Below are 71,570 nucleotides of genomic sequence, written 5' to 3'. Positions count from 1 at the left end.
CATTAAACACTGAAACATACTAATTAGGCTAATTGACTTGTGTACAGTAATTAACAGCAATATTTAATATATGAACGGAAAACAAAATTTGATGTTAATGTTAACCAGGTGTTATGTATGAGTAATGAGCTAGGTCTGTTTATTCCGAGGTTGAGAGTTTAACAAAGTCTGCACATGCACTACGAAAACAGTTTTGTTATCGTAGTCTACATAATCAGAAGAACACATTATCAGGCTTATTCCAGGTACAAAAAAGTATTTGTCTTGTGTTTCAGACTAAATAAGCAAATATTGCTGTAAGAAATATGATAACACTATTGTGATCTGCTAAGTGATTGCAGGTTAAATATGGAACAATGTTTTGGTAAACAGATTACGTAACGAGTCCTCCTGCTTGAGCGTCCATCGGCAGTAGTGTTGCCAGGCAACGCCCTGAAATGATTCGAGCCTCCCTATTTTCTCAAACGGACCAATCAGTGAGCAGATAACAGAAGCGTTGTTTCACAGACCCATCGCAGACGGTATCGTCTGTGTTTTCCCGAAAAACTATAACCTTACACTCGTTAAACCCGCTAATTATGGACAAAATGAAAGAATATATCGGACTGGAACGCCATAGAAATCTTATCATTAAAAGGTACGTCAAAGAATTGTTGTGTTTAGCTTACGTTTTAGGCGTTTGTACATAACGGCCTAAATGCAGGCCGCTAGCAAAGCTACATCGAATGCTAACAAAACTGTGATCGAGCTTTATAACTTCTTCATAACCTTAACCATCGACTATCAACCTTCTTCAATTTGTAAAAAATAATGGATAACCTTAAATAAGGCAGGTGCTATAAGTAGGACGTTGACTTACTTGACTAAAGGGAACGTATGTTAGTTATGTGTTGAGCTTGAGACTGTCCCGTTAGCTGCTATGTGGCAGTCTGGTACCGTTAGCTCAGCCTCAGCTAACAAATGCGTTGTTGTGCACTTTACATTTAAGTAAAACAATGTTGCTTATTGAGAATGAAAGTTACAGATGGGGGAAATCGTTACACTGCTCACGTGACTGTCGTGGATTGTATTTGTTTACCTCTGTTTACACCTCAGCCGAAGAGGGAGAAGCTTTAGTCCAGCATGCAAGTTATCAAGCAATCAAACTCAATGTAACGATGGATACACTGGGGCTAGCTTCTTTTCTTACCACATTTCGTGAAGACATATTCCACACTAGCCCAGCTTTTTTGCCTGCAACTTGCTGTCAAAGTTGATTTCTTGGTTCAATTCCCCTACCTTCCTTTTATAAATACACAAGGCTCAGGTCTTGCATGGAACATGTGTCTAGGCTATTCATTTCCATGGCTACATAGAAAATGCTTTCGACTGCCAAAATATTGTCCAGCCATGACTTTGTCCTAGTCAGGGTACTGACCCACAAGTCACAACAGATTGAAAGCCACAGGGGTTCACCCTGTTATTCATTTGCACCATGGCCACTGCTCTAAGCAGACCACAAATATAAGACGTTCAACAAAATAATGGGAATATGCCCAAACCGGATGGGGATTTGACATTATATATATTCTTCAAGAGATCTTTTCAGAAATAAACCTCACTAGGGAGGCAAGTATGGCAACAATATTGAGTAGTTAGTTTGATACAGTTATCAATTGGATTGGTGTTGTAAGGTAGAGCAATCAGTATATAATTACTGCATTTATGCCCTTTAAATTCATGTAGTGTAAACTTGCTCGACGATCAATGATTTCCATCATCTTTACTAATTATCAAATCACAAATTTATTCTGGAGAAGTGGTTCTCTTAGTGTGTATCCCCCTCCCCACAGTATAGTCACAACTGATCAACTCTGAGGAAAACACTGACTGTGACACAATTTTTTTTTTATCTGAAGCTCAAGAAAAACATTTTTGACCTTTTGAATTGTATATTCAGGGAGTATTTACCCAGTAAATAGGATCAATGCTGTCTCTCTGACGCATCCTTCACCAACATGTGTTGTTAGTCCTGTGTTGACACGGTCAGGGGGGGAGGTAAATGTTACAGCTATGCTACTTGTGTTGGGCGCTTAAGTCAAACATGATGAACTATCAGCTGACTGTGATAATGACTTTTTGAAATTCCATGAATGTCTAGTTTTAATCATTTGTTTTATTGTGTCTTTGCAGAAGTTGAGGATGCCAAGCGGGGACTTCAAGGAGGACAGGCTTACAACATCAGCACAATCCACCCCAAGTTGTACCCCTTCTGTCACCCCCACTGTCACCCCCAGTGTCACCCCCTGTGTTAGTCCCCACTCTTCACCAGCTGTTAGTCGCAGGTAAGGGTGCTGCCATGTATGTGTATCTTGAGAAATGTATCGGTATTATAATACCGCTACTTATCTATCGATACTACTCTTCATTATTTTCTGCAATAAATATAAACATGACATGACAAATACCTTTCCATAGAATTAAACCTTATTCTCCTAATAATTATCGAACACTGAAGTCTGTGCTCAGCAGGGCCTCTGCACTTACACACAGGCACACAAACAAACACACACACGTATGCTTGTTTCCACATTGTACAGGAAAAGCGATTCCCAATTTGTTTACCTAAACTATATTATTAGACTCAACAACAGGGAAAAAAAGCAGACTGTAATAGCATAACTAGTACGCTGTTGTGCCCAATAATATATAGTATTTTCATTTTTTTTAAATCGGCAATCGGTTTGTTTGCGTGCTCATGTCTTGCTCATGCTTGGTGGTGCAGGAGCTGGTTCCAGTTGAGTCCTGCACCTTTTCTTGCAACCCCGGAGCCTAACAGTCCCAGCCCCAGCACGGACATGGGAGGAAATGAGGGAGGAGGAGGAGGGGAAAGGTGGAACTTCTTTGGAACTCGGTCTGTGGTACAGAAGTCCCCAACTGACCCAGGCTCAGAAACTGGCACAGGTAAGAGATCTGTACCCGTCTGGATTCTGTCTGTATTTCAGTTATGTTAATGTGTGGGGTGGAAACCAATAACATAAGCTAGTTTTTTAAGTATACAAACAAAAACGTGCCAGAGTCACTCAACCCAACTGAAGAAAGTTGCACTGCCTCAACTACTGGTGGAGGGAAGAGTTCAGGAGTTTCCATTTGATTATAATGGAAAACTTGGAAGGGCATACCCTGTAATTTAATTTCCTGTAATAAACTTTGCTTCCCTCTGAATAAAATTATTCTGGTTTCAAACTGCTTCAGCTTTAGAAATTAGGTGGAATTTCCCCCTTCAAGGTAGTGCTTTGTTTAAAGCCTTTATATGCTGTCCAGACCCAAACAAAAGGGTTGCCCCATATATTTTCTGTGACCGGTTTTACCACACCCAATAGTGATGTAACTCAGTCGTGGAGTACACATGTGTTCCTCTTTTTAAATCATCAGATTAACTTTATTGTCTCACAAAGTGAGAAATTTGTCTTGGGCTCTTCAGCCATAAAAAAGACAACAATCAACATCATCATTCACATCAAACATACAACGATAAACATTGCATAACACGATAAACATTAATTAAGTATATAAGTACATCAGGTTCTTAAAATACCAGTGCAAATACGCAAAGACAATACCAGTGATAGTCTTATAAGTCTTATTTGCCACTATTTAACAGTTTTATGGGAACAGGGATAAATTAATTTTTGAACCTGTTCAGTCTTCAACGGGGAACTCTTAACCTCTTACCAGAGGGCAGCAGCTCGTACTCTGTATGTAGAACATGGGAAGAGTCACTGACAATCTTATTCGCTTGCCTTAGAGCAGTGATTCTCAAAGTGGAGTCCGCGAACCATAGCTTGGGGGTCTGCAGAATATTTGTGAATTGTTTGACATAAGAATATGAGTAATGTAAATATTTGAATCTAAATCTTCTTTGATAAGGCTTAATGTGTGTTTTGAATCACTGTTAAATACTTTCTGTGGTTTGGTTCAGAGCTTCCTGCCAGTGATTTGAATAAGGAGCAAATAATTCATTAAAGTTAAATCAATAACTGAAAGTCAGTTTTAGAATACATGACAACATTTCTAATTTCATCGCAAGACCATGTCAATCTTGTGATGTTCATTTTCTCAAAGTTTATAAAATGATTTACTTGGAAAGTATAAATGTAGCCTAATTCTATCGTTGCAAAGTACCGGTACTACATAGTATTAATATATGCTTATCAACGTTACGATAATGAGGGGGTCCTTGGAAAAAATTCTCATCTGAAAGGGGTCCATGGTCTAAAAAAGTTGAGAACCCCGGCTTTAGAGTAGCCAGTTCAAAAACAGTCTGCAGGGATGTGTGATGTTTACCTCCTATAACTTTCCATGCAGTCTGAATCAATCAGATCAGTTTGGTTTTTAACTGCACAGACAGGTTGCCAAACCATGCTGTGATACCATACCTGATGAGGCTCTCTTAAGACTGCCTGATAAAAAATATACATACATTTCTGATCAACACCATGAACTCTGAGACGACGTAAGAAATGTAACCGTTGTTGTAATCGGTTACATAGACTGTCTATATGTGTGTTCCAGGTCAGTGCATTGTCAATGGCTGGTGGATGACCACAGGTATATGGTCACCAACTCCCCTGGGGTCAAACACCATCTCCTCCTGTCTTATTGACATTCAGGACTAGATGGTTAACCTCACACCAATTCACATACCTTTGAATTGCTAAAAAATAGTCAGCAATGTCACAGTTCTTTTTCATTAGGGCTAAAATTGCAGTGCCGTCTGAGAATTTGATGATGTAATTGTTAGGATAAAAACAATAAAGCTGGACCCTTTAACAGGTACATTAAGGTCATTGATCATCTCTTACTCTATCCTGCAGGCTTCTCACTGCAGTCCTACTTTGGCCTGCAGAAGTCCACCACCATTGATGGCAGCAATCCCCAGGTCAACTTCAAGGTGAATGACCCGGCCCACTTCATGCCTCCCAAAATTGAAATCTCTGGCATTGAAAACAAGCGGCTTCCCCAACGGCCACACAAACTTAAACCTCGGGACATGAATGTTTTAACACCTTCGGGTTTCTGAAGCCAGAACAGCTGTTTAGTCCAACCTCCGTACCCCCTCCCCCCCCCCCCTCCTCCCTTGTCTGGTTGCTTATCTTCTTGTCTGACTCCCTCTGTCTCCCCACAAACACACTGAAGCTAAGAGAAATGAGGACCACCTTGAGTGTAACCTCACCTGCCCCAGGGAAATCAAATCACTGCACTGTTACTTATCCCAGCCAATTTAGACGGATAAACTGCTTCTCCTTTTCTGTTAGTCCGAACTATCCAGTTTCCTCCAAGTCACTGATCTAAATAAAACATGATTTGAAGAATCTTCATTTGTCATCCCTAAAGATGGTACTGCTTTGTAATATATCGTCTGTCATGTAATTGGTGCATTGGCATGCCTTGCCTTGCTGTCCTCGTTCCATTGTCAATGATGGCACGAGATTGAAGATGTTGAAATATCTCGTCAGTCCCCCCCCCATATTAAACCTGACCAGATATTTCAGTGCATAATGTTCAGTTGCCTCATTTGTATTATATGTATGTTTATTTTGAATAAGCTTATGGATTTGTAGTTGTGTAGTGCTTCTCTCTGTTGGAATGCAGAGTATGATGTGGTTTGACTGAAATTGTGCCTAACCTTGCAGCATGTTTGCTTTTGGCATTCTTGCCATTTAAATTCTGCTGTTTTCTGTGCAAAGGCCTATTATTTTATTTAGTGAGAGAGTATGAGTGCTGACCTGAAGTGATTTTCTATTATAATTTCAATTTATTCTATATTATTTTAGATTATTTGCTTTAAATCAACATTGTTCATTCTAATAGTTGTTAGTATGTCACGTTCAACAAATTTTTATATTGCATCACAATATGACACAACATGACACCAAAACAGAGCATTGAAGTTTTGCATTTCCTGTGTCGCAGTAACAGAATCCCTTTTGTTTTATTTGAAGAAGTTGATGAATTCCATTGAGTAATTGCACAAGGGAGATGTCTCCCACTTATATCTGTAAATAAATCTGAAACTTAAGAGCAAACCACCTCTCTGTTTCCTTTCTTCATACGAACATATAGAAAAGCAAGTTCATGACTCTTCACAAACATCCTCTCAACTTTACAGCCCCAACATAATGAGTCTCAGAAGATGATTCCTATCCAAACAATTTAAAGTTCTGAGTATCACTGAGGATTATGGTTGCTTAGTAACGTCAGAAAATTTGAATTGTTCTGTTCCAAAAATCTGACTAAACTGCCATTTTTTCTCCCACATTAGGCCTACTGAACACATCAGGAATGTGTCGAAATATATCAAACCAGCCTTTTTTCTTGATTCATCTATTACTCTAACATTTTTTTTAACATCGTATCACCTTTAAAAGCAAGAGTTTATCAAGTGCTTTGACAAACAAGCAAACCAAAGCAAATCAAGAAACTCAGTTGGCAACAAAAGACAAAGTACAGTCAACATGAATCAACACTAAGAACACAGCAGAGAACAAACAGGTTAAAAAGGGGAAAGCAATAGCAGAAAAAAAAAAAAGGTGAATGAAACAGAAATAAAATACATAAAAAGAAATTGAGGAATTTCAGGAAATAAAGTTAATAGAAGATGTATTGGAAAGACAATAATCAGGCAATATGACTTCATCACATACCATGCATCAAGTATCATATATCTTTACATTTTCTCTTTCATCAAACAGATAAAAATGGCAGCAAGCAATTTTCCAATTAACATTTTAGGTGAATATACTGAAAAGCTATGTGGTGATTTTACACCCACCTGCAGTTACAGTCTTTAGCCAGGAGATGGCGCGATAAGTTCAACCTTTTTAAAGAAACTAGTTTTAAAGTCCTCATGAGTACAGCTTCATATATTGTTTCCGCTATCTCTCTTTTGAGATAAGAGTAATAATTAGGAAGAAAGCAAAATGACGTATAAAGAAGCGGTGATAATTCTATTGCAGAATATCATCAGGAAATTGGTTTTGCCCCCACAGAGTGGAGGAAAGCTAAGACGCATCAGAATACAAATCTCCGGTTTTACTATAGTACACACTGATCTAATAACGTTCTCATGTCATATCAAGAGCAATTGCTTTCACAAACACTCCAAACCATCATGCTCTACATCAAAGCAAACATCCTGTGTGTGTGTGTATGATGTTGAAACACAAGCAGGACCTCGACTTTGTCTTTCTCATCAACTTTAACCTCTAACGATTATTTATTTAGAAATTAGCAGCTTCTGAAGAGAACACCCCTTTGTGTAATTACAGGCTGTTGAATGTCCACGTCTGGTTTTCAGGTGGTGCTAGAAGAGCAGCGGTGAACATCAAATGAGACAGGCAAGTTGAGGCAGAGAGCTGTCAGTCAAATCTGGAGGTGGACAGTCATTAGTGGTATATAAAGGGATGGACAGACAGAGATAAGATGAAAGGCCTTAAAGGCGCACAATGAAGGAAGACATTTGGTGTGATAAGATTTCTAAATGTAAAGACAGATAAGAGATTTACAGACTAATGTCTTGTTTCGATTGAAGATGTACAACATGGCATAAAAACACATGGGTGGTGATGTCTGTGTCAGAAACTATGAACCAAAATCGTCCGCAGTAATAAAGCCAGACGAGAGACGGAGTGGATGGGGGATTCTGTGAGGGAGAGAAACACAGAACAGAGAAATAGAGAGCAGAGGGTGGAGTGCCCCTGCAGCCATGACATAATACAGATGACTCCCTTTCTCTCTCTGGGTCCGACATGACGCTGTTGCTTAGCTCCCCTTTCTCCTGTACCTCCCCAAACTCTGCTCTGATCCCACACACATCATTGAGCTCACTCACAGATGTGCAAGCACCACCCTGACGGAGTGACCGCCACGCACTAAAACAAACATCATCTGCAATCAGACATAGCACACTCACTTAACCAGTAGGGCTAAATTCCTTCCTTAACAACCAGGAAAGCAATGACTTTTAATCAGCTGAAAGTATTTTAAATGCTTTACGCCCATATGGCTCAACCATGACGTGCTAAGTTTTGCCAAACCACCATGATGTGGGCACAAACACAGAAAGCATTGCCAGTTTTACAACATTTTTCAAAGATCATCTCGCTCCTATGATTTAGGTCTGTGCCTGTTAGTGATACCATGTCTAAATGTGCTCTTGAAAAAGGTCATGTTGGAGGAAAAGTTTGTAAACTGGACAATTCTCTCATCAGTGCATAAATGTAAGTACAGATAAAACCAGATAGTGGGCTGAGCTACATAAAAGAGTGGCAATAAAAACCTTTAACTACGGGGGAAAATGCTGTTGCCTTGAAAATAAAATGTTGTGAGATTATAAAAGCTTTAAAGACAATCAAGATGAATGGTGTGAGTCAAGCTAAAAATGATGCTGTGATAAGATAATGACATCTACAAGAGCAAGTCAAGACTTTCTTACCGTGCAGCTTACAGTTCAAACGTATCCAATAAACTCTCGACTTGTTTTTGTACCAAGCATCACAAACGACCTCGCTGACTAATGTTCTGTTTTTTAGACATAATCTAGTTATTCACTCCAACAGCTGGTGACAAAACCTGACCAGGGACTTTAAGGGGGTCTCTTTTTGACGTTTGCTGCTGGGCGGGTTCCCTTTGTGTCGTATGCTGTGCCGTCTGACTCCAGAGCCACATCTGGGTCTGATTCACAGTGAGCTGGCCTGGAGCTGAACCCACCAGGCAGAGACGGTCGAGGTTTGGAGGGTACAATTCCTAAGCAAAGTTGATAGCTGTCTTCAGGTAATGTATTCTGTAAAAGTGAACATCAGTCATGCCCACCACCTGGGGTATAGGGTTACAGTGTTACAACTCTTAACACAGATGTGGGTCACACACAATGTGTGTTATGCAACTGCTGTACATAATAAATTCTCTGTTGTAGCATTGACATGTCCCCAAATAGCCCTTAGAAGAAAGAGCTTGGAATTTTCTGCTGCGGCAGTGCACTCGGAATATATATAGGGGATAAAACAAACTGAGCTGTACATACAGTTTATACTTTTGAATGTTTTCTCTTGAGTAAATTCAAAACTTCTGAATAAAACTGTACAGCTGAAATGTTTAGAATATTACAGCAAGCTGTATCCCATCTGGTTCTCTGAGATCTATACCTGAGAGTTTGAGTCTCTTGCTGATCTGAAACGATCAAAAACTTGTTTCAACATCAAAAACAAAAGGAAATAAAGACACCACTGTTCACATAAAAAAAAAAAATCACTTTAAGTTACATTACACATAAAAGGAGAGCAAATAACAGAACATCAAATAAACCTCCCACATGGGTTTGTTTATTTCTAGATATCCTATTGTTCTACTTCTCATGTATGATTTTGTGTTTATTATTGGCTGATTTCAAAACCGGGTTGTGGTCTCCTTTTTGTATTTGGCACCATTGGGAAACAATCACTTGTGATTTTAACTAAAAATGCAACCTGTCCTATATTTCCGATTTCTGTCTTCTGGCTACTGGCTGTGTGTCTCTGTGTTGCATCCCCCCACTGAAACACACAGAGAGAGGCAGAGTGCATCTTTGGGCCTCTCTGTAGTGGCCCCCAGGCTCTAACATAAAGCAGATGTGTAAGGGGAGATCCCCCACAACAAGGTCTGAGCAGTCAGCTGGAGATGCTCAACTAACTTAAGCCACATCCGATTACTCACAACTTGAATGTAGGCTACACGGAGAAGCAGGGAAAATACAAGAACCTGGGTATGTGTGCGTGTGTGTGTGTGTGTGTCTGTGTGTTTCCTTGAAAACGAAATGTGTGAGGGATGATTCATTCCTTGGATATGGGATGAATTTTATACCCCTGACACGTGTTGTGCAATCGACCAAAGGACGTCACATTTTACAAATCTAAATCACATAGTCCAGGCTGAAGTGTTTCCTCATTGAATTAAGCCAAAGTTCCAGCTCCATTTATCTCCAGGTCTCAACTATACTGGCCAGTTTATATAATGAAAGTGACACCTCACACAGTAACAACACCCAGGTTCAAACCTTCAAGCATGCAACAACTGTTGCCAACATCTCTTGATTTGCATATTGTACCTGCTACCTCTAATTAATAATCTATTCTTTCTATTGAATGTGTTCATTGTGTTTATAATTGTGTTTTTATAAGGTATACGTCAGAGGTTGTCAGACTGTGAACTCTGTCATCACACAGAATACAACACCAGTGTATTAGGGCGTATCCTCATAAACATTATATGCTGTGACATAAACCACCTGATGTACAAATATGACAAACATGTAGCAATTAAAGAAAATGAATCACTGTCTCAGCAGTTAAGTTAAACTATTTTAAACCAAAAGTGAAATATGAAAGGCTTGAGACCAGTTATAACGTTAAAATTCACTAAGTTCCTTGATTATCTGAGGCAAAACCACTCGGTTTGCCCTTCATTTTATATCACTGTAGTAGTTAAGGAACCTTTGATCTTTGGGGTGGATCTCATTGGATAACACAGCCATGGTGCACACTCAATTAAATGTATTAATCCCTTAAGCCAGAGGAGGAATGTGGTTCTTTGGCTTCTGTCACCGGTTTTCACTCACGCACATCCTCAGCACACCTCAACGCATAATTATATGAAGAACAAAATAAAGTAATCCCACGTAAAATCACGAGATGTTAAAAATGTCAACCTCAGTCAAAAAGAAATTATCTAATAAAGTCGTCCCTCCCTGCTTGTGTCTTTCCACTTATTGTCTGTTGGTATCCATCCAACTGAGCATCAGGCAGAAACTGAAATAAGCTGTATCAGACTCTTTTTCTGCCACTCACTGACATCTTTCATATTTGTTTCTTAATAGTCCAACAGTAGTTTTGTAGTTTATATTGATAATGAAACCATGGCGTATGCAAGAATTTGCCCCTCAGTATTTTGCCTATGCACAAGCAGTTTGATTGCAATAAAGCCAGATAAACCTTTCTAGGTAAATGAGTTTCAGTCAATCATTACTGAGCTAAATGTTGCCTGGCATCAGATCTGAGAACTGCCAAGTCCTTTGTGCAGGGCAAACTGGTAGCAGTAGGAGTAAAGTGATAAGGATGAAAAATTACACTTAGTGCATGACCTCAGTGTCGGGAAGCTGTTTCGATTTGGTTTGGTAACCTGGTCAAATGCTTTACTTTATGAGGTTACAAGGGTCAAACAAGTTCTGATTCATGTTAAATGTTTCTTTTTTTTAAATCCAACACTAATCTCATCTCATGAGACTGTCTGTGAATGAGATTTTGTGTTAGATAGACCGTCTATCTGACACGTATCACTTTGATACCTGTGACCTGCATAACTGCTTTCCTGGTAATAATTTAGGAGGAGTTTGCAGCACAATAATACTTCTATACAAATATAAACCTTTCAATGTTACTACTCACATGAAGTTAAAGAACACGTTACAGAGTCCAGGATATGTTCAGAATTTCAAGGAAGAAGCCTATTACAGACATGATAGGAACACAAGTGCTGTCAGAGCATCTGGCTTCATCTTCCTCAGAAAAATTATGGATTAAAATAAAAAGTAGAACAATTGTATGTCCATCACTTATTGTCGATCTTTACCTGGAATTGTCATCAGTTGGACACACCTCGGACAATTCACAGCAAATTCATCACACAAGAAGAATTTCTAAGTTTACCCTGCACCTGTGGGTTCCTTGGAAACATAGTTTCAGTTCTTTCACTGACAACAACACAAATAATAACTGGTTTCCATGGGAGAGCTTGGAGTTTTATTTCCTGGACCAGTAAGTTGGAATAAAGCTGCAAGAGATGACCATGATGGCCTTCCAGCTCTGGGTCTTGGTCAATGAAGTGGGTTCACATTGATGTATACAGTGTGATACATGTTACCTGTGTGGTTAGTTCAGTAATCTGTAGAGATCCCTTAGATTACATTCTGAAATAATGTGTAAAAAAAAAAAAGAGAATCAATACTTCAGTTTCTATTTCTATAAAGTGCAGCATGTCGTTGATGTTCAAGAACACACCTCATAACTCAGCTCTTACTTCTCTCTCTGTTGCTCATTCGGTAATTACATACTTCTCCCCAATAATTGAGTACAGTGCATTACAATTCAATGCAGCTTAGTCACCGTACAAGAACAAAAATAGATTTTCTTTTTTTTACTATGTAGAAATATTTTTTTTTTAAAAAGCTTCAAAAACATTCTGCTGAATCTAAAAATCCAAGTTTTTCTGCATTACATTCAATTAGATTGTTTGCTTTTATTTTCAGGGGTTAGTAAATGTTCAATGTGAAAAATAAAAACTCAAAAATAAAAATCAGAGATCCTTTAATTCACAAGAAAGACATTGAGACAATTTATTTAAGTGACGTCAAAAACAATCTGCTTAGTAAGCAGAAAATCAAATGATGCCTCTTTGTCTGATTTGGGAAATGGAAAAATAATTTTAAAAAATTTAAAAGTTGACATCAAAATCCGGAAACAAACCTTAAAGAAAATAAATGTTCAAACAAGGAAATGATTGACAAGTTAAAATAACTATTCTAGTCTCAACCCTGGCTGACAGAGGTAAGGGGGAAAAACCAGTGTCGACAAATTCTTCAGGTGAGGCAGCAGGACGCTGCTGACAGAACGAGGAGTTTTATTTCCTGGACCAGTAAGTTGGAATAAAGCTGCAAGAGATGACCATGATGGCCTTCCAGCTCTGGGTCTTGGTCAATGAAGTGGGTTCACATTGATGTATACAGTGTGATACATGTTACCTGTGTGGTTAGTTCAGTAATCTGTAGAGATCCCTTAGATTACATTCTGAAATAATGTGTAAAAAAAAAAAAAAGAGAATCAATACTTCAGTTTCTATTTCTATAAAGTGCAGCATGTCGTTGATGTTCAAGAACACACCTCATAACTCAGCTCTTACTTCTCTCTCTGTTGCTCATTCGGTAATTACATACTTCTCCCCAATACTTGAGTACAGTGCATTACAATTCAATGCAGCTTAGTCACAGTGCAAGAACAAAAATAGATTTTCTTTTTTTTACTATGTAGAAATATATTTTTTTTTAAAAAGCTTCAAAAACATTCTGCTGAATCTAAAAATCCAAGTTTTTCTGCATTACATTCAATTAGATTGTTTGCTTTTATTTTCAGGGGTTAGTAAATGTTCAATGTGAAAAATAAAAAATAAAAAATAAAAATCAGAGATCCTTTAATTCACAAGAAAGACATTGAGACAATTTATTTAAGTGACGTCAAAAACAATCTGCTTAGTAAGCAGAAAATCAAATGATGCCTCTTTGTCTGATTTGGGAAATGGAAAAATAATTTAAAAAAATTTAAAAGTTGACATCAGAAGTCAGGAAACAAACCTTAAAGAAAATAAATGTTCAAACAAGGAAATGATTGACAAGTTAAAATAACTATTCTAGTCTCAACCCTGGCTGACAGAGGTAAGGGGGAAAAACCAGTGTCGACAAATTCTTCAGGTGAGGCAGCAGGACGCTGCTGACAGAACGAGGAGTTTTATTTCCTGGACCAGTAAGTTGGAATAAAGCTGCAAGAGATGACCATGATGGCCTTCCAGCTCTGGGTCTTGGTCAATGAAGTGGGTTCACATTGATGTATACAGTGTGATACATGTTACCTGTGTGGTTAGTTCAGTAATCTGTAGAGATCCCTTAGATTACATTCTGAAATAATGTGTAAAAAAAAAAAAAGAGAATCAATACTTCAGTTTCTATTTCTATAAAGTGCAGCATGTCGTTGATGTTCAAGAACACACCTCATAACTCAGCTCTTACTTCTCTCTCTGTTGCTCATTCGGTAATTACATACTTCTCCCCAATACTTGAGTACAGTGCATTACAATTCAATGCAGCTTAGTCACAGTGCAAGAACAAAAATAGATTTTCTTTTTTTTACTATGTAGAAATATATATTTTTTTTAAAGCTTCAAAAACATTCTGCTGAATCTAAAAATCCAAGTTTTTCTGCATTACATTCAATTAGATTGTTTGCTTTTATTTTCAGGGGTTAGTAAATGTTCAAGGTGAAAAATAAAAAATAAAAAATAAAAATCAGAGATCCTTTAATTCACAAGAAAGACATTGAGACAATTTATTTAAGTGACGTCAAAAACAATCTGCTTAGTAAGCAGAAAATCAAATGATGCCTCTTTGTCTGATTTGGGAAATGTAAAAAAAAATGTTTTTAAACGTAAAAGTTGACATCAGAAGTCAGGAAACAAACCTTAAAGAAAATAAATGTTCAAACAAGGAAATGATTGACAAGTTAAAATAACTATTCTAGTCTCAACCCTGGCTGACAGAGGTAAGGGGGAAAAACCAGTGTCGACAAATTCTTCAGGTGAGGCAGCAGGACGCTGCTGACAGAACGAGGAGGAGGAGGCTCCGCCGCTGCCTCTTCAGGAAACACCATTTAAATGAAAGTGGGAGTGTACAGTCGCTCTGCATTTAACACAGCACAGAGGCAGACGCATCACTCCAAACTACTACGAGAAACTACGAGTCATTTTCTCACAAGAAGGTGTTCAGAAACGACGGCTAGGCTCGAACCATGTGTGGTAAGTTGGCTTTTGTCCATATTGGGATTTTTTTTTAACTTCTCGGAAGAAAGGCATTTTACGCACGGGTCCTGCCGTACCAAGTGATATAGGCTATATCTGCGATGTCATGCGTACTTAACCTCTACAGCTCCGATGTGTCTGTTGTCATATGATACAGTTTTCGTTGTTTTTGTTGTTGCCCCAATCTTAATAATTGGAATTTGGCAATGAAAACGGTTATTTGAACCGTAACAGCTGGATAAACTCTTGTTTTGGTCTGATGGATGCGCAGATCTTAAAACCAAACTGCTACGTGTCAGTATTTCACTCACCGCTATCAACAACTGAACGAGCAAGCCATACCCATTACTGCCAGAAAAAATGTGGAAATACGATATTTAATAGCCTACTTTACGTCCATGGTGCGACTCACATCCTAAGCCCCGCAGCTCCGAAGAGTTGAACCAGGCAAATCCCCCCTTTTGACAGCCTATGTCCCACTCTCCCACAGGGACGTTTACAGTCCAGAGTAAATCTTTAACAGTACTTCGGCCTCTCCCCGTGTCTGCAAGTAAGAGGCCAAGGCTGTGTGAGTTTACAGCAGCCTGTCTGTACCTGGCTGCCTCCAACACTGAGCGCAATGTGCGTCCGTCAATGGCCAGCTGTGTGCCTGCGGGAGAGGGCTGCCCGGAACATTCCTACACACACACACACACAACACGCATACACACAACACATTAACCCATATACACATACACATATAACCACAAACCCAGCATCCTCAGATTTTTATTTTATTTTAATCGGATATAAAGATTCATCAACTGCAAGTTGTCTTGGATGTCTTTTAATCAGATTTGTAGTTTCTTATCCAGGCTGCTGTGAGATATAGTTAATAACAGATAATACAGCTGAAGCCTGGGACTTGATCTTTTGATCTTTCATAGTTGACAGGAGAGTGTATAATAATGTCAACTAACAATTATTTTAAACTTTTATTGTCCTTAATCTCTGTAACAGATTGATCCTATAAGAATTGACACCTGAAGTCAACAGATGTCTTCAGTGCTCTTTGCAGTTTTGTTAATTTTACTAACAAGTTCGAGCAGCTTAAAGGATTCATGTTGTGTTTCACTTTCCTTGCTCTTTCTCTCTCTGAAAGGGATCTTTGCCTACCTGAATTATTGTGTGCCTCGCACCAGAAAGGAGATATTTGAGACCCTAGTGAAGGGACTGCAGAGGCTGGAGTACAGAGGGTACGATTCAGCAGGTAAGACACTCAGCTTCACTGCCTTACCACACACACATATAACACACAGCACCACACAAAAGCGTATAGTTCCTCTATGCAGCACCTGTTTGTCGTGTCATTCAAAATATAATCAAGGCAACATACAAGGCATTCAGACATGAAACAATCTGCAGCTGAATCACTGTAATGGCCCTGAAAGGCTTAAATACAAAATGTAGTTATAAACTGTCAGTATAGTCTCTGGTTGGAGTGGGAGGTTCAGGATACACACACTGCACTTGTGAGTCTTGACCTTTATTTTAAAATAAAGGTCAAGACTCACAAGTGCAGTGGGTGCTTGTATCCCCAACTAGAGACTATACTGACAGTTTGTAACGGCATGATTTTCTTGAATGAAATGAAGATAAACAGGAATGGCAGCTAAGACCTGTTGCACGTGTTCAGGAGAGTTGGGTCTTGAAACCACAGAATAATTGTCTAATAATCATAATTCTCTTGTGTATAAAGGTATAATAGCTTTGACTGCACCTTAAGAAGAAGTGACGTTTCCTCTCTGAGCCAGCTGCCACCTGGACATTTAATAATGTTAACACACGCCCAGACATATTTGTTTAAGATGAAGCCACACTACTTAAAGGTCCTCTGATGGCTGTTACGTAAACACGCACACATGCAACAAGTAATTCCTCAGATACAAAAATTGTAACACCACCGTCGTCACCTTAAATCAGTGGCTCTCAAACTTTTTCTCTCATGTTCCCCCTTGTAGAGGGAAATATTTCTGTGACCCTCCCCCAACAAAACATTGAGAAAAAGGGTGAAGTTGAACTTTATTTAGACACCAACAAGATATGAACATTCCTTTCGCTGTGATGTGTGTGTGTGTGACATTTAAATCTACTCAGTTATTTCCTTAAATAATCAAAAAGTGTTTTTTTTAAAGTCACGATTTAAAAACAAAAATGAACAAAAGGAAGTGTGCTACGTTGACCCTCCGGGGGTCGTGCCCCACAGTTAGAGAACCGTTGACATAAATAACTTAGTTATCTGATTTCTTCATGACTAAGTTTAATTTGTCCTCTCATCACTAACATAAGGAATACTTTATTTTGTATTTCTGGTCAATTCTCATTCTGTCTGTTTGCAGGTATTGCAGTGGACGGGTCCAACAAGACAACCACTGACAGCATCAAAAATGCTATCTGCTTAATAAAGAAGAAGGGAAAGGTTAAGAATCTGGATGAGGAGCTTTACAGTACGTTTTTTTTTTTTTTTTATAGATATGAAACAAAATATTCATGTAATATACTCTGTTTAACTTTTCTAACTAACAAATTAACTTTTATCTGATATATTTCCCTCCATTAAAAAAACATTTAAAAGGTGTTTGTCATGGTAATTTTAAAATGTACGACCCCCTCATTTATTTAATTTTGATGAAATTCTCAAAAATGAAGGATTCCCTACATGTTCATGTCTGTTAAGGGTGTGATGTCTTGTTTTGCTTGCTCAGAGAAAGACTCACTGGACCTGGACGAGCAGTTGGGCACACACTTTGGTCTGGCTCACACTCGCTGGGCCACACATGGAGAGCCAAGCGCCGTCAACAGCCACCCTCATCGCTCCGACAAGGACAATGGTATGACCTGTGTACTTTAACCTACACATTTCATTACATAAATGCATCTAATAATACCCATCCTTAAAATGGTCAACTCTGACCTTTTTTCCCTCTGCGACTCCAATGTTCTGCATTATTCACTGTCATCTTGTAATTGTAGCTTTCTTTGACCTTGTCTGTACATTTAAATTAATGGTTAAGCTCCTATTTATTGAACACACCTTTAAACAGCTTCCATTCTCACTCAATAAACACCCTTGTCTTTCATTAGTATAATGCTCATAGGTGTGTCAATAATGTACCTTTGTTTAAGAGCAAGGTATGTTCTCAATGCTCATAAAGGTCCAAAGTGTGAGGTAGGGTTGTGCCACCAATCACCTTCTAGCTGTATTATATTGCAATTTATTAGTATATTAGCAATATTTGATAAAGACCTTTTGGGACTTTGATAAGATATCAACTTTGTGTTTTATGTTTGGCCCCTTCAACTCAGCCACTGCAGAGCTCTGCAGTCTGTTTGTGAATCCACATCTATGGCTACATGCATTAACTCCTTTTGTTCACTTAACCCAACAAAAGAAACTTTCTTGAAATGACAACAACCTGCCGTACCACACACTTCACTGGTTTGGTAACAGACAGTGTCATCTTAAGGATCTATCCTTGTGGCAGTTCCTATTTTAGTGTGATTCTAAAGGCCTTTCAAATGTAAATCCAAACGATAAACACCAGGCGAGAACATACAGACTTGTTTTTGACCTTTGATGCCTCTGTCTAATCTGCTCACTGTCGCTGCCTCTCCTCAGAGTTTGTTGTCATCCACAACGGCATCATCACCAACTACAAGGAGCTGAAGGAGTACCTCGTAAGTTGCCTTATCATCAGGAATTTTCTTTTGTGCAAACAAATGAATTAGGATCCTGTTCAGTGCCATTCTGTTCAGACCCGTCCCGCAGGTAGAGCTCGTATTTTCATTATCGGCTTCAGTGTCCTCCTCTTAAGTTAAAGGCACGTCATTCTATTTGAGAAGTGACACTCCTTAAATTACTCATAAAGACTTCCTAATGTATCTTGTGTTCTGTTAAAAGCATAAACAAATATACAGCATTGGAGGTGCCATGTATTATGTTTATTCAACTGGGTTTGAATGTAAAACATGTAAATATAAAACTCTTAGTGTCAGTTACATTCAATCAAATCAGTAATGGCTTTAAATTTAAAACATTTCAGCTCTAAGCACGAGGATTATTATCTATTTTTTTTGTAGTATGTATAATGATGGGGGGGGGGGTGTACTTCACAGATGATTGTGTAAAAAAAGATGGTAATTGGTCTTGAACTTATATAGTGCTTTTCTCGTCTTCCAACTACTCAAAGCGCTTTAACACTGCTTGTCACATTCTCCCATTTTCACCAAATTCACACCCTGATGGCAGAGGCTGCTATGTTAAGTGTCCATCAGTTTACACATTCACATACCACTGGCGTAGCAGCAACAGCAATTTGCTTCAATGTCTTCCCAAAGGACACTCATAACATGTGGCTGCAGGTGCTGGGGATCAAACCCCTGACCTTCTTGTTGAGAGATGACAGATTCCACTATTAGTACTACTGAGCCCTGAAAAAAGACCAATACTGACTTATATTCTTAACTGAATTTTTTTTTTTTTTTTTTAATTAACTGGTCACCGTCTAAAGGACATTTACTCTTTTATGAAACACAGAGGAAATATCCTCTCTATATATTATTAACCCTCTTATTAGGTTAAAATCTGTGCTGATGTTGGGGGGGGGGGGGGGGGGGGGGGGTGGAGTTGCATAGACTCAAATAAACTTAATTGAAAATTTCCCTCTGAAAAATAAGGAACCGTTAAAGATTAAAGTTTAAAGAGTCTGTTTTGAAAATGTAAGGTTTAGTAAGTTCAGATGCTTGTCTTGGAAAGATTAAAGTGTTAAATAAATCAATGCTCAAGTGACATGTATAGGTGTTATATATTCCTTTTAGTTATCAATGTACTGGGGAGCTTATCCAGTAAGTCAGGGGTGATTCTGTTTTGAAAGAGTGTTAATACAAAAGTATGATTCTGAATGTTAAGCTGAAATTGAAATTTTATTGTATTTTTTTTCTGTTATCTGCGACATGCAGAGAGTTAAGGATTTCAATGTTAAAACTGAAAGCGTTTATCTGTGTAACACTGATATTGATCATGGAGATAAAGAACTCACAAGACTTAACCACCTGATGAAAAGCAACCAGGCTGGAAGATGAACAGAAGATGCAGCAGGATCTTACAGGATGACTGACAGCATCTCCTCATTTATATGAACTTTATCTTGTGTCTTCCTCAGATCATCAAAGGATATGAGTTCGAGTCAGAGACGGACACAGAGGTGATCCCGAAGCTGATCAAATATGTTTACGACAACCGAGAGAGTGACAGTGTCTCTTTCGGCAAGCTGGTAGAGAGAGTCATTCAGCAGCTGGTGAGTTCACTGACTTCCCTACTTCACAGCAGTGAAGTGTTAGCATGCTGATCTTTGCTTTGTCGTCTTGTGGGCTTCTATTTATTTTCCTATTTGCACATTTGCTGTGGATCAAGGGATGGAAATGTTTATGACCAACTTCCTGGTAACTATGAAGGGTGGTATCGTGTAGTGTAGGGAGTTAAAATGTGTCATTGGCCAGTGACCCACGTACACGCACATAAATATATTTGTTCATTCTGCAATGTGTAACAACTCTGCACACCATCACAAAAACAGTTTCCATAACAACCGCGCTACTAACATCACTTGTGAGGTCATCACTGGTAGAAACAGATTTTTTTTTTTAGGGGTTAGATTGAGCAAGCGTCTGTTTTCCATTGTGTGACATCATAGTGTTGGACATTACACTGGAGTGGTTCTTCTCTCCCCAGAAGAACAGATGAAGCCAAAGCAGCCATTTTAGATTTGGTGTAATAGGAACCAGATCGTTAGAGTCATAAACAGCAGCGTGACACCCCCCACCATGTCTTTCTTCTCCGTGCTTACCCCCCCCCCCCCTACTGTCATACCTTCAACACCACACACATAAACACACACACACAGCCAGCTCCGCGTCTAACCACCACAGGCAGCATTGAATTCAGTGCTTTCGAAATCACAGCTCATGCTGTACAATAGAGGTCTTATTCCCCCCCCCCCCACCCATCATCTACCACGCTACTTCCCACCACTTACTCCCCCCCCCCCCCCCCCCACGGCTACAAAACCCCAGCGGGCCAGAATAAAACAGTTGTTTTTGTTCAGAAAATGTTTCTCCTAAAGGTTACACACTTTCCAGGAATACTCGTCTATCTTTTTCTTCATGCTTAACTTTTTTTTTCTTCTCACACGCTCGCCTGCAGTATTCTCAAACATCAGTTTGTTTCAGTCTTTCATCAAGTTGGACTAAACTCAGTGTTTCCTCTGCCTCTTTCTGTGTCAGGAGGGCGCCTTCGCTCTGGTGTTTAAAAGTCGTCATTTCCCAGGAGAGGCTGTGGCCACCAGGTTAGTAAAAAAAACACACACACACACACACACACACACGCTCTCTCTCTCTCTCTCTCTCTCTCTCTCTCTCTCTCTCTCTTTTTGACATTTCACTTCACTTTTCTGTCCTGTATATGTGCAGAGGTCCAGACACATTGGAGATGAGTCACCCCTGTTGTTACTTCTATGAAGCAATAACAACTATGATTTGAGGAGACTCCGTACATTTAGTCATTGTGACTTATCTTAGCTCACGTCCATTACTTGTGACTTGTTGGGACTCTGTGATTTGCTTTTAAGAACAAGGATTTGTGCTGCTTGTGATTTATTCAAGTTTTTGTGTGCGGGTGTGTAAGGTCTCTGCCTGCATTTGTCATGCCCTTCTGCTTCTCAAGACCGGGGCAGAGAGGGGATCAGGGCAGAGCAGAGGTTGAGTCCAGGTTCCCCCTCTCCCTGCTGGGCCTCTGGCCTCTGGGCTGCTGGCCACACGCCGGCTTCTCTGTGACTCATTAAGGGAGAGACTCCAGAGTTTCCTGTCTCATTTCCAGCAACACTCCAAGTTAATCGCTACTCATCATCTGATTTTTAATTTCTATGTTTCACGCTTCGTGAGCCAGGAGTTGGAAGAGAGACAGAGAGAGAGAGGGAGATAAGTCTGCCGTTCTTCATGGTTTATGCAAACTGGTGACCTGGTGTTTTCAATGTTGGCAAGGCAGCTTCTTTGAACACCTGCTGCTGAAGTCAGGAGACTTTGGCTGCCTATTTTTCTTTAGTGAGTTGTAGTTTCTGAATAAAAAAAAAAATGTTACTGCATTGTAAAATGCATTGCTTTTGCTCTGTAATTTGGTGGTTATTGTTGAACAGTCAGCATTGTCTCTGTAGTTGGAGGAATGTTTGTAATTATCCACTGGTGGGAGTCACCACCCAGCCTTTTGTCGTCTTGGATCAACCTCCCTGCAGCACATTTACTTTCCACTCCTCATGTGTTCTCCTCTCGTTCTTTTACCCTCTCCCAGTCCATTGTTCCTTCATTCTTGTTCTCCCCAACACCCTGTCTTTCACCTACTTACTCCTTACTTTTCTTACATCCCTTTGCTTCCCTTCTCTCCTTCCCACAGGGTAAATATTGTACTGGATAGCGACCACATGTTTCTGTTTGCGAGCCTCCTTATTCAAGCTCCCCACACCCCTTAAAAAAAAACAGCACTCTTGCGTCAGCGTAGCCGAGCCCCATAGAAATTCGAAACAGAGAGAAAAGAGGGATCCAGACAGAGACAATATTAAGGAGAGGCCTTTTGGATGTGCTTTCTCAAGAGTTGGTGTCATAATAACACCATGAAGTGGTTTTGCCTTGTTAAACTGTTTGCACTGTGGACACAAGTTGAGTTTGTAAAGTCTTAATCTATTTAAAGGTTGAATACAACCTCCTCCCTCACCTGACACCTGTCTACACCTTCTCTGGATCAACAGCCAATGGGAGAAGCCCTCATGGTGTCTGTAGCCAATGAGGAAGCAATACCTCTGTCCAGGAACTGTAAGCATATCCTGGAGGAATGTTAGGATCATTTTACTTCTCTAATTTCAAGATTAAAACATTTAAAACAGATTAGGATAAAGTGGGAGGATGTCTGAGCACATGATTGAGTAATAAAGCACCAGATTGTGTAAAAAATGAGGCAATATTATATAAACCTAGGCTGCACTTGATTTGGTACTGGGAAAAAAAATGAATATATGGAGGAAACACAAAGAATTATTACATGTATGGCCACACGTATTGTTTAACAGCAGAAAGTGATGAAAAGTTAACTGAACATGTATCTTTACAAAGCACCACGTGAGAGTGTGTGTCTGACCTTGTTGTGTGTCTACAAAGCCTAATCCTCTTCTGTCTCTCTTTTCTCCCTGTCTGCTTTATTCTTGTCTCGGCAGGAGAGGAAGTCCGTTGCTCATTGGTGTGCGAAGCGAGCAGGTGCTGCTGACCGAAAACATCCCAATCCAGTACAACAGTGGTGAGCTCTGTTCCTGTCTCTGTCTGCCATTATCCACTTACACTGCAGTCCAAATCTTTGCCTACATGCACACCCACACAGAGACACAGGTACACACAATCTATAGCAGCATACACAAAAGCCTGGAGACACCGATGTGATGTAGGATTAAAACATCTGAGGGGGTGTGATAATTATACATTTGATGGCTTATTAGAGTGTGTAATATAATATTTATCTTGCTGATAATTACATGATAGTATATTTGTCATGATTTCAAACACACACAAAAGCCAAACAGGTATTGCATTAGTCCGTCTCTTAACACTTTTCTGAATTCCCTAACCTGTCGAAGTCCCTCAGCCACACCAATTCATTCCTACTCAAGTTGCAGAACCTGATAATGGGTCATGTATTTGGGACATGTACTTTCAATTTGAAAAGACACAAATAAATCCCTAAACAGTTGGGCCCTGTGGATTTGAGCAGACTCAAACAGAAGTAAATATTTGTTGGGGACTATTTTGAGAACGTGATACCGTCTAGTGAGTATTTTCTGCAGCTGCATGGTGAATGTGGGATCGACTCAAAATAAACTTATGCAGTTCTTGTCTTTGTGATAATAAAACAGAATGTCACCCAGTGCACTAATTCATAGTTTTTGGACAGAAATTATGCTTCATGGTTCAGAGAAGATGTATGAGGCTTTGCCTACAGGTAGAATTGTGAGATGGATTGATTCCTTATTGCTTTCAGCCTTTTCATAGAAAGTTTTGCAAAACTTAAAACCCTATTGCCATTGTCATGTATTATGTGCTAGAGGTTAAAGTGGTATTCGATCATGCATACACTTACAATAGCCTCAGAAAATGAACCCTGACTAGGGGGATTATTTTATCTTCACTTCCTCCTCATATTACAATGTGCTTTTGACCCAGTGATTGGTTTCTCAGATTTACTGCACTGACTCATGGCTATATAACTTTAAACCAAGTTTGAGATGTGTTATTTGTTATGTGATAATTCTGTTGGAAAATGTTCTTGGAAAGCCATTTGTCTTGCCAGGGATTTCTGTGTGTTGCTTTAGAGGGTAGTGGTCCTTTGTGGAAATTCATTCTGGCTTAGGATGTGGTTCTGAATCCTTGAGTTTCCAGACAGACAGACAAACGGAGAGATTTTCCCTTGTAATCCATAACTTGAAAAGACTCCTCACTACTCTTGCTCAGAATCACCAGTTTAATTTCAACGGGTGACTTTCTTTTCAAGTTATAGTTTGTCGCCCTTTCTTTTCAAGTTATAGTTTGTCGGCCTACGCACCTACCTGAAAAGACAATTGGATGTGCGAACACCTCCTTAAAAAAACATTGTAATGCATAAAATATTCCTGTTAGAATAAAATAATCTGTTTTTATGATTGTTTATTGTTTGAAACAACAAGATCTACTGTACGCAGGTCTACATCTTCACAGTCTTATTTGTTTACTTAAACATTTATGGTTTTCATAATGGCTCTCAAGTCTGAAAGGTCCAAGGTCCAAGGCAGAGCTGGGTGGGATCCAAGCAGGGTGTGTCACTCTAGTAGTTGAAAAAAAATCCTTTCAGCTCTCTGAGTCCTTGAATTGTTTTTTCTTTTAATGTATTTACTTATGAAAGTACCCTAGCAAAATTACCAAATAGCACCATGTTGACTCTTTTGCCCTTTCGGGAATTCCTCCTTGCCCACCATTTATTGGTGGTCGTAATCTGCTGTAAATACTTTGTTTGTTGTAGCTGTGGTTTGGAATCTTACAACATTACAACATTTAACCACAATATCAGAATTAAACAACTCTACCAACCCAATTTCTCATCCCTATACATCTGGAAGTTTGAAGGAAGAATTCAAGTGACGAGCACATCTTGATTGTTTTAGTACCAAAGTCTCTGTCCAACCTCTAACACTTGACCTCTGACCCCTGCCCTTGTAGTCCATGAGAAGAACAGCCGTAACCGCTCTGATTCTGTCAACTCCATCAACTCTGTGGGAGATGGCAGCGCCGTAGAGTATTACTTTGCCTCTGACGCCAGGTGGGCTACCAACTTTCTGTGTGTCTAGTGTTGAATATTTTTTTTTTTCTATTACATGATAGTCAAATACTCATCCCTTATCTCTGTCTACTATCAGAAATAATCTATAAAGAAATGCATTCATTTGTAGTAATGTTTTCTCTACCCTTAGTGCCATCATTGAACACACCAAAAAGGTGCTGTACATGGAGGACGATGACATCGCTGTGGTGACCGGTGGGAAACTGTCCATCCACAGGATCAACAGGAAACATGGGGAAGATCCAGTGAGGGCAATCCAGACACTGCAGATGGAGCTGCAACAAATCATGAAAGGTCAGATAGTGTTTTCTTGTTCACAGAGGGTCTACACTAAGAAGTATTTAAGTTAGAATTAAACAAATCCTACTGAATACATTGAACATACTGAACAGACATAATGCTACGTATCATTGAATTTCATAGACTTTACTTGAGCGCCATCTGCTGGCTGAAAGTGAAACTATAATAATAGCGTGTAGTTCCCAGCTTGTTTTCTATAGTCTCCTTGGTGAGGACACCACATGTCACGAGATGTTATGATCAATACATCTGATGTAAATACATGTTCCTCTCTGTGCAGGTAACTTTGATGCCTTCATGCAGAAGGAGATCTTCGAGCAGCCGGAGTCAGTATTTAACACCATGAGAGGCCGGATATGTTTCGATACCAACACAGGTGATAATGATCTTACATCCCGCCCTGCCTTATGGATAAACGAAAGGATGTCTAATTAAAAAAAAAGAATATACACGACAAAGAACAGATAACACCTACAATACATATAAGCAGAGAGTTATTAAGGATACAGTACCTTAGTAGTGTTTGAGTGACTCTATGTTTGTGTGGAATTTGACATACTTAGAGCAATCAGACGCTAAAATTGGACATATTATTTAATTGTAACTTTTTGTATTTGTACAGCATGTACAATATTAAACATTGCCATTTGATGCATTGTACCAGAGTTAGCTAATAGAGCTATTTCACATCTTCAGTCCCTCGGGAAGGTCACAATTAAAACATCACATAGTAATAAAAAAAAAAAAAGAAACTATAACAAACATAGCAGATTATCCCAGAGCAGAACGTAAGTAAAATACTTAAATGCTGTTAATGTCTATTTCCTAAGTGGTTCTCGGCGGGCTGAAGGACCACCTGAAGGAAATCAAGCGCTGCAGGCGGCTCATCGTGATCGGTTGTGGCACCAGCTTCCACGCTGCAGTGGCTGTAAGTTTAACCGTCAGAAAGGAAGTTGAAATGGCTCATTGTTTGGTGAGTTATGATTATGGTGACGGTGAACCTGGTTGTGTTGTTTCCCTTATATGCAGACAAGACAGATCCTGGAGGAGCTGACGGAGGTGCCTGTCATGGTGGAGCTGTCGAGTGACTTTCTCGATCGCAACACGCCCGTTTTCAGAGACGATGTTTGCTTCTTCATCAGCCAATCAGGTGAACACATGATTGTCCAACTTCCTTATTGTCAGTCTAATCTCATATATGTTTGTTTATATGAGTAAGGTATTTTACCTGCTTCTTGTAAAGTGTCTCGAGATAACACTTGTTATGAGTTGACGCTATACAAATAAGAGTTGATTGATTGATTGATGTTTGTCTCCTGAAGTCAGCATGTTCATAACTTCTCGAAAACGGTTAGAAACAGTTTCATTCTTACAATGAAACTAGTGTAAAAAATAAGCTTTTGTAACACTTTCAGGTCCTATTTGAATCTTGCTGACAGTTTCCTGCTATTATTGTGCTGTAATTCTCCATTGTAAGCATATATTTGTATTGCTTTTGGGTCCTCAGGCGAGACAGCAGACACCTTGATGGCATTACGCTACTGCAAGGAACATGGTGCCCTGACAGTCGGTATAACAAACACTGTAGGCAGCTCCATTTCTAGAGATACAGACTGTGGAGTCCACATCAACGCCGGGCCTGAGATCGGAGTGGCTAGCACCAAGGTAAAGTTTAAAATGTACAACCCATTCATTTGTAAAATGTTATAAAGCAAAAAGGATACAATTTTTTATCAAGAATACAAGACAGAACCGTGTTACTGGCTCGATACGCCCTTGCTGCCAAAATGTTCAGCACAGCTTCGGGTTATATGAGTGTCTCTTGTGTTTGTCATCCAGGCCTACACCAGTCAGTTTGTGTCCCTCGTCATGTTTTCTCTGATGATGAGCGAGGACAGGCTCTCCCTGCAGACCAGGAGACTGGAGATCATCAACGGCCTGAGGATGTTACCAGGTCAGTCCAAAAACATGCTTTAAAATGTCAAAGCCATTTCGGGCTCAGTATGTGTAAACAGCGTGTTTACGATGCTGGGTTGTGGTTTTTTTTTTTATGTCATGCACAGAATAAGTTTATAACGTTGTAAAATGATTTGTACTTGTACATATGTTTTCTATAAATCCTCCATCGCCACACTTTTTTCCTCTCCTCTCTTAGAGCTGATCAAGAAGGTGTTGGCGCTAGATGAGAAGATCAAGGCCATTGCCAACGAAATGTATCAGCAAAGGTCTCTTCTGGTTATGGGCCGAGGTTTCAACTATGCCACCTGCCTAGAGGGGGCGCTGGTGAGTCAAATGGAAAAAAAAAACTGAAACTCACTACTCACAGAATTACATCAAATATCAGAACAAAATACAAACAATTGGTGAAATTACTATTAAAATGCCAGTATGTATAATATTGTGATCTGAAATAATGTTGTGACTTGGTTCTTCTGTGTGTCGTTATTTAATGCAGAAAATTAAGGAGATCACTTACATGCACTCTGAGGGAATCCTTGCCGGAGAGCTGAAGCACGGTCCTCTGGCCCTGATAGACAAAGACATGCCAGTCATCATGATCATCATGAAAGACGCCTGCTACACAAAGTGCCAGAACGCTCTGCAACAAGTCACCGCCAGATCGGTAGGTTATGGAAGAGAACACACACATCTGAACTCACTAAACCACACTCCTGGACACAACATACAGTCAAGAAATGTGACAAAAATGGATAGACCGACTGACTAATGTTTATGTTCCACCTCATGTATCTCTCTCCGTCAGGGTCGGCCCATCATCATCTGTAGCCAGGACGACCCTGAGATTGTTAAGAATGCCTACCAGACCATCGAGCTGCCGCATGTCGTTGACTGTCTGCAGGGCATCCTCAGTGTCATCCCCCTGCAGCTGCTGTCCTTCCACTTGGCTGTCCTGAGAGGATATGACGTAAGAAGTGGACACAATCTACTGTCTGAAGCTATTTGTAACGATGCTCACCTTATATAAAAACAGAGAGAGAATAGAGAGATATTGCACAAACTGTCAGGCCTAGATACCTCAAATTTCATTTCTTAAGTCTCACTGAGAAAAACAAAACATTTTATTATTTGACTGACTTTTACGAGCATGAATTCAGTCTTTATAATGTAATTTAGGGAAATCAGTTATTAATTTCAAATGTATCTTATGAATTATTTAATTATTATTACTTTGTCTGTACCCTGATTATGAATAAGAAACTCAAACATATTGCGCTTGTATAATATGTTATTTAATATGTTTAGTTCTAACAATTTGATAATTGTATTTTGAACTGCATGCAAAGTCTTATGGTAAACAATTTGGATACAGCGCATGACTCCAGGAGGCTATTTATTGCCTGCAGTTTATTAATAATTAACATACTGTACAGTGGGTGTGGAGAGCAGCTTACTAAGCTGTACTTGCTAAAGCTCTATGTGTTCCTGTTTCTGTGATGCAGATAGTTTCACTGTGAAATGTCGCAAGGTTTGGTTTCATGTTGGCCAAAAAAGCTTATGTTTTCACACTTAACTAAGAAGACACCTCTGTCCCCAGTTTAGACAGACACCATATATTTGCATTGTTAACACAGTTAGCATTTACAATGACATTTCACCTCCGAGTTTTCCTATCATGAGAACAGGAGCTGGTAAATGAGAGGTCAACCTCTGTCACTATCAGCTTACTTTGCCCGGCCTAATCTCTGGTTATTTATACATGGCAACATGTCCTAAGTTCTGACAAAAAGCATTAACATATCAACGATTTATATCTGTTCACACTTCAAATAAGATATGATTGTAATTAATTTTCTCTAACGAAATGCTTTCTCTTTGTTTGTAGGTTGACTTTCCCAGAAACTTGGCCAAGTCTGTGACCGTAGAATAATTCACAAAGCACAGCAGAGGAGGAAGGAGGCTAAAAGATTTACAGTGCAATTGAATGTTCTTTATGTTGTGTGTGTGTGTGTGTGTGCGTGTGTGTGCGTGTGTGCGTGTGTGTGCGTGTGCGTGTGTGTGTGTGTGTGTGTGTGTGTGTGTGCGTGTGTGTGCGTGTGTGTGTATGTCTGTATGAGATGAGTATAGGGGTTTTTATGTGTCTTCTTTTTTAAATAGAAATGTGAAGTCCAACCAATACATTGCTGAGGAAGTGCCAGTGCCATGGTGGCCTTGTGTAACAATCTATGAAGAATCATCCAAAGTATCATGCTGTGCCTTTTGTCTTGTCTTCAGTTGAGCCAAAAACACACAACAGGCGAGACAGAAAAGTAATTATATTGTATATTGAAGTGTTTACAGTTGTGCAATATGGGGACCGAAGTGCTTTATTTATGTCCACAGTCATCAGTAATTATCTTCCTGTCTTAATTATGTCTTACATCTACTGGGTCTTTTTTTTTTTTTACCTCTCTTTATATTATGGGAAATGTAGGAGTGAAAAAGTTTTATTCTAAAGACTTCTGAAATCATGCAAATCTTATTTTTTATTTTACTGCCCATCCATGCCTACACTGTGCCTCACTAAAACATGTTTTAACTACACCATGACTTCTATTCATTTTTAGTGAAAACTACCAGAAGAATTTCCTCAATTTATTTTCACAACCATTACTTGATCATTTTGATACGTTTTTGATTTATTTTATTGATAATTCATTTTTGTTCACAAAAATATATTATTTGTATTCTGTTTAACAGAGCTGCAGTTTCCAAAGACAGGTCATGGTAGATCGTGAACCTTTTCTTGACCTTCTTGACATTGGTCTTTATTTGTCATAAGTTGTAATCCATACACATACATGACAAGAAAGAGCACTTATGCAGCAATGATTCTTACAGTGACTTTCGTCAAAAAATATGTTTTGTCAGCCATTTGTAGGGGTTTATGACAATGGTAATCTATATTTATCTTATTTGTATTTAATAGGGGTTCAAAGAGGGTTTGATTCATATCTTTAACTGTGATTGTATTTTATACTGTTTGTTTTTTAGACATAAACAGGCACTATCAATCAATAAATAGATAAATAATTATGTTGAAAATGTGTAATTGTTTTTCCTTATTTTTCCTTACCTGCCACTGTAATATCAGATTTTTTTTACACTCTTCACTTTTTTGACCAGAGGTGGTCAATCCTGCTTGGCAATTTATTATTTCATTTTCAGTTTAGTCCCAGTTAACTAGTCTATTGTAAAGTCTCTAAAAGATAGAGACAATTTTGGAATAGCTCAGTAGGCCTAAATGTTGTATTCACTTAATTGTAGGTAAGCACAGTTTAAGTTATTATTTCTGAGTTAACAATTGCTACCTTCACTGCATACAAAACCTGACAGACAAGCAATTCCCTTTGCAAAACAAAGTCAACTCTTTTTTTTTTATATAAAACTATGAAGCATCAATGAGACCAACGCGTAAAGATATTCTACTCTAAGAAACTTTAAAATGAAATGAGCCTATAGGCTATATTTCAATAAAACAATTTTCAAATTCTAAACCATAAGAATATCGCCGGTTATCTCGCCGATACCGATGATTTATTCACTAACAATAAAAAAAAAGTTTCCTTTCAAAGTTTTTCTTTTAAGAAAAAAAAAAAGTTTACATCCACGCAAACTATACGCGATGACGTCATCCGCATGCTCCTCTGCTTGTTGTGGCGTTCACTCCCTCCCGTCCCTCCGTGCTGCCCGTACACTGCCGCTGGAGTTAGCTCTGGAGAAGTAGGAGGGTTTTATCCGTCGTGACAACCCGTTCACACAAACTTTTCCCAGTCTAGGTTGTTCTTGACAGCCGGATAGAGCGTTTTACTTTTGTTTTCGATGCGTGGGAGTGCCCTGGGAGCGGCGACGGGTGAAGGTAGGTCTCGCTGCTTCTGCTGCCGCCTCCTCTGCTGTCCGTTTGTCCGTCACAGCTTTCAATTCAGCCCCGGCCCGACTACCGCAGTGCTGCCGTCACAAGTGAAAAATAATAGTATTGTAGGCCTTGGTATTCTTGTACCCCCCCCCCCCCCAAAAAAAAAGCAATGTAAATGTAACCTTTGTGTATTTCAAGGTAGCTTAGACTGTGTGAACCGATGATTTCTGAATGTTAAAACCAGTGAGTGCCAGCGGTGCTGCGGCCGCGGTGTGTGTGTCACACTGGTGACTTCATACCTCTGAGTCAGTGTGTGTTGTGTATTTTAGAGTGGGCACGCTGCGTATGGAAACGATAATTCCCTGGTTTACACCTACGTTATAACACATGGCTGTGTTTCAATGTCCATACCTTACCCTTTTGCTGATATCACTACAGCAAAATTTGAGACATTTCTGTCTGTCGAGTGAGCTCATTTCTTTAATCACTGTAGTTACCACGAAAAACAGGTGTAGATGTGATGAAAGCTAATGCTAGTGATAGATTCCACATCCGTCTAGTTTATTTGGCGTGGTATGTCAGAGGCCAGTTTCAGCTTGTCAACGTATTAGGCACCATGTGTATAAGGGATCAGTCATGTCGTGTCTTTAGTCTGGTGCATGGCAAAGCATAAACAGGCTGGCATGGGCTGTTTCAGATGACAGCACAGTGGCATCATAGTTACACACACAGTACAGTACAAGGATACCAAGAGTGTGTATGACATGTTTCATGAAGCCATGTCAAAAGCAACACAAGTGATTTTGCTGGTCATCGTATTCCTTAAACACATCTTTAACATACTCGGCAGACAGAACAGTCGCAGCCTACACACTGTAGGCCACTTGCTCCTCCTGTTTGTTTTGTAACTCTTGTCACATCAGGATGAGATGCTGAGTCTTCAGGCCATGCTAATCTGATATCATAGCCAGCTCACTGACTCCCATCCAGCTGCCAACAAGGCAGAGCCAAGGCCACATCAGACCCGAGGGCTGGAGTGGCCTGTACTGGGCCGGGCAGTAGTCATGATGAGTTTTGAGGATTGTGATGGTTCGCGGCAAGGTCACTTCTGTTATCAAGGCCTTGATAAGAGCAGTGCTGAAATTACAGAAATAAATCACATGCCTTTATAAACTGGATTTCAAGGGACGGGGATATAAGAATATTACGCCCGCGTCCTTCCTTTCCTTTCAAATATGTTGATTACAAAAGACTTAAGAATCATCAGTGCAGTGTAGTGGATTATACACAGTTTTTACCCATACTTTGTCAATGCCTCTCAACATGTAGCAGTAATGTTGTCAAGCCATAATGTACTCGTGTCTCCCCTAGGTTTACAGCGTTGGGGGGGGGGGGGGGGGGGGGGGGGACATGCCAACACAAACACTTGAAGGAATCTTGGTGTTCATGGGTTACTTTTAATGACAGCTGTCCTTCTATCGTAAAGGTATCCTTGAATGACTTCTTTCCCTGATTTCCGACTCTATCCACTATCATATCCCTACAATAAAGGCACAAAAAGCCCAAAAATAAATCTTAAAAAAGAATTTAAAAAATGTTTTACTTGACCTTCAAGGGGGGCGGGCCGCCCCCCTAATATAATGGTAGGGGAAACACTGTGTACTGTTGTTCTGTTTATTGCCAGGTCCGGCTTTTACTGCACGTGTTGTAAACTAATTAAAAAGATATCAAATTAAGTTACACTAAAAGTACTTCAATTTGCATTACATAATCAATAAAAGATTGATAAGGGCTGCAGAGGTGCAGGGCGGTGCCAAAACAGCAGACTGAGGGAGAAGATAGGGGATCAGGTGAAGCCCTCTGGTGGAAACGTTGGGATTGCGATGAATTTAAACTTTTTGTGTCATTTGAGCAGGTGTGCGGGCTTATCTTCTTCCTTAACTCATTTGGTTTCTCATTGTTAGTAATGGGTGGTTTGGACTGGTTCAATCCCAGACTTGCATTTCCCACATATGACATTGTTTGGGAACACAAACCCTCCAAATAGCTCCACACAATAAAATATATAGTGACGTTTTTTTCATTGTGCCATAGACTTTCGATTTCATTTTCATGGTTTGTTCGTGCTACCGTGTGCACCTGAGAACATGTTTTAAGTCAAGGCACTTTTGGCCATTTAGATAAAGCTCCAGGTTTGCGTCAATGGAGGAAACTAATTAACTTAGGACAAGACCAACTGCCAATAACACAAGCGTTTAGGACTCAATTAATAAAGTTAACTTGACCTGTTATAGTTTTTATTATTAAGATCACAGTCATTAATCATGTTAATTTACCATCTCCAGGAACTTAAGGAATCCTTTAAAGTTAGTAATCTAAATCTAAAGTCTGAATCTACAGAATGTCCCTTTAGATATTAAACTGGATCAACAGATTCAAAAACAAACCAAGTAACCAAATTCTTCTCAACATAGAGAGCACTAATATGATAAACTGGGTTGATGTCTTGAAGTGAAAGTGATCTTGGGAAGCAGTGTGATTAATCATAGTTCATGCAAAGAAGTCTTTATGATCAATTAGATTTTGATATTATGACTGGTCCTGCAATGGCTAATTAATTGTAGAAGAAAAAATGATGTAGTCATTATTTCTAAGACCAAGCAATGTGACAGTACTGACTAATGCTACGATCTCATCTTTAATATGGTGTGATAAGCTATTAAGCTTGTTTTTGTTTATTTCTTTGTATACTATTTGTCTGTGATGTATCCTGCCTGGTGTCTTTTTGAATATATTTAAATTCTTCAATAGCTGCTGGCCAAAAGTGTAGCTGATGCCTGCTGGATCTGCATACAGTCTTCATCTCCCCTCAGTTGTTTCCTGTCAAACCCATATGTGCTGAGTCAACTGTCCATTTAGCCTTTACTTGTGCCTTGCAAGTAAAGTATTGTACATATTCTCTGCCTGCTGCTGATTCTTTTTTTTTTGTTAGGATTAATAGCCCCATGGTAGTGCTTGACATGTTTGTTGTGAATCAGTGCCCCGGCAGACAAAAAATATCAAAGTGCTACTGTAAGCAGCTTTGAAGCTAAAACAGCCTGTAGATTTCTCAGAGGGACAGTTGTTGCAGGATATTTCATGCACAAAATATCCATGTGTTCTGTTGATTTCGTAGAATCCTTCTGACTTCTACATCTGCATTTTAAACAAGTGTGTAATCAAGAGTTCTCCTTGTATTTCATAATGGAGATATTTGTCAAAAATATCTGTAAGGGTCTTTCAGGCCTTCAATAGAAATGTCTTTGTTGAGGCCAGAGGGATGATGGAGTAAACTAGAAAAGGTCAAAGAAATGAGGGAATATCAGGAGGGTAAAGAAATGACAAAGGGAGACAAAGCTGTGGAAAATGGAAAGACTGAGGGAAGCAGAGAGGAAGTAAAGGTCTTTGCTTCCCTCCCCTTGGGTGTATTGAGAGCCAGCTGGACGTACATGTGAGGAGGAGAAAAAGCTGAGGAGGAGGCAGAGGAGGAAAGCAGATAGAGATGAGAAAGATTCATTTTCCTTCTAAGTAGTAGTGTGGTAGCAGACCCACATCTATTACACCTGAAGGCAAATTGAAGTCAGTGCTTGTACATTTAGTGCAACAATGAAAAGACAAAAATGGGGGAAAATAATGAGAACAAGCAGAAAAAACAAAAACAAAACTAAAATGACAAGCAGACACTCTTTGGGATTTAGATAACACAAACAAATGAAGACATCCCTAAACACGTAGGAGAATACATAAACAAGATGCATTTAAAAACAAATTAAATCAAAGCTGTAGAAATTATGATAAACTGGACCTCTATGGAAAGGAGAAAGTAGAGATGGAAAAAAAATGTATGTAAAAATCGAGATTTCTGAGATTTTAAATAGATTCAGAACTTCTAAGAAATCTTCTAATCAGTCACTCCCTGTTAAGTGCTAAAGCTAGCTCTTTCACTCAGTATAATGCCAAATATCCTGAAGTATGCACTAATTCAAAAATAGACTTTGAATCTATGGATCCATTCGAAAAAATATACTGAATCGCATCGTGACCCCAAGAATGTAAATCGAATCGAATCGTGAGACACCCAAATACTGTATTCCCAGCCCTAGTAGAAATCTTTGTCTATTAATGTTGGCTCCTTGGCTTATACTAATGTGTGTGTTTGAAGAGGAGTAATAGGAAACCTTGTTGATTTCAGTAATGTTTCCTTTTTTTATTACTAATTTGTTAAGGTATTCAACAATGACACTTTTTGAAGGGTTGTTGCCAGGACGATGATAGCGGAGTTCACTGTGCCATAATTCACTTATGGAAATCCTTGATTGTTTTCCAGCAGATGAAATTTAACATTACGTGTTGAATTTGTTTCAAAAAATTGACTATTATTTAAAACTTTCAGAACAGCAGTTTAATTTTAAATTTGTCAATTGTCCTTTTTTATATTGCATTTTATATTGGAACAATTTGGTTATACTCGTTATTAATCTTAAACTTTTTTTATTTAGAAAAAATAAAAAAACAATAGCTCTCTCATCAACCATCATTAATACCGGTAGACAACTACTGCTAGTATTACCGCTCATAATTATATATATATTAACTGTAGCTTGCTTCAGAAGACTTTCTGTAAGAATGAGTCAGCCTTAACGTGTTTATGAATTAATCCATTTAATCCTTTTCCAAAGACAGTTTGCTGTGTCAGTCATACTTTTATGAAAGAAATAAAGGCCACAAACTATGACAATGACATTTAAATCTCTGGAATCATCATCATTTCAGACTGCAGGCAGTAACAGTCAAATGTATTGTCTGACAGCTGCTCCTTTACAAACTAATGTAGTTTACTGCTCACTCACTGCAGTTCTTTATAATGCTGCCACAGAGTCAAGGCTGACACTGAGTCTTTACAATTCACACATCTAGAGGTGCTTTTTGTCTCGACTTCATCATAGTGTCTCCCCTGCTGCTTCTTTCTTTCCAGCTCTTTGTCTCTCTGCCCATTAAAGCCTAATAGTTCTTGGGTACGTGCTGTCTGTCAAACAGAAAAAGCTCAAATATCAGACTCCATTTAACCTGTGGCTGTGTTCTAAAGGAATGACAAACAGCCGTGACTGCTCGCCGTTGCGTAGCTACATAATTGTGTGTCCTCACCCACACACATACACACACAATCCCTGGCCAAGAATAATACTCCTCCACTTCCTGCCTGAGGAATCGATGATAACAGACATATTTTTCTATCCAAAAACAAACACATCACCTATTACATTTATCAGTCACTATGTGATGATGCTGATGGCTGCACATATCCTTAATGTGAAACTGGATGCAGATCAAAGACTGAGAAACATGCTCGAGCACTGCCCAGCTTCTGTGTGTGTGTGTGTGTGTGTGTGTGTGTGTGTGTGTGTGTGTGTGTGTGTGTGTGTGTGTGTGTGTGTGTGTGTGTGTGTGTGTGTGTGTGTGTGTGTGTGTGTGTGTGTGTGTGTGTGTGTGTGTGTGTGTGTGTGTGTGTGTGTGTGTGTGTGTGGTGAGCATGAGTGTGTCAGCATGAGTTTAGAGATGGCAGTGAGAGCCTGCAGAACTCCAAGCTGTCATCTGCTTCTGTTCTCCATCACACACATACCGAAACATTTAGAGCCTGGACTGAAGCTCCATCACAATGTTACCTCTGTAATGATAAATCTGTTGTTTTCACCATACCTTTATGTGTGTGTGTTTGTGTTTGCTTTGTTATCCCCCCCCCCCTCCCATTCTGCAGACAGTGCTGGTGGTCCTGACTGTACAGCAGGATGAGTGAGCCGGTGAGCCAGTTCTACAGTGTTCAGGTGGGAGACTCCACCTTCACTGTACTCAAGCGCTACCAGCAGCTCCGTGCTATCGGCTCTGGGGCCCAGGGCATTGTTTGGTGAGAGGCTTGATTTTGTTAAGATTTTGTTATTGTGTCACCTGCCCAGGGTGTAAATATCCTGAAACTCCCCCCTGATTAGATGAACATGTTAGCTCTTGCAGAATTGAAGTGTACTGTTGCTAAATTTGGCAATGTTGCCAACGTGTCGTTCTCTCCAGCTCATAAATCTCAAGCAAGATGCCTAATGAATACCAGCCAGAATGATGTTAACACCAGATGTCCGTAAATCTCCTCTTTAAGAAGCTTTTGATGTCAGATAACAGCTGTGCTCTGGGTGATGCCTCTTTTTCTCCCTTGCTTACCTTAGTCTCTCTTCCTCCCTCTGTACAATGTTTGACCAGCTCTGCTCTAGATACAGTCCTTGGCATACCGGTAGCAGTGAAGAAGCTGTGTCGGCCTTTCCAGAACCAGACTCATGCTAAGCGTGCCTACAGGGAGCTGGTGCTGCTTAAATGTGTCAACCACAAAAATGTAAGATTTACAGTATGTAAAAAAATGTGTCTATATATTTGAAAGTATGTCCAATATGTCAATTGCAACAGCTTTGTCTAATAATATCTACTGTTCATACTGACCATTAAGAGATCCTTTCATGGCTTTCATCAACATGTAAGTGATGATAGGACTAAATCAATGATCAGGTTCTATGCAAAATGAAGTTACAAAGTTTATTTCCTGCTGATATGAGACTTAAGCACAACAATCGAAAGGGTTCTGACCATAGTAACTAACCAAGGTGTTAGTTCATAATTCCCTCAACAGTGTTTCTGTACACAGTTGAGATGGCGGGGTAGTAACACAGAGTTAAACTGAGACTCAAAACAACTTAACTTAAAAAAAAAAACACCCACTTTACTTTATTGACTGAAAGATGTAAGGCCTCATGTTTGTCTCAGCTAGTTTGTAAATGTATTATGACACAAAAAAATCATTTAACTCTGTTTTATGTATTAAATAGTACATGGTTGTTAAAACAGCTGTAAGTCTTATGAAAGTGCAGCTTGAATTCTTTGAATACGTCTATTCAGTGTCTTATAAGAACTTTTTTAGTCCTCTGAGGTAAAGAATTTAGAAATAAAGTTTAAACTACAAGAAGAGAAATTGAGAGGGGTCGGTTGCTGCTGTGTTAAAAATAATTTACTGCGCAGAGCAAGTGAATCATGACAAATCTACTGAGCTCTCTGTCCTCAGCTGGCCAGCTCTCCACGGTGAAGTGGATGTAGATGGTAGAGTAACAGTGTGGACTAATGGCCTGTGTCTCTGCCTGCAGATCATTCGTCTGATCAATGTGTTCACGCCTCAGAAGTCCCTGGAGGAATTCCACGACCTGTGAGTGGCAGCGGAGGGTCTTTTGGCTCTTAGCATCTACTCAATTAAGAGTTTTTAGCTTCTGTTTGTTTTCTTACATCCACCAGTTTCCATCATCTGCCTGTCAACCTCCTCTACTGCACTGCCCTGCTTTCTATGCTCCTGTGTTTAAATGACTCTTTTGTGTTTGTTACACTTCGTAAATTCCTTTATTTCCTTTATATCTTTGAGGCTGTTCCTCTTGTTATTTCTTACTGGTGTATCCTTGAATTACTGTTCTTTTTTATTCCTTACACATATTCTAGGTATCTGGTGATGGAGTTGATGGATGCCAGCCTATGCCAGGTGATCCACATGGACCTGGACCATGAGAGGATGTCCTATCTGCTCTACCAGATCCTCTGTGGCATCAGACACCTGCACTCTGCAGGCATCATCCACAGGGTAACCGGACAAGCAATAATGTTGCTGTGGGCTGAATGAGTCTTTATCTATGTTTATTTATGAATATATACTACATAATTATGTTTCTACCCAATGCAGAAATGTCTTTAAGAGTCTTTCAGTTTGAAAAGCTGTGGTCAACTCCCTTTTTTGGTTGAATATTTTAAGATTATTACATCACTGTCACCTGTTATTACTCGGAACAATGACCTGGCTGACCCTGGAGAACACACTAACTTCACAGCTGTTAGGAGAGGTGTTTGATAAACAGACATCAGAATTTTGTGGTGGTGGACTAGCTGGCGAGTCATTACATCAAGTATTAGAAAACTTTTTAAGTGTATTACCTGTTTTTGGAGATTTTCAAGAGCAGATGAGAATGGCTTTATTCTAAAACTGCATTGTTTACTTTTGAAGAATGTTCGTTGTCTTTTACCTTTTTTGCCCAACTATTTGACGGCAATACTTTCTCCAAAATAACTGCTATCCAGTCGAACCCTATCCCAACTGCTGAAGCTCAAGAAATCACTGTTATTCAATCCCAAAGGCTCTGCTACATTGGGTGTTTCTCATTTTAAAAAAAGGGGCCGGCAGTACAGTGTTTTTTGCGCTACCTGCACTGAACAGAAATAAAATGATACCTAGCCAGCTTAATGTCCATCGCTGATCAAGAGATGTGGAGGGTACACCACATTAGCTTTACCATGGCAGAAGGACCAAGCAGTATAGCTTCTTATCCACGCAAAAAAAACAACAAGTGAAGTTGGCATTGGGGGTGCTCGGTACACCAAGAATGACCAGGGAATTATTCAAGACAACGTCTGCAGAACCTGCTGGAATAAAGTTGCGGCTAAAGCGTTTAACACATCAAACTTGATGCAGCCTCTGCAAGATCACCACCCAGCACTGCATGCCAAAGTAAAAGTAATGCATGATAACGCAGTGATATTCGCTCAGCATTTTAGGTTGATAAAACAGATCAGAGACATAAACACTAACACAACGTCAGGAGCTTGTAGACTTCCAACACTAATTAACTGACTCACTGAATGAGAGATATTGTCATTTCCTTTTGTTTTCGATAATACTTGAAAAAAAAAAAAAAACAATAACAGGGTTTTTTCTCAAGCCACATGTATGATTAGATCAAATAATAATAATATACAGTATTATTAGAAAACAGACATGGAGGGCAGTTAACTACAATAACACATCATTTGAGGATTTTTTTCTGTTATATAAACAATAACACTTAAAAAACTATATTTTAAATATTAGTATAAAAAGGTAAAAATAAAAAACTCAAGTCATTAAAAGTCAAATCAAAAGCTTTGATTATCTTTTTTCATTTGATCCTTTTTCACTTTTTCTTTCTTTCTTTCTTTCTTTCTTTCTTTCTTCTTTTGTGATATATAATATAATAACTGTTATTTATGCTTAAGTATCAATAAATCAATAAACAACACACGATCATGTCTAAAGAATGTTCACATGATTTTATACAGAAGTACATAGTGAAAACAATGTATGCAGAACAATCGTGGTGATTATGAAAACGTCATTATTTCTCTAATCTCTGATTGTTGCATCCCCAGTTATGAGCCAATGATGGATTCATTCAAATAAAAAAAATGTCTCCTCAGGACCTGAAGCCCAGTAATATTGTAGTGAAGTCGGACTGCACTCTGAAGATCTTAGATTTTGGCTTGGCTAGGACGGCCTGCACTAACTTCATGATGACCCCCTACGTGGTGACCCGATACTACCGCGCCCCAGAGGTCATACTGGGCATGAAGTACAAAGAGAATGGTAAGGACATCTAAGAACGTAGTCCTTTAAAATGACAGCACACAAGTCACAAATCCACTGCTAAACCACGTCATACAAAAGTGCTTTTTTCATTTTTGAATTTGGTATCAAGAAAGGTGCTGTGATAATTGGATTTGAATGAAATAAAATACCGATCAGATACTAGCATGTGTTTATAGGAAAAAGATTATAAATGGTCAGAAATGATATAAACATAAGCAGAAAGATGGAAGTCTTCCGGTTCTGGTTGAGTCAATGATTAAACTTTGTGGTAAACGGACACTGCCCTGTGCACCATCAAACATGACGACAGCCTGTGGAAGAATGAGTCATCATCACTGCTTGGTATTTGTTTATCGTTCATTCATTTCAATATAAAATTAAAAAAATATATAATTCAACACAGAGGAACAAATGAGGTAATTATCTAAGAGTTGCATCATTAGTTTGACAGACTCTGTTGTGTACAATACACAGCAAGAAGTAAACAAAGAAGCATATTGGAGTTGAACAGATGGCGCAGGCTGCTAAATATAATAATAATAAGGCTTTAAAAAACTGCCTCTAGTTCACAGGCACAAACCTTTGATCAGGTATCAGTCAGACTCTAGCTGGTTATTTGGGATCCAAGCACTACAGGTGCCAGAGCCATATTGAACCACTTTGGATCATCATAGTTATTTTTATCACTATTATCTGCTAAAAATGTCTCCGTCTCCAAAACCAGGGAAACCTACAGCAACAAACTGAGCAGACTAAACTTCTCAGGCAGGACACACTGTGACTCTTGTACTTCAAAAGCAGTTTAATGATATAAATAGCCTGCAGCCCATGTTTCATTTTGTGTTATTTGTGTTTTTACCACTACTCTATAGCAGTGGACCTGTGGTCTGTCGGCTGCATTATGGCTGAATTGATCGCTCACAAGTTTCTCTTTCCTGGAGAGGACTGTATCCCTTCTTCTTTGTCTCTTATCAATTGTTTACTTGAGTGGTGCGGGAGATCCTTAGTGGATGTTGTTGTTTTTGTTATTTGGGGCTATTTTTCTACAGTTAATTTCTAAATATTCAAGAGAGATGAGATGAAATAAGACGTGGTAGTTTGATTTGAACAGCTGTTTCACTGCTAAGATCAAAATCTATAGAAAGACATACAGGCCTGGAATGAGACTTAATGTTGACTGTTTGTGCAACACGGTGGTATCATTTGTCAAGTTGTTGATGTCTTTTCTAAACTAACTTCACTCAAAGCTGGTGCATCAATGATCAACTGAGGTAGGATTACAAACAGGAAATATACAGAACCCTCATATGTTGGGAAAGTCTGCCCACTCAGGAGTGTAACTGCCCGGTCTGAACCGTCAGAGTGACTAAGGTTTCTTGACGAAAGTTTACATTTATGGTTTATATGCATTGTGTTTGCAAACTTGACACTGGTCTGTCTGATCTGGGAACATTATCAGAGCTTTTTCAGCTCCTGTGAAACTGAAATAGAGGGAGGGAGTTAATGGCTGTTTGCTGCACATATAAGCTCAGCCCAGAGTGAGAAAGACACTACATCCCACTCTGCTGAGCACACACTCAGGGAAAGTGAGCGAGACAGCAACAGCTGTGTAAACTGATAAGCAGAGCTGCAGAAGAGAGGAGAAAGGCCTGGATGGCTGCGTCTGCTTCCAAAGCCAGAGAGTGAAAAGAAAGCCAGCCTGAAGATGAATCTGATGAATCTGATGAAAGCAGCTGGCCACTGTTGAAGATGGATCAAAATAACCACAGTTATGCTGAATTCAATGTTTTTCAAACCATGTTGTACAGTGTATATGTAATTTCACTGTGTATGCAGTGTGCATTGTATTAAGTCATCAATGTTTTAAGATCCTTTTTTAATATTTGTTTTTCTCTTTGTGTGTGTGTGTGTGTGTGTGTGTGTGTGTGTGTGTGTGTGTGTGTGTGTGTGTGTGTGTGTGTGTGTGTGTGTGTGTGTGTGTGTGTGTGTGTGTGTGTGTGTGTGTGTGTGTGTGTGTGTGTGTGTGTGTGTGTGTGTGTGTGTGTGTTTGTTCTCTGTTCCCAGTGGACATCTGGTCAGTGGGGTGTATCATGGGAGAGATGGTTAAGGGCGGCGTCATCTTCCAGGGCACTGACCGTATCCTTCACCACTCTCACTGTCTCATTCATCATCAACAAACAGCAGGGGCTCCTCATACACACACACACACACACACACACACACACACACACACACACACACACACACACACACACACTCAGACAGGCACACACAAAGCACTGTTCTCTCCCCTGGCTCTGCTGTCTTACACTGATCCCGCCTCGCCCCTGTAACGTTTCTGTTTCTACTTCGGATGCGGGACCAGAGGTGGGACAACTTTGTACCCATATTACACGTCCCTGAATATTCATAATGAATTACAGACGTTACAGGTGTCCTAAAAAACTCACAACATGAATTGGCAATATGAATGGGGCCGCTAATAGCATGTTAATTCTATCTATGTCAATCGTTACTGTGATGTTAACATCTGTGGCTTTTAGTGAGTAGCAACAATTCTGGAGAGTTCAGCTAGATGACTTTTCATTTTACCCTCAGTATATTCTAAATAAGTTTGGTTATCCTCTTACTCTTGATCCATCTGATACTGTGGATAACAGAACTGACTATTAGTAATAGTGACCTATTACCTGCCAAACTCTGCCTCAGCAATTTTGTGCTTATTAGAAAATGTCATCCAGCTTACATGCTATGCTAACTTCAGATCAATCCACTCTTATACCTGCTTAACATCAGCATGCCAGCACCCTCATAGTGAGCATATTAGTGTGCTAACTTGATCAAGTACAGTAGTTCAAAGTCAAGTCGAGCATCAGAGAGCCGCCAGCCTGGACTGTTGTAAGAGCTTTTTTTATGCATTTGTTTCCTGATTCTGTGCCTTATCAAAGTTGTCTTTCCTTTGCAATAGCTGGCATATGTTCATGCCCATAATGCAGCAGAGTTTTCCCTAACAATCATGTCCAGACATTGACCAGTGGAATAAGGTGATTGAGGTTCTGGGCACACCCAGTCTGGAGTTTATGAATCGACTGATGGAGACCGTGAGGAACTATGTGATGAACAAGCCACAGTATCCTGGCGTCAGCTTTGCCGAGCTTTTCCCAGACTGGGCATTCCCTTCTGACTCAGAACACGACAAACTCAAGAGTAAGACGTGAAAACACAGTTGTCAAACTTTAAATAGATGAATTACAGTTTCATAGCGTAGGTAGTTTAAAAGAATGCCAGATTTCATTTTTTTTAATCTTACAAAGGACACTGCCAGGATGTCTAGATTTTGGTTAGACAGGCATGTTTCTGTATTGTAATATTGAAACAAGTTTTTAATAAACAAATTTACAAAGGACACTGAAGCTGAAAACTGGAATCTTTATAAAGGTAGTTCAGCAAACAAATTTTGTCAATCCCAGAAATGCTGCCAAACACATAGAAGGGATGTTAACTGTTCTCATCAAGACCTCTTTAATGAAGTCATGTCATGGGCCTCTCTCCATTGTAACACTGCCCTTTCTACTTTGTCATAACAGCAGGTCAAGCCCGGGACCTGTTGTCCAAAATGCTGGTCATTGATCCTGAAAGCCGGATCTCTGTAGAAGAAGCCCTCAATCACCCATACATACATGTGTGGTACGACCCTGGAGAGGCTGATGCGGTGAGCAGTCGGTTTCAGTGATGTTTCACAACATGCATGCGGCGGCTGTGTGTTACTTTGCCGATGAATGTATTTCCTCTTTTTACAGCCTCCTCCTCAGATTTCAGACAAGCAGCTGGAAGAGAGAGAGCACACGATCGAGCAGTGGAAAGGTAGGATGCACTGCCCTCTAGGGAAACTTATCGGCAGTACAGCTGGACGACCTTAACTTTTTCTACTTCACAGGCAGCTCAATGAAACCCTGTTAAGAATTAAGTTTACATATCAATACATAGATATACTGTACATGTAATGGGTTGTGCAAAGCAATTGAAGATCCAGAAAGTATTTATAGCAATACGGAAACACTTGAAACAGTGTGAAGGCTGCCAAGGAGGGCTTTAAAAAACAAATCCATCAACTCCCTTGCTTCCTCTTATACTAAATAGTTCAATATTGATGTTCATTTGTTTCCAGCTCAGCTGTATGCTGCTGAGGAATTAGGATTTTTTGGTGTAGTGATAGTAATGTAAATGGTGATGAACTATTATTACTGTTATTATTTATGTTGTTATTATTGAACCCTTTGGCCCCCTGTATGTATTTATTTATTTGTATCACTCGTTTACTAATGTTTTTGTTTTGTGAGCTGCTTAAACAGGATTTCCCCTCTGGGCGATCAATCAAATTTATCACATCTGTATTTCATCCTGCAGATGACAGATCTTTTCTTTGTCAATCTGGGATGTTATTGTGAACTGTGTGCCTAAGACACGTGTCCATTCTCATTAAATAAAATCCTGCATCCAAACCAGGAAATAAAGATTTCATATTTTAACATGAGGAACATACAGTCAGACTTACTAGCTTCAACTGATGACATGTCTTACAACTAATATCAGGATCTATTTCAAATCTTATCAGGAACTATTTCAAATCTATTAGGCATTCATTTCACAAATGATTTTGAATTTCTTGGCTTCTCTTCAAAAAAATGTAAACAGAACTGATTTATGACGAGTTGATTGACTGGGAAGAGAGGAACAAGAATGGGCTGATGAAAGAAGACTGCTCAGGTATGTAGATTCATCCTCTTCACTTTCACCTGCAGTGATATGAATAGTATTCTAAATTGTTCAGCTTCCTAAATGTCGTTTCTCTCCTGCTTTGTGATATGTTTTAGACGTGGTGTCAACTTCAGCCTCGCAGTCCTCATCGGCCAACGACATCTCGTCCATGTCCACAGAGCAAACCTTAGCCTCGGACACAGACAGCAGCAGCATTGATACACTGACGGGACAGCTGGACGAGAGTCAGTGAACACAGTAGACCGCATGTGTCTGCCTGCATTAGTGTCATCCCAACACATTTTACATCATCCAATGATCAAAACACAATCATCTTTTCTTTACTGCCTCATCCCCATACTATCTGATTTGTCCCTTCTTGTCCTGTTTCTCATCATTTATTCTGAACCTCTATAACTAGGTCTATTTTTCTATTTTAGTTCTGTGTGATGGATCTTATTGGTCTTCTTCAACTTCAGACTTTGTTATGTATAGATTCCTGTTGGGTCAAAGGTTCATCCTTCTCTTTGTGGATATTGTTTTACCTGATTAAGTATATTTGATGATGTATGCGTCCATATTGATTTTCAGGGTGTTTGTTCCTCGTGCCTGTATTTTAACAGTTTTATTTTTGTTGTTGTTGCAAATATCAAGTTGAAATCAGAGATTATTGTAGTCAAACTAGAGCAGAAACACGCTAAACATAGACCACAGCTGCCTGCTTCTCTCATGCATGTTACGCCAGTATGAACAAAAGCTGACCATAAGTGGATCACACCATCTGATGTCCATCTGATGAGCAAACACTCACCCAAAGGTTGATCCATTATTTTTTTTAGCTAGTTTACAGATATCAGAAGAGGTTCTTTCGGCACAGTGTTTTTAAATGGACTGGCTTGAGTGATGTGGACTTTCAGATTCTCCTCCTGACACTAGGGGGAGCTGTTTCAGTGTTACAGATGGATTTCCTGATATAATGTGCTGTATGTAAAGAAGTTGATCGGACACTCAAAGTTGCTCTTTAAATACTAATAGATGAAATTGCTCTTTTCTTTTAATAAACTCAACATATATGTTGAACCACATGTTTAAATTGCCCCCATTTGACACGCGGTACTGACTAACAATGTGTACTTCAAAAGAACATCATAATCCTGTAAGTTTGGGAGCTGCAAAATGATACATGTTCTATTTATTTTTGTGTCCTTGCAAAATATTGCACACAATCACAATGAGGTTCAAGTGAAACAAGCCTCTATCAAAGCATTTCATTAATATAAACAATGCATTGGCTGCTCTTTTTCTAAACCATTCCATTAATACTGAGACAGTAACAATTCATGAGTCAGACATCATAGAATAAGTATAACATCAGTAAAACACAAATAAAGGTGTCTATCTTGCATGAAGGCATTACATATGCCAATAAGTTACTGTAGTCCTTCAGGTCTGTTCTTTAACTCACAGTACCTTGATGGTTATGAAATCATGTTTGGTGCAGATGTTTTTTTTGTTTTTCTTTGTAATTTTGCCATTTAAGCCCGTGTGTGTGTGTGTGTTATCCAAATGTACTGTTTAGCGCTCTCTTTCTTAATCTGCTTTGAATCATCCTTAAAGACAGCAGGCGCCTGTTTGCAAAGCCAACATAAAGCGAGGACGATGGCCCCTCAAGAAAGTGGACATGTTGTGGTTTAAATTGAGGATGAGACTGTGGAGTCCTGAATAAAAATTTAGACCTTGGCAGTCAAGATGGAAACTTCAACGATGGACCTTGGTTATGGACTGCGGAGCTGCTTTTTGCAGAGCTGTATGCACATTGTGATGGACATGCAGAAATATGACACTACGGAGTCACTGGGGACTTGTAGCACCATGTTGTGAACACTATATTTTCCTTTTATAAACCATGACCTTATTCTTTCAGTCATGCCTTAAGAGGAGTGGCTGATGCACTCCAAGAAATCTTATCAGATAAGGACTGAGCATAGCTGTGCTCAAGACCTCCTCATGTTTACCATGTTAAAAAAAAAAAAAGCTTCATTATACACACTGTCAATCTCACATTTTTGTCCTTTTTGTTTCTTCCTTTATTTTCATAGATGTCCTGTGTGATTACAATATAATCACTTAGCCAACATCTCTTGCCCTTACACAACTAATAAAGTGGACATCAGTGATTCATTTACTTTGAGTGATGTCTTTATTTCTCAGATAGTTTCTAATTAAAAAACCTTTCTCTATTAATAAGGTAAATATTTCCATATTTGATGACAGCATAAAGCCTTCACTTTCTAGACAGTCTTTTTGCCATTTGTCCTCCGGGCACACTGTCCATAAGAACACACTATTCCTATTTATTTGTATCAGAAGCTTTTGACGATACACTCCGTCTTCTTTGCCTCATTGTTAAGCTCTCCAAAGGTATCGAAGAACTGCTCCATCTCCCTCTGCAGAGTTGCATTGCGTAGCTCTGCAGCAGCCCGGGCCCTCTCGGATTCTACGATCTTCGCCTGGACGACCTGGTACCAGTGCCGCTGCTGTGCCATGTTTGTTTTCAACCGAACCACCTCCAACTGCAGCTCTTCATTTCTTTGTTCTAGACTGAAGGGAGTGACACACGGAGGAGAAGAAACAATATAGAAGTGAATGGGAGTGAGGAAAGGAAGGCTGAGAACTGACTTCTCTACCCACGTAAGTGAAGGTAAGTACTGTGCTTGTTGGTAAAACAGTTACATGTAAATTGCTTTTGCTAATTTAGTTCCTGATGCCTGAAATCATTGAAAAAGGTGGCTAATTATGTGTAATGAAATGTATGTATCACACTCATGTTATGCTCTATAGCTAGCTGAAAGAAACTCAGTGATCTAACACAGAGGCTTGCTCTATCTTTATCAGGTGTAAATGAGATATGTGGTGTGTCTAGGTCAGCAGCATGGCCCCTTAAATTAGCTCTTCCCAGTGTCATGAACTGTGTCTATAGGTCACACACACACAGGCTGTGCTCCCTGACTGTGCAAACTGAAAACACATTTACCAACTGGAATGATTGTAAATCTGTGTTAAAGGGCAGTGGAAAACCACAGTTACGCAAGTATTTCAAAAAACGAAGACTTGGATTTCCAGAGGTGAAAAAAAAGAGAATGTGACTAAAAACAACTCAGATGATAATCATTGCGCAGCCGTAGATCTAAACAAAGATCGTCACTGAAGAAGTTTAATAGAGTCTACTGAATCTAAACAGGATGCAGGGTGAACGTCGGGGGTCAGCAGGGTGAGCAGAGCAGCACAGCTGAGTGGACACAAAGTCTCTGGGCCCGGGAACATTGTGACCCTTCTCTGTAAATACACCGAGGGCTGAATTAATTCTCACAGGCAACTCAGTGAACTGAAAGTGTTTCACTAAAGTGTGGAGCATTAGCAAATTAAATCTAGAACAAAACAAATGCCGATGATCTCTGTAAAAATGATTAAGTGCACTATGAACTTAAAATGTAATACATGTGAAATGTAACTTTACCTGTTTATTCGGTCCTCATATTCTTCCCTCTGTCTCCCTATTTGCTGCTGGAGGTTGGTGAGGAGGCTGCGGAGGGCGCTGGCCGAGGGGTCAGCCAAAGGCACTGGAGGGGGCACCCTGGGAGACCAGGATGGGAGCTCTGGTTGCTGGGCTTCAGCTGGGGGCCACAGAATCTGGCTCTCAGTTTGGGACACCTGAGATGAACATACTGACATATGTTGAGGAGGTGACAAGGGATCCGAGGGTCCTGAGTCCAGCTCTGGCTCCTGGTCAAGCCTCCCGTCCTCGTCTGGATTTTGGTCCTGATTACTGGGACCAGTTTCAGCAAGGATGATCTCACAGGAGGACCAGGTGCTTTTGTCATCCTCTGTCAGTCCCTGCTCGGAGGCCCACCCTCCATATATCTGCCCCTGCAGGGGGTCCGTGATGCCCGTTTCCATGTCAAACACCTCCTGGAGGCTGTCTGGAGTGACTGCTTCGGGGAGGTTATCATACACTGAGAGAGCGCTCCTGTGCTCCTCGCTCTGAGATGGCTTTGGACTGTGTTTAGGATGAACTCCCCAGCTACTTCCCTGTTCTCCTGCTCCTTTGTCTCCTCCTCTCCCTCTGTTTACTTCTGGAGCCAGCTCTGCCTCCCAGCCTGCTCTTACCAGGCCTCCTCTCCAGCTGCAGTAGCTGTGATCTGGCCAGGCGCCAGTCCCTAGACTCCCTCTGACCAGTGTGGGAACCTCAGCCACAGCTGGGGCCAGACCAGGCTGATGGCTTCTGGGGCCTGGGAGTCTTGTTACAGCCGGGCACACAACCCTAGTCTCCATTTCCTTCTCCCTGGCCCTCCCTCGCTGGGCAAAAGGTGGGCAGTTGTCGTATAGGGGGTCCATGGAGCAGGAACTGGATGTGGTGGGGGTCTCAGTAGGAAGACAGTGCAGCTCCATGGTCCAACCAGGCACACATAGGGGTGTTGAGAGCCTTAGATAACAGCCCTCCCCTCCTCTTCCTGCTTTACTTTTGGGATTGGCGTCTTGGGTTGTGGATCTGTGAGCGTGGTGAGAAGCCTGTGCCAAGAGTTGAGGTGTTGTGGGGAGAGGGAGGTGCAGGAGTCCTCCCCCCTCTGCTGTGCCCTTGAAGCTGCTGCCTAATGGCCTAATGCTGGATAGACAGGTTGTAGACTATGTGGGTGCATGCGTGTGTGTGTGTGTGTGTGCGTGTGTGTGCGTGCGTGTGTGTGTCTTTAAGCAGGACTGACATCAGCTGTTACTCTTTAGCACAGCTTCTGAGGGAGGGATCCAGGGTGTAATATAGTCTGGCTCATTCCTACAGACAGTCACACATAACTGCACCCACAGAAATAGACAGCAGCAAGAGGGCAAAGTGTAAATGTGCACAACAAATTTGTCAGAATTAGCATCCTTAGATTACAGATTATATTATGAACAACTCTTTCAATATTCACAGAAAAAAATACAGTGATTATTTGGCGTAATCTGACTTTTATTGCATACTGCTTGCAGAGTCATTGATTTTCCTGGTCTGCTTTAATGCACTGTGCATACATCAACACCATAGGAAGTGTTAACTGCCAAGTTCTTGAATTGTAGACGGAGTTCATCCCATAAAATCTGCTGCAGTTCATTTATCACTGTGTGTATTGGGCCCCTCTGTGGCTTAGTTGGCAAACTGTCAACCTGGAGGCTCGATCCCAGCTCCTGAGGCTCTATTGTTGTAGGCCAATTGCTAATGATTATCAATGTGATATAAAAAACTATTACAATATTCACACCACCATAACACCAAATTGCTCCCGCTGCTGCAACAGCAGCGTTTGAATGTGTATGAATGGATTAATAGTTTACTGAGGGACTCTTTACATAGCAGCCTCTGACATCAGTGTGTGCAACTGTAAGTGTGACCTGTGGTGTAAAAAGCACTTTGAGGAGTCAAAAGACTAAAAACTTGACAACTTTACATGGTGTCTTTCGCCGTCAGAATGGGTAAATTTAACATGTAGTACAAAAGTGCTTTGAGTGGTCAGAAGACTAAAAAAACGATTTATTAGAGCTGCTCTGTGTCACATAGTCTTGTAGGGTATGTCAGTTAAACTTTGACCTGGAGAAAAAAATTGCACCAGATAAGTGGGGAAGTTTAGTTTGTTATTTAGAGGGAAAATGGAAAAAAGAGACGACGGGAGGGGTCTTCTAAGAGACTAAAAAAAATCTGACAAAAAATAAAACTTGATGTAGAGACCCTCCTCACTTTTGTCTTTAAACCACAAGGTGGAGCTATAGACAACATTATGAAAAGCTTTCAGTTTAAATGGGCGGGGTACTTTGGAATCGTTGAAGAAATCTGAAAGATATTTCCAAACAAAATATTGAAAAAAATAATATTACATTTTTTTTTTATTTGGCACTCAATTTTAATTTTCTGCTTTGAGTTCTTGTTCAATTTCAAAACTATTTGCATAACCGTATTTTTTCAATGTGTGAGTGTTTCTGACTGTTTTATCTAAAGGTTCCTTTTTGGTCCATGTGTGGTTGTTGTGGAGGAGTAATTGTTTTGAAAATCAGTCAAGGCCTATTGAGCCGTCATTGATGGAACAGCTCAATAAATGACTCCCTCATTAGCATGATGTCATTAAGAAACCACTATCAGATGCACTTCCTCCTGATCAGAGGGAATTTCAGGTATTTTGTCCTAAAATCACCCCCAGTCAAATAGAGAGTATAAAAGGAATGACTCGTTATTTTAGCACTGATTTGTACATCACTGAGAACAAAGTGTTTGACGAGAGCCTTGGATTGTCTCTGCAATTCTTTACAAATCAAAGACGCACATTTCTTTCATGGGCACTTCATTCAGTTAGTTGTCCATCAACAGTGATAAAACTTCTCTCTTATCTGCCCCTATGTAAATCACCCTGCGCTCATCAAGGCTGCAATGAGAGTAGAGGAATCACAGTTTTCTTGACATGTTTTGCAGGGTGAATGTGTGCAGCGTCTTCCTAAGACTAATACAAAGAAAGGCTTTTGAAATCTGTGAAGAGTGTTGTTGTCGAGCTCAAGCTAAGATCAGAAAATGCTTTGAAATGTCCCCTTTGAGACAACCTGAGCACCACAAAGAAACCTGCTTCAATACCAGACATGTCTCTTAATGTCTCATGTGCCTCCTGAGGCTTTGCCCTGACCTTCACCTGTCCTTTAAACAAACAACGGGTGACCTCACCGTCTTTAACCCCTCGCCCTGAAACCCCCGGACATATCACGGCTGGATCTCCACCATGCCGGGGTGAAGCTTTATCGCCCCCCAGTAGCCCTCCCCTTCCCCTCCGTCCTTCTCCACTTCCTGTACATCTGCGTAGTTGTTTGTAGCCATGACAACAGAATCCATGGCAACACAGATCCCCATGGTGCTAAATAATAAAGGTGGATGGATGAAGGAGGAGGAGGAAGGGCTCTGTGGCTATTTTAGCAAGTGTCTGGATGGAGAGTAATTGAGGAGGGCCCTTGTTAACAAGACACTGAGTCTGCCTAACAGGCGAACACACAGCCAGATTCTCTTTGAACTGCTCAGTGCTTATAGAGAAGAATATGTAGTACAGGATACAAATTCATCCAAGTTGTCCAAATAATAAAACCAGGGAAAGTAAGGCTGTGGATGTCAGGTGGAGGAGGGACATGGAGTCGAGCAGACATGCAGCAACATGGACTGTCAGGAAGGAGAGGAGAGATAAGAAAGAAGCAGGCAGCGTTTGTCTGTAATGTGATGGTTTATTCCTGCATGCACAGAGGTGTGCTTTTCAGAGATTAACATGCCTGCCTCTCTTTTCTCTGGTCCCAAACCTCTCTCTCTCTCTCTCTCTCTCTCTCTCTCTCTCTCGCTCTCTGTACTTCAAAGCTGCAGTGCTACCTGAGCAGATTATATACTGTTTCGTCCCTGTTAACTCGTGTTTTAAGAAGACAACCACAGTCTTCTATACACAGCAGTCATCAATTTAGCTCACAGAGGAAATACTGTAAACTCCAACACAACTCTCAGTCAGACTTTTAAGCTGCCATAAACTACGATGCTTTCCGGGAAGCAATATTGCTTCAGTCAAATTTGAATGATACCAATGTAAAGTATTTTACCTCCACTCTTCAACATTTCCAGAGGGTGGATTTAAAACTTTTCATTACACTGTGATGCTGTACATCTGCAGTTACTTTAGTTTGGAAATGTTTCACTGACAAAAGCTATTTTTGTAATCTCAGGACTTTTATTTTGTATGCTTTGAGGACATAGGATGCAACTTTTAATACAGTACTTGTACGATGTTATTTTGTGGTGGTAATGGTTCACAATGATGAAATACTGGCACTAGGTTTCATTTTCATTCATGTGCATGAGACAGATTTCTGTTGAGTACCGGATCCACAGGTAGAGTATTGAAAGGAGGGTTGTGCTTTAAAGGTAGCTCAAAGGTAACATAAATCTAAAACGTGGACTTGACTTGATTTAAAAAGAGGGATGAAGACATTTTATTACCAAAAGATTGTGTGATTTTTATGACGAGGGTAAGGAGTAACTCATTTAGTCAACACTGTGCCCTCGTGCATTTATTGGTCTGAATTGTTAACTCAGGACTTTGTGATTCAGGGTTTTCTCTCTCTCTCTCTCTCTCTCTCTCTCTCTCTCTCTCGCTCGCTCTCTCTCTCGCGCTCTCTGTCTCCGGTGGCCATGATTGGACCCAAGCCTGTTGAACAGAATCATAACTCCTCATGTCAGAAAGCGTCAGTGCCTCGCTGCCTCTCATCCATTTTCAACGAGTGTCTGTTTCAAGGTTTCATTCTGCAGAGTGGATTATTTGAGAACAGGAACATGATGCCTTCAGGCAGCCAGAGACACACACTTGCACGCAAACACACACTCCTGCTCTCTCTACAACAATCCCACATAGATTTTCACACTGGCGCTGTGCGTCACTGGTATCCATGTGTGGGTAGGTTATGTTGCTGTCATATTGAATTGGATTATACGGCTTTTTTAAAACCATACTCACCACATCACGCATCCTCAGTTAAAGCACATTTAAACTTCTGACACGTTCATGCATTTTGGTGTGTGTGAGTGAGTGTCTGCTGGTGCTGCACTTTCATTATAGCTCATATCATTAACATTTTGATTAAATAGCTCTTACTGTCATCTCTAGAGGCAGCTGTGTGATATGATTATCTACGCAGTGACGATCATATGCATTTGTTTTCTCATCATGGAGCATCACACTTTCTGACAGTCAATTAACAGACCTGGCAGAGTTACCATGGGAACAACTTCTTTTAGAGTAGACAGGCGCAACACCTTTAACAAGCAGCCTCTCTCGCTGCAGCCCCGAGCAACTGATGCATGTGTTGTATGTAAAAATGCAACCGCCACTTTGCATCACACAGCTGTCGAGGGGAGACAGATGTTCCAATGAAATGAAGGGGTTTCAGAGTTTGAGAGGAAATCCCTCCTGAGCCGGGATGTGATTACTGAGGGAAGATACATAATTGTAAAAGCAATTATTAGACACATTTTAAAATGGACAGAGAGGAGGCGAGGAGTAAAAAGAGGAAAAAGAACATGTTTGGAAAGGAAGAGACAGGAGAAAAGTAAATAGAATAAGAGGTTTGATAAGGGCAAGGCCTTGCAGACAGGGAGAAAACAAATCTTACAGGGATGACAGTATTTGTTCGAATCAGAACAACACACAGGCCAAGATGTGGAGGGCAAAAAAAAGAAGCAGATTTGATGTCTTATTCAGGGTTTCTCTAGAGCCCTCCTTCCAAGGTTCTCTTTGAAAAGAAGGTTTGAAGTGCATGCAGATAGTGTGTCTGTCTGTCAGCATCAGGAGGAGGAGGAGAAGGGAAAGGAAGAACAGACAGACACACAGAGGGTGAGATAGTGAGGGAGGAAGGAGAAGGGAAGGATTGATGTACAAAAAAAGGTGTGTGTGTGTGTGTGTGTGTGTGTGGGGGGGGGGGGGGGGGGGGGGGGTAAGTGAGGCTTTCTTCTTTAAAGTGGAGGCCTCAGCTACAGTGGCCCTGAGCGTAAACTGCATAAAACATTTTGTAAAACACAAAAATATTTTGTGATACGTAACATGTCAAGGAATACACAAAGAAAATGTAAGAAACCCAAACATTTCATGAACCCAAACTAAACAAAACAATTTCACTGACTGCAAAAAACATTTCAGAAAACGGAAAAGGGTCGGACTTCACTAATTGTTTCAGACAGGACAAAGCTCAAGTCCTGAGCAATAGTCATTCATCATTTCACGTTAATCTTTTTCGTATTGGGCTGAAGTTTGCTGTTGAAATAGCAAAATGTAAACAGGAAATGACATATGATGTGCTTTTTTCCTTTCACAAACAGGTAGTGTAGTCCTACCTTTTCTGTTTTCTGAAATGTTTTTGCAGTAAGTGAAATGTTTTTGGTTTTCTGAAATGCTTTTTTTGGCAATTTATGAAATATTTTTGGCATTCAATTAAATGTTTTTTCAGTTGACCCTCAGGGCCACCGTACTCAGCATGTCTTTTGCAAAAGAAGGGCCTAGATATGAGCTATAAACACTGATTTATGTCACTTTATTTGTGGATTACAATAAATGCTAAAGTAAGGAAGGATATATTAGACGCCCCTTAGTGGACATGCGTCCATACATTTTATTTTGTCCTTTTTCCTGTAATTAGAGTTTTACCAGTTGTTTTCTCAAGATGTCGACTTATTTATCTCAGATCTCCAGAGTTGCAAAAGCACAAAACAAACATTGAAATAGGATTTACACATTAGTATGAACAATGGTAGCATGGCCTGTAGTGGTCAAGCCTATCACAGTGACCAGTCAATTGTTCTGTTTTCAAAATGAACAGAAGAGTATTCTTTTCATTCTTCATTCTTTTCTTTCAGGACAGCACTGTGTGTGTTTGCGTGTGTGTGTGTGTGTGTGTGTTTGCGTGTGTTTGTGTGTGTGTGTGTGTGTGTGTGTGTGTGTGTGTGTGTGTGTGTCTGTCTGTGTGTGTCTGTGTGTGTGTGTGTGTGTGTGTGTGTGTGTGTGTGTCTGTCTGTGTGTGTCTGTGTGTGTGTGTGTGTGTGTGTGTGTGTGTGTGTGTGTGTCTGTCTGTGTGTGTCTGTGTGTGTCTGTGTGTGTGTGTGTGTGTGTGTGTGTGTGTGTGTGTGTGTGTGTGTATACGCCTGAGCACACATTTGAAACAAGTCCAGTTTGCACAGAACACCGACGGAGCTCGGCTCATTGGCCAGCAACGTGGTCGCCGTGGGAGACGGTCCTGGTAGTCTGATTGGGTCTGGAAAAGTAAACAAAGGGATGATGGGAAAAGCCAATGTTAGGGTCTATAAGGTCAGGGGGGTGGATTACACGTAAGAGCTGTCACCTTCCTTACTTTTTACACACTTAGGCCTTTACACACACACACACACACACACACACACACACACGCACACACACACACACACACACACACACACACACACACACACACACACACACTCAACCTGGAGCCGTTGAGATAAACAGACTTATGAGCTCACAGTCAGTGTGGCTTCACAAAATTAGAATAACTTTTGCTTTTACATACTTCATAGGTTTAAAGTGAAAGTAGAAAACAAGTGACAATTGTATTTGTGCATTGCGTGTGTGTGCATACTGTTGATGTGTTTGAGTTGCCTGAGCTGCCAGGCCCCCCTCCCCTTCTGAGAACAGAGGAGGCCGTTTCTCTGATGTTTACACTGTAAACGGACAGGAGCTGTGCACAGCTTTCACTTTTGTAGCAGACACACCAAACCACTGCTGCTGTATGTCACACTTTATAGAGGCCTTAGTTTCTCTTGAGGGAAATGTTATTTATCACTCAATCGATCAGTCGTTCAATCAATCTTTTATTGGATAATGCCAATTCATAACAAATGTCATCTCAAGACGCTTTATAAAAAGAGCAGGTCTAGAACACACTCTTTTGTATAATATTACTTAATATAGTCATAGTAATATATAATTACTTAATATATAACTTATGGTTCTCATATTGTAGTTTCAGCTGTATTTCTAGCAGTACAACAACGGCTATTTCTTACAACAACAGCTATTTCAGCAGTTGTTGTAAGAAAGAAAGTTTTTTTGTGCGTATTTATTTTGAGCTTTTTCCTGAAGTGAGCCTTTCTTAGATGTTGGTTATGATCCTTAATAATAACTTTTTAGTAGATCTTATTTTTCCTGCTAGAAAAGTGTGTTTTGTTTAATACTTATAGTCTAAGGGGCTGTTGGTCTGAGTACCCAGTGTGATAGTTCTCTATCATTTTATTCAAGTCCCTGATTTCCTCAAGAGAACACTGACGCTCATGAAATGCTGCACCAAAACTATCAACATAAGACCGATATGTTGTATGCAATTTGAATTTTCTGGAAATATTTTAACATCAAGATTAGGAAACGTGAAAACATCGTTGAGAAAAGGGGACAAGGCTTCGACTTTTGGCTTAGAGAAAATAAGGAAACGTAAAAATAATAATGATAATAATAATAATAATAATAACAAAGGTGGTTTGCAATTTTGAAAAATGGAATGGAAAATGATTGATTAAATTTACACACAAAATAATGGACTTGCCTGTGAAACCACATGGAACATCTTTGCAAACTTCTTGCTTGATTCCACAATCTTTATTTAACAACATGCTCAATGTGCTTGTTATCACTTAGATATGTCTAATCTTCACTTTACATTTACAGTTTTAACACCTAAACTATGATGCTAAGAATGACTGCAGAGACCAGGGTTATTTTTGGCTGTGTTGCTGTGATTCCAGCAGGTGTGTGTCACTCCTGCTACACTCTCTCTTCCACTATAGATGGTTAGAGAGAAGGACCTACTGATTGACGGCACTAACTCGTGAAAAACAAGGTAAAATAATATAACAGTATGATGAAATACAGTATAAACACACTCTGCAGGGAGGTGTTGATGTGTAAATGAAGTGATTTCCATTTGTTGATCAAGAATACTAACAATACAACAATGTAACAGTTGGTCCTCATGAAGTGTATCTAAATCCTTGCACATTAAATTAAATTGCAACCCCCTGAAGGGATTGAATATTTGCTTCCTGATCAAAAATTGGTTGATCAATAAATATGCAACTAAAGCAGGCCATGTTTTTACCTCCACAGTTGACAGCTAGTTGTGTTCCCCAGCCGTCTCTTGTTTCCTTTGTATATGCGTCTGACTGCTGGTGTAGTTGTTGTGTGGGCTAAGCGCGAGTGGTTTACTAAAGCAGAGCCTGGAAAGGAAAGGTGAAGCAAAGTGAAAGCAGCACTAAGAAGAGCCAGAGGCATGTGCTCTGTGTCTCTATTTCACATCAATGTCTCCCTCGGCAGGCGGGCTGATGATCACATACTCAACTGTCTGCCTCCATGTGTGATTCTGCACACCAACCACTTCTAGCCCTGCAGGCACACACACACACACGTTATCCATCCATATAAAGACTGTCTTTAAAAAAAAGAAATCAGGCTCAGTGGAGACTTGTGCTGCTAAATGACAATAATAAAAGATGCACAGAGTGGTCGTCCACTTCCTTCTCCTGATAGTCATTCAAACTCCTGTGCAGGGTATAAACACATTTTATGATGCACAATTAAAAGGCCAATACTCCATCTGTCACACTCCAATTCCCAAACCATTATCAACCCCGTCCTGTGCAAATATCCAGGTATGAACAGGAAAAGTCTTATCTTCTATAAGGCGTGGCTATGAGTGAGGAGGGAGACCATAAGGGATTTAAGAGGCTGAGAATGTGGGATTTTAATGTACCTGCTGCTGCTGCAGAGGCCCGCATTCATCAGATACTCTTTAAATTCCCTCACACAATGACAGGGAATAGGCTCATTCAGGCTCACAGTCTTCATATGAGATCAAATTATTCAATATAATTCTGTCTCTATCGCTCTGTCTCCCTCGTTTGCACACACATTCTTTATTTCTCTCTCTCTCTCTCTCTCTCATCTCTCCACTCCTAAATTCTTCTCTCTCTCTTTCTCCCTGAACAGGCTCTAAGAAGATTTTCAGATTTGGGTCCCATCAGGAAGTGTGTCGGGCAGAACAATTGAAATATTCCTTCTATTTGCATCACAGAAGAAGAAAAAAAATATAATTTGCTTCACAATATAAAGGAGGATCATTGTGGAGTCTTTTCGGATGTGTCGCTTCATTTTCACTTTGAGTGCATGAATGAAGAGACAGCGACAAAGGAAGCCAGACGTCTTTAATCTATTTTTAGAATTAAAACATTTTTCGGTAAAATTGCACACACCAACAGCTTGAGGGCACTCGTATTTTAATGCATCTCCCATCTGATACACACTAGTCCACCTCTCCATATGGACAGAGATTTACAGTATATTAATACTCATTCACGTTGTAAATTATTCTCATCACAGACATTACAGCCTTGTTACTATACAAATAAGAGGCTCTGGTGTTCCCCTTATAGCTTGGCAGCTATTTATCTGTCCATGTTCCAATAGGCCTCTTTCACGCCCCACAATTCAACATCTCATGGCAGGAAAAGCCCAGGTGTTCCTGATAACATTAACAATGGCTCCTTTACATGCAAATGAACACTGTGCCATGACAGTGTCCAGTGTAAAAGCTATCTCCTGCATGCCAGAATCTCTCTGTGGAAAAATAAACTTTTCTGCAACTACAGAGTGAAATAGAAAGCGTCTTTCATGGTTTACTTTCATCTGATTTTTTCCTTGAGTTGATTCGCCTCTGATTTGTAACCTCTTGTTTTCATTTTTCATGCAGCTGTGAGCGAGTTTCAGTGTGATCGTGGTGTCCAAATGTGATTAAAAGTACTCATACTTACATGTTTCTTACATGGGGTTCTAATCAAATGCACTCTCTGTCGACTGCAGTGACTGTGTCCTCAAAGGTTGCCACGTTGCTTCTTATCAGATTTTTGAGGGATGTTTCCTTGACTATGAAATGCCGCCATTAAATAAGGGGATTGAACTTTAGGAGAATGGAGGGGAGGAGTGCCTTTGTTTGGGTTTTGGGTTTGAATATCAGCAAACTTCTCAAATATTCTAAATGCATCTTTTCTTTTTTATTCAAAATAAATATTTCACTTTTGTTTCAGACACTTCCTTAAAACTGAAAACCAGTCTGGACATGACGGTCGTGCAGGAGGGTAACATTTCCAGGATTTATCTCCCCCGAAACAACAGACTCATTGGTTGGATTTAATTCCCATAGACCTGGCTCTAACAAACTAAAGGTGCACTCTGAGGTATGAAGCTAGACAACGCTACCTTTAACTTTGTTGATTACATAATTTGTTCTAATTGTGAGAGTTTAATACAAAGGAAAATCTGGTACTGAAAGAACAGAAGGTTAACAATGAAACACAGTTGCGAAATCGAAAAGTAGCGAAAAGTGTTCAACGGGTGAATAATTAACTTTGTCAATGTTTCCTTGTTTTTCGCTATGAAATAAGTCCAGTGTGATCATCTGAATGTTCCAGCATCTTATCCTATTTGATATGAGCACAGACAGAGTTCAGCTCAATCTGCAGCATACACAAAAACAAGATTTCTGAAGGAATCTTTTTTGTAGATCTGTGACGTACTCCAGTCAATCCGTTTGGATTTGGGGGGGATTATGTTCTTTTAAATAAGGATTATCAGGGTGACTTAGTTTTATTGGCAGTATTAAAAGAAGAACACCATTTTGTTCTTGTTCCTTTAGTTGTTTGGAAGGATCAGCGTAAATACTGTTAATAGTAATTATAATGTAAGCCACATGTTTTTAATTTGTTTAATTTATTCAACTCATCCCTTCCACTTGATCTAATTTTTTAGCCTATCGGTGGTTTATGTTTTCTGTTGTTATTCTTGTTGTTGCTCTCAAATTGTCCTGATTTACTCCTGTTCAGTGTGTTTATCTGTTTCGTTACTTATTTGTGTTTTCTCTTTGATTTAGTCTTTTCTTTCCCTTGTGTAAGTGTAGTGTGTGTAATCATTACTGTTGTGTTTTTAATGTTCTCTGTGTGTCTTTAGTGTTTCCTGTTTTATTTTGTAGTTCTTGTCCTCAGTGTTTCTTGTCTTGTTTTACTTCCTCCCGATGTCTGTTTCCCTCCGCTTTGACTGCTCTCATTAGTTTCACCTGTTTCGTCTAAACTGCCGACCTGGTTGTGATTAACTCCTGTGAGTTTAGCGTCTGTGTCCCTTCACTCTTGTCGTCACAGACATACGTCTTACCTCCCTGGGTTTCCCAGTGTTTCCTCATGACGTCTTTTTTGAGATTTTCTTGTGGCTCCTTTTCCTCCAGTTGAACTTTTGATGGACATTTGTGTTGGACACTCTTTAAAGTAACCTGTAGTCTTTTGTTTTGAATGAATATGTTATTTTATCTTATCTTGTGTCCTGTTCTATGTTTTTGTACCAACCATAACAGAAATACAACCCTTACTATTACTAAATGACATGACATAACATAAAGAAACTAAGCGACATTGAATGAAAGCTGAATTACTTGATCTAAATAACTGTATTGTTTGTTAATGATATTAATTGTTATTACATGGTGATGTAATTATTTTGAGGATGTTCTTCTAAACCCAAGGTCCAAAGCCACTTCCTGAAGGCACAGAAGAGTTCCTGTAATCTTTAAACTTACCTGAGAGCAATCCATCATTTTTCAAATTATAAGAGCTGCCATTATTTGCACCAGTACTTTTCTCATTCCTTCCTACTCCACAACACAAACTAGATCTGCTGCATCACGAGAGGCATCCTGTTACCTTGGCTTGTGTAATTGCTTTCTCTGTTTTGTAAGAGGCCTCATTAAAGGAAAAGCAACTCCCAGCCTTACAAACTTAATGACAATTCCCCTGGATCTTATTAGGCCTCGCATTGAGCAAATCAATTAGGACCCAGAGAGAGAGATTACTGAGGCTTCTTACCCTGATCAGACGGCAGTTAAAGATGAGATGTGTAGTCATTATCTAACCATTAGATCAACATGGAGACAGGAGAGGAGTAGCTGGAGGACGCAACAAGTCGGCCACAATATCGCAGACAGAGCAGTAGAAAGGATGGAGGAGAGGAGGAGGAGAGGGAGGAAGGCTAAGGAGGGCTCGAGAAAGTCTAAATTGGCCTATTGGAAAGAGCTGGAGGGAAATGAGGAAGGACAGAGAGAGCAAAGTTTTTTGGGCCATGTCTGTCTAAAGGTTCCTGTCACATTAGAAGGTCTCCAGTTCTTACTTCTCTTAGACTGAGCGATTGTTTTAGACTGTTTGACGTCTAAAACCAAGATTCATCGCTGTTATATCCAGGAAGTAAATTCAATATAGCACATCTCAGTATGAAAATGTGTCCTGCTCTTTCCTAAAGGCCTGTGATGTGATTTGGCCTGTCTCCTATCCATAGTATTTTACAGACAAAAGAGGAGCCCACGCCAGCTCTCCTCCGCCTCCTCCACCCCCCCGCTGCCGGTAGTCATTTCTCAACTATCCATTAACTGCAGCAAATAGATGCCTGAAGGAGGAGGAGAAGGAAAAGGTCCTCGCTCTGCTGAAGGAATTTTCTGAGAGGTGGAAGGACCTGGAGAAAAAGAGGCCAAAGGGTGGAGAGTGAGGTAACACTGAACGGGTGAGGGGGGGAAAGAGAGATGTGGGGGAGGGAGAAATGGTTTTGAAAGTGGTAGATCGGAGAGAAGCCGGAGGAGGTGGATGGATGGGTGGCGTTCAGCTTGGGGAAAACACAAAGTAGAAAATATCCTGTGACCTAATTTCAAACACGTCAGTCATTACATTCCTCCCTCTCTCTCCCTCTCTCTCCCTCTCTCTCTCTCTCTCTCTGTCTCTGCTGTGTTTCCTTGTCGCTGGTCACTCATGAGCTCTCTGTCTCTTTTTCTCTTTGCATGAGATAGAGCCATCAGTCAGAGCAGGCAGTGCTGAACTATCTTAACAAGAAATGCTCTGGATACTCTTCTGCAAAAGACTACTACTACTTATATTTAAGACTTATTCAAGAGTTAAACCTCTTAGACTTCCTAAAAGCTGTTTTTTTTTAGCATTGCAGTTATCATTGAACAACTATCCCTAAGGTTTTCACAGCTCACGTATGATCAGGGCTCAGCACTACTTTGTTGAATGCCAACAAAGTAGTGCTGCCTTATCTTTGTGTAGAAAGAAGCTGCTCAGACTTAACGGTGTACAGTGGTGGATATTGATTTAATTCAGAATGTTGATGTTTTCATTATTTTTTAGAAATAGCAAAAGGTAGTTGTATAACATTAAAAAGACACTAGTTGCAAGAACATTTCAAATGTCTCATATTTGTAAGTAAGGGGCCAAACCAGAGCCATTGAAAACAGACCAGACCAGACCCTGGAGGTTAATGATGAACCAAAATGTGTATTACTTGCATGAAATGTTGTGTTATGTGCCTGTTAGAGAGCACGTGTGGTCCAGAGGAGCGTTAATACTCTAAAAAAAAAATTGTCTCCCTGAAGCACAGAGTGAATTTATAGATCGCTCATGCATCAGAAACTGGGCCGTATGCATCACACCACACTGCACCGCCTTCTGGGTAATCTTTTCAGCTCAGTCTGCTGCCACCCCTGGGACAGAGCAAAGGTCCAACATCTAATACAGTTTAATGGAAGACACACACACACACACACACACACACACACACACACACACACACACACACACACACAAACTACAGGACTACTCTGTGCTACACCTGATTCCCATCAGCACAACACAAAGTTGTCTGCTGCAGAAATAGATTGTCAGACTTCTGGTTAACTCTGAGGCCACAGCATGCAGCTTCACTGTGTTTGTGGCCAGGACTTTTGGCTGATGGACTGCCAGAGCGAGACGTCAGAGACTGGCCTGAATCTAGATGTAGATCTGGGTTCAGACCCCAGACGCAGCCAGTCTGTCTGCCTTTCAGCCCACAGTGCTTGCAGCCTCTTCTAACCTCCCAGACTGAGGTAATTGAAGAGATAAATGCTTTCAGGTCTCCTTAGCATTTTTAGTTTGTGTCCAGTTTCCCTTAAAAACATTTTGCCTGGTCGAGCGATGGGCAACCTGCAGTCTTTTAAGACTCTCTTATAATGCAATAACAACACATTGATTATGGGAAAATTAAATGATTTTAAATGGCTCATTAAGTATTGTCTGAATTTGTAATGAACAGCAAGCACTTATTAACCTGAATAATGGTTTCAAGATAGGTATCTTGCAAACGGTAGCCATGACTACATGTTATTTGCATACTTTAAGTACTGTTAGAGGAAAGGGCATGATCCAAAATCAAATAATTACATGCAAAAAAAAAAAAATTTTTTGTTGTGCTTGGAATAGTAAAAATACACACATGACATGATAGATGATGCTCCTTAATCACCCACACAACTCTAAATGAAAATAAATAAATGTTTAAAACTATCAGAACACCTAAGACATACAGTATATTTCTCATTTAGCACGGCAGCCTACATTTTGATTTTAATTTCACATTGTGACTGAATGAAATTCAGCTGTCCATATCACTATTACCAGATAGCTACTAGAAAACACATGCAGCGTTGCCTGAGATGCCCCTGTTTGTTCTCCACTAAACAATGCAATGATAACTATTTTTGCTTTATAGAACTTTATTCTTAGATGATCAGCATCTGTCACTGTAAATACAGTTGATCAATGGCCACATCTCAGGAAACCCAAACTAGAGAACCACAGCATGCACTCAACACCTGTGACCATCAAAACTTAATCCTAGGACAAAGCGAACACTAGGTGTAAATATAGCTGAATAGCTGCCATGTACATTTCATTTGGTTGTTGAACTAATTACATCGGATACATTGCATTTTGTATTAAATACCTGAATATCACCACCCATGCACAAATCAAACCTAAATAAGGAATGGTTATTTTGGTTTTGAACTGAAGCTACTTTTTAATAATATCAGATGCTTATTATTATGTGTATACACCCAAACTTAAATAGTTATACGGTTCTTTTTATAAGGGCGGTAAGGCGATTCAAGGTGTGAGAGTGAACACATACAAAAGTTCAGTCTGTTGTGTTGTATGTATCGTGTAAAAAAAAAACACACATGGACATATCATTCTCTTGTTTTTCTGATGTGGATTTATCAGATAAGACAGGAAATGTAAAAAGAGAAAAACACAGAGCTTGAGGTTTACTTTTCATACCACCGTGGACAGAGGAGAAAATATCACAGTAACAAAACATGTTCACAAGGAGGACAAACACACAGGAAGGAAATGGTGTTCCTCAGAATAAATCCATCTATGGTTATTCTCAGCGGGACACCTGGCGATTTGCCATGATTGTATTTTCTTCCCTTGTGTGTGTGTGTGTGTAGCATGTCTAGCCATGTCTTGTATCTGAGTTTTTGTATCCCCCTCATAATGAAAATGTAATACATATGAAGGCGACAGCTGAAAGTTATTGACCCGCTCTGTAACATGACCTCGTGGGCCTTATGCTGAGATAGAACAAAGATCTCTCCATCTTTCCTCTGTCTCCCCTCCGACTCTTATTCTGACACATTCAGCCTCCCCCTTGTCTGCAAATATCTCCGCTTCTCCTGCACAGATGTCCTTCCGTATATATACGCCCACATTTTGATGATATTCCCGTCTTCTTCCTGAGCAGCCCCCACCCCCACACCTCCTCGTTGCCAGAGAAAAATTCAAAGCAACTACAACTTTCCAGATAAACAGAGATGTGTATTATGAAGGCTTTCAGTTCCCACCCCTCTCCTCGAATGAACTGAATAAAATTTAAAATTTAAATGTATGTTGAGTATTGATTTTGAGAGTAGGATGCGGTGTCAGAGGTCAGGGAAGAGGTTTTGCAGTGTGAATATATGTAAAACAAGTGAAAATGAAGCTATTTTAACCATCTTGTTAGATGCATTTTCTGCAACTTGTATATTATGCCACCTTATAAGTTAAAGCTGCCTAACTGATAAATGTGTGTTGCTTTACAGAAAATTAGATTTTTAGTTGGATCCAACAGCGACCGTCCATAAGTTGTGTCTACTTTATTCAAAACATCTTATTGAAATCAAAGAGGAATTAAGAATTAGTTCACTTGTCTGAACTCCACCTCTTCTCATCATCTTAACGCTGAACAACAGCAACAACTGAACAGAAATTGGCCAAAATGGGAAATCATACTTCAAGCTAAAAAAAATATTCAATATGAAATATCCTTGATGTACGACATGCAATGATTTCTGAAAAAGCAGACAACACTTAAGTCTGCGCTAAATTAAATTCTTTTACCAATTCTTTACAGCAATTTATGCCCTGTCAATTGTTTTGAAACAATCAGTGGCTAACTCTTCATTTTTATCCATATAAATCTTTTTTTCACCTTTCATTGAGCTTCTCAGCTCATTACAGTCATTTAGCCATGTAGCATCCTGTGTGTGGAGCCTCTTGCAGCTGATGGTTTCACTGTTGAAGAATCTAATAGGCTGTTTATAAAATGCCCTTTTGACAGAGTGCTTAATGACTTGGGCTATTTACAAGTACATGTCAGCTTTAGCATGCAGGCTAATTCATCAGCTGTCACCCTGGCACCTCTATAATAAAAAAAAGGCCCCCTACAGTTTGCTATTATAACGCTAATGATATGGATTGAGATTGGATTGCTGTTTTATTTTCAGATCAGGCATTCCTTTAGTGTTGCCACACCAGACTGCCACGCTGTCTTCTGCTCTAACAGCTCGTCTTTAAAGGCAAAACATCATTGACGGAGGATAAATGAGGCGGATCCAAGCTGCCTCTTCTTTATATGACAAGTTTAAAGAAGCTGTTCCCTGCAGGCAGCAGTTTGAGTGTCTCACTCTGAAGAAGGCTAATTAACCAAAGGTAGTCTGTCAAAGTAGTTCAGGACATGTTTAGAGTGAAATATTATTCCAGTGACAGAAAATTGTACTGTACTGTCCTGGTGTATGAGATATGTTTGTTTATACCTCTATGTTTTTGAGAGGCAAATTTAACCCTAAACCTTGAAAGTTAGAACATTTGTGCAGAGTGATAACAATTTGGCATTCCCTGTTTTAGCAAGGGGATGTGTAAGGCATGTTTTGATGATGTAGGATTATGCTTTCTCTCGTACCTTTTTGATTTTTACACAATTATCTGATCACAAAGCTTAGAGCGGGCGGCAGTAGCTCAGTCTGTAGGGACTTGGGTTGGGAATCAGAGGGTCACCGGTTCAAGTCCCGGCACGGACCAAGTCCGGAAATTGGTCTGGTAGCTGGAGAGGTGCCAGGCCACCTCCTGAGCACTGCCAAGGTGCCCCTGAGCAAGGCACCCAACCCCCCCCCACAAGCTCAGGAGCTCCCGCTGTGGGCATCCCCCTCACCCTGAGACCTCTCCATTAGTGCATGTCCATAGGATCCTGTTTGTGCATGTGTGTGTATTTCAGCCTATGTTTGTGTAGCATGTTTACTAGACAGAGTGTAAAAACAAATTTCCCCTCACGGGATCAATAAAGTATAAATTCTTCTCGAGACCCAGGCATTAGCAGTTTTGTAATATGTGACGGGATACTTTGTTACTAAAAGATCCCAGTCTGTAATAGGGCTTTCACACTTGCTGAAAACGAGCAGCACATGTGAACAGGTCAGGAGAGGATCTGGAGCAGTCCTCCTGAAATGGTCCTGATGGAGAGTGCATTTGTGAAAACGGCTTTAGAGTAGAGAATCACACCTCCTCCACCCTCACCCTCAACACTGGCGTCCCCCAGGGCTGTCTGCTAAGCCCTCTCCTCTGCTCCTTCTTCACCTTTAACTGCATGCCGACACATGACTCAAACACCATCATAGAGTTTGCAGAAGCCATAATAGCCCTCAGGGAAAAGGTCCTGCAGTGGCCTGGGGCATGAATTGAAACAGTCTTGCCCTGAACACCAAGAAGACCGGAGAACTAATTGTGGCTTTCAGAAAGACAAGTGGCGGCACACGATATGAGAACTCTCAGGTCTTTTAAACAATAGAAGAAGTCATTCATCAGGCTGAGTATCACTGCTGTGATGAGTCCACTGACCTTTATGTGTGAACCTGTGATGTTTCCCTTTAAGATTCAGTGACAGAAGACATGAGACATGTTTAGTCATAAAAGACTGCAGTTTTAATGTTTGCATGCAAACACTCATACCAGCTGAACAGTGTTTATGAAAGTTATCCTTTTATTGCATATTCCTCAAGGTACCAAACCTGTGGCGGTACCTTCTTCTCCACAGCTTATTAAATATGAAAGAACAATTCATAGTGCTTCTTCATGTTATAGGAGTGCAAACATGCTGTGACTAACAGACGATGGTCTGCAGGTCAAGTTTAGAAGTCATCATTAACTTTAGGAAAGAAAAAAATGAAGGTCTGGAAAAGAGGTTAAAACAAATAAAAGAAGAATAGACAAAGCAGCAACTCAATGATGCCTAATGATGCCTAACCTTAACCTTAAATCTAATTTCATTGGTTACATTTTGTTTCATCATTATGGTGATGTCATTTACATTACTGTTTCTAGGGTCATAAAATCTGGGAATATGGGATGCATTAGGCCTATGAGGGAAGTACAGTGATGTGTGTGTGCGTGTGTGTGTGTGTGTGTGTGTGTGTGTGTAAAAGACCACACACCGGAAATGTCAGCCAAATGAATAGCAGTGTGATGATGACAAACGAGAGAGCAGAAACACACCCCTCTGTAAAATCAGATTAGTGAGGTGATGTCACATTTAAAGGGGTAGTGAAGGTAATGAGGAAGTCGTTATTGGTACTTCTCAAAAGCAGACGCGGAAGAACATACAGCATTCATCACTACATCGCCAACAACAGAATACAATTAGGGTTATTTTAATAGATTTTTTCTTTACAATTCTCCAAGAGGTTTCTCCAGTAACTCGTCATTTTAGCTTTGATATGTCATGTGATGTCCTCCGGAGTAGTTTCAAAACACCTGATGGCATATGACATGACAAAGTTTAAATATATTTCAGAATTTTGTCACTTTTTTCTCTCAGGAACAAATGGCCATGCTGTGATGCTGCCACAATACTGCCCTGCAGGAACCTCTGCAGTATTTTGGTTTCATTCTTTCATTTATTTTGTTGTTGTTGTTGTTTGTTTTGCTCATAAATCTGTCTGTTTATACTCTTAGAATGAATCATAACTAAGTGAGTTTCACTTCCTCCTCTCTTATTGGCCTCACTATGGTGACTCATTGAACTTGCACATACTTTGTCTCTTGCTCGCTCTCGCTCTCTCTCTCTCTCTCTCTCTCTCTCTCTCTCTCTCGAATATAACAAATGATTTAAAACACAGGCAATCCCCACCTTCCGTCCCCTAACACTTTCTCAAAAACCACACACACACACACACACACACAACCACACACACACACACACACACACACACACACACACACACACACACACACACGCACACTTACACTAGCAAATGAATTCCCGCTCCTACTGATCTCAGCCGTTCACTCTCATCTGTCTTCATTGCGGGGCTTGGAGGACAGCTGGTATTGCTGTATCAGGGTGAAAGATTAGTCTCACTATATTCTGCTCCCTACATGATGTCCCACATCAGCAAGTGGATAACTAGCCCCGGTTCCCTTGTTCTCCATCTCGCTCAGCTCAATCATGAACCCATTCCCATAAGTGGGCTTTAATTCAAATGAACAACAAATACTCATGTCAGCCCGTTGGACAGAAAGGCTTCTTATTATGCAGAAATGGGAGAGTCATTTTAGAAACGGACAGGTAAGGCAGAAAGGAACATCTGCACACTCACACAAGGGAAAAAAACACAAATGCATGCTGACAGATGAAATGTTTCCTGTTTAACATCAGATCAGTTGTTTTTCACAATCTATTCATGCACTCCTTCAGCCCCTGGGAGTCTGGTTGATGTATTAGAAGCTATGCAGGCCCAACGGCTGCTCACATAGGCTACTTGTTGAAGGATGAACCAGCTCCTCAAGAAAACTGTGTGTGCGTGCGTGTGTGTGTGTGCGTGCGTGTGTGTGTGTGTGTGCTCCAGCTGGAGGACAGTGATAGAAAGGAGCTAGCCCTGCTGTTTTTACAGGCCATTTCCCCTAGGCTCTCTGTGCACAGCCTGTCCATGGAGACACCAGAAGGATACAGACGACTATTCACATGGTTTTTTGGGGTTTTTTTTTTACATGAAAATCTTGCAAAACAATGCACCAAAGACTTCCTGTTAAGATTTAGGAAAATTACATCTGTTCTAAGAAATAATCTTTTCTTCATTTTCTAGTCTCTCCTGATTGATCTCTCCTGATTGACGTGACTTTGGTTATTCTCTGACTCGCCCTCTGTACACATGCAGGTAGACCGCTCTACAATATTGGATGGATTTTCATGTCATTCATGCCAACAACAAGATGAATTAAAATAATTCTAGATAGCCCCTTGAGTCCTGCTTTCATGGTTACAGTCTAAATCAGGGGTGGGCAAACTTTTTGACTCGCGGGCCACAATGGGTTCTAAAATTTGACAGAGGGGAACAGATGGATGGAGTGTTTGTGTGAACTAATATAAATGACATGTAAATGCCATTACATGAAAGGATTCGGCCTTTAACAGGTAGCAAAGCATGAATATGCAAGGCTCATTGTACAAATTGATTTCCAAATGCATTATTTACATTTTGGAGAAATTAATTAATTGGGATTAATACACATTTTATTTTATTTTGTATCTTTGCTGCACACCTTGTTGGAAAACTTTTACACCAGAGTTGCCATCATTATCAAATCAATCATGACAGTCTTTCAAGAGGTAAATAAGAAGCATCAAAGGCAAAAAATATCCCCCACTTTTCACCATCCTTTGATATACAACACAAAGCCAGTAATTAAACCTTATTTTTTTTTATCTGATTATAATGTGGTTTATGACGATTCATGTTTTATGTTTTTGTATGTTTCACCATTTGTTTCGACACAATCAAACTCAAAAATCCTTCCTATAAATGTAACATAATGTTCTTGAAGAATTTTAACGAGTCTCTTTGTGGCAGCCCTTTAAGCTCTTTTTTAAATGCAGCTTGAGGCCTTAGCAGAGACTCATACGGGCCATCTGGGTACATGTGAGGTACAGCTGATGCCACGCTACCAGTCTGTCTCTCATTAAGAAGATACATGCAAGGATAATATGAAGTCAAATTAATAACCTTTTTATTGGCTGACAAATGAAAAAGATAAACACTCACTGTACATTCAAGCTCTGGCAAAAAAAAAAAAAAGCAAATCAGGAGAAGCATGTTTTTTGCTCTATTTTTTTTAGATAGTTTTTTGTATGAATAATATTTACAGTGTCCCATTCCTCCCTGGTGTTTAATTCCCCCAAGAAAAAAAATAAATGAACTAAGCAGGAAGACAGGTCATTATTCAATAAAGAAAATGATGAAATGGGAGATGT

General features: G+C 40.0%; 4 protein-coding genes and 1 long non-coding RNA gene across 7 annotated transcripts in view; 3 read left to right on the top strand and 2 right to left on the bottom strand.

The window, feature by feature from the left end:
• Positions 1–6,068, top strand: part of LOC132981807 (putative monooxygenase p33MONOX) — an 8,758-nt gene extending 2,690 nt beyond the window's left edge. For both annotated transcript variants that reach the window (XM_061047882.1, XM_061047883.1), the window contains exons 6-8: positions 2,173–2,324; positions 2,765–2,943; positions 4,857–6,068. In XM_061047882.1, the coding sequence (XP_060903865.1) occupies positions 2,173–2,324; positions 2,765–2,943; positions 4,857–5,062 (537 nt within the window). In that variant the 3' untranslated portion in view covers positions 5,063–6,068. The remainder of the gene's footprint in view (positions 1–2,172; positions 2,325–2,764; positions 2,944–4,856) is intronic.
• Positions 6,069–14,477: 8,409 nt separating this feature from the next.
• Positions 14,478–30,412, top strand: gfpt2 (glutamine-fructose-6-phosphate transaminase 2). Its single transcript, XM_061047889.1, has 19 exons — positions 14,478–14,631; positions 15,776–15,883; positions 17,013–17,120; positions 17,379–17,504; positions 18,293–18,351; positions 19,836–19,970; positions 20,956–21,017; positions 22,932–23,011; positions 24,958–25,057; positions 25,209–25,372; positions 25,659–25,754; positions 26,209–26,306; positions 26,408–26,528; positions 26,886–27,043; positions 27,218–27,332; positions 27,534–27,661; positions 27,834–28,001; positions 28,143–28,304; positions 29,223–30,412. The coding sequence occupies exons 1-19, from the start codon at positions 14,625–14,627 to the stop codon at positions 29,265–29,267; spliced, it is 2,040 nt and encodes a 679-aa protein (XP_060903872.1). The 5' UTR covers positions 14,478–14,624; the 3' UTR covers positions 29,268–30,412.
• Positions 30,413–31,033: 621 nt separating this feature from the next.
• mapk9 (mitogen-activated protein kinase 9) lies at positions 31,034–47,683 on the top strand. 2 transcript variants are annotated; one of them, XM_061047890.1, is made up of 12 exons: positions 31,034–31,235; positions 37,027–37,173; positions 37,518–37,647; positions 38,447–38,505; positions 38,790–38,928; positions 40,572–40,737; positions 42,805–42,876; positions 43,765–43,947; positions 44,328–44,452; positions 44,541–44,604; positions 45,436–45,507; positions 45,615–47,683. In XM_061047890.1, the coding sequence occupies exons 2-12, from the start codon at positions 37,058–37,060 to the stop codon at positions 45,749–45,751; spliced, it is 1,263 nt and encodes a 420-aa protein (XP_060903873.1). In that variant the 5' UTR covers positions 31,034–31,235; positions 37,027–37,057; the 3' UTR covers positions 45,752–47,683. The 2 variants fall into 2 exon arrangements, with proteins under 2 accessions (XP_060903873.1, XP_060903874.1); XM_061047891.1 differs by having other exon boundaries at positions 31,034–31,336.
• On the bottom strand, positions 42,693–43,109 carry LOC132981814 (uncharacterized). Its single transcript, XR_009674650.1, has 2 exons — positions 42,968–43,109; positions 42,693–42,927 (listed from the first exon to the last, which is right to left on the bottom strand). It is a non-coding gene; the product is annotated as an uncharacterized LOC132981814 (long non-coding RNA).
• LOC132981813 (rho GTPase-activating protein 22-like) lies at positions 47,562–50,157 on the bottom strand. Its single transcript, XM_061047892.1, has 2 exons — positions 49,016–50,157; positions 47,562–48,099 (listed from the first exon to the last, which is right to left on the bottom strand). The coding sequence occupies exons 1-2, from the start codon at positions 49,945–49,947 to the stop codon at positions 47,862–47,864; spliced, it is 1,170 nt and encodes a 389-aa protein (XP_060903875.1). The 5' UTR covers positions 49,948–50,157; the 3' UTR covers positions 47,562–47,861.
• Between the last annotated feature and the right edge of the window lie 21,413 nt (positions 50,158–71,570).

This window comes from Labrus mixtus, chromosome 10 (assembly GCF_963584025.1).
Source record: "Labrus mixtus chromosome 10, fLabMix1.1, whole genome shotgun sequence".
NCBI classification, from domain to species: domain Eukaryota; kingdom Metazoa; phylum Chordata; class Actinopteri; order Labriformes; family Labridae; genus Labrus; species Labrus mixtus.
Note: the sequence above shows the minus strand (reverse complement) of the source record. Positions and strands in the feature narration are given on the sequence as shown.

Coding starts and splice junctions, on each gene's coding strand:
- gfpt2 (XM_061047889.1), top strand. Junction 26,307..26,407: donor GCTTCCACGCTGCAGTGGCT/GTAAGTTTAACC, acceptor CCTTATATGCAG/ACAAGACAGATCCTGGAGGA. Junction 27,044..27,217: donor TCGGAGTGGCTAGCACCAAG/GTAAAGTTTAAA, acceptor TTTGTCATCCAG/GCCTACACCAGTCAGTTTGT.
- mapk9 (XM_061047890.1), top strand. CDS start 37,058: ATGAGTGAGCCGGTGAGCCAGTTCTACAGTGTTCAGGTGGGAGACTCC. Junction 37,174..37,517: donor GGGGCCCAGGGCATTGTTTG/GTGAGAGGCTTG, acceptor ATGTTTGACCAG/CTCTGCTCTAGATACAGTCC. Junction 37,648..38,446: donor AATGTGTCAACCACAAAAAT/GTAAGATTTACA, acceptor CTCTGCCTGCAG/ATCATTCGTCTGATCAATGT.
- LOC132981813 (XM_061047892.1), bottom strand. CDS start 49,947: ATGGAGCTGCACTGTCTTCCTACTGAGACCCCCACCACATCCAGTTCC. Junction 48,100..49,015: donor TATGAGGACCGAATAAACAG/GTAAAGTTACAT, acceptor CACTCCCTTCAG/TCTAGAACAAAGAAATGAAG.